The 72,089-nt window shown below is 27.9% G+C and overlaps 1 protein-coding gene and 1 long non-coding RNA gene across 12 annotated transcripts in view; one reads left to right on the top strand and one right to left on the bottom strand.

Moving 5' to 3' along the window:
• The window catches only part of LOC107064826 (transcription factor SOX-9), a 15,799-nt gene extending 10,989 nt beyond the window's left edge, over window positions 1-4,810 (top strand). For both annotated transcript variants that reach the window (XM_089174676.1, XM_015317904.2), the window contains exons 3-5: window positions 2,501-2,834; window positions 2,966-3,285; window positions 3,684-4,810. In XM_089174676.1, coding sequence (XP_089030802.1) covers window positions 2,501-2,834; window positions 2,966-3,285; window positions 3,684-3,918 — 889 coding nt within the window. In that variant the 3' untranslated portion in view covers window positions 3,919-4,810. The remainder of the gene's footprint in view (window positions 1-2,500; window positions 2,835-2,965; window positions 3,286-3,683) is intronic.
• Window positions 4,811-27,334: 22,524 nt separating this feature from the next.
• Window positions 27,335-71,111, bottom strand: LOC107064880 (uncharacterized). Of its 10 annotated transcripts, none has more exons than XR_016177390.1 (6): window positions 70,504-71,111; window positions 67,687-67,946; window positions 66,934-67,055; window positions 46,083-46,175; window positions 38,191-38,311; window positions 27,335-28,424 (listed from the first exon to the last, which is right to left on the bottom strand). It is a non-coding gene; the product is annotated as an uncharacterized LOC107064880 (long non-coding RNA). The 10 variants fall into 10 exon arrangements; XR_016177384.1 differs by lacking the exon at window positions 67,687-67,946 and adding an exon at window positions 67,390-67,523 and having other exon boundaries at window positions 70,504-70,955; XR_016177385.1 differs by lacking the exons at window positions 67,687-67,946; window positions 70,504-71,111 and adding an exon at window positions 67,390-67,620 and having other exon boundaries at window positions 27,335-27,516; window positions 27,618-28,424.
• Window positions 71,112-72,089: the final 978 nt, after the last annotated feature.

The following is a 72,089-nucleotide window of genomic DNA, read 5'->3' as shown; positions in this document are numbered from 1 at the left end:
TATAATAAATTTATAAATTAATATAATATATTATTAATATAAAATTAATATTTATTATATCTATATTAATAATTTGATTATTATTAATAAAACAAAAAAAATTAAATATTATATAATTGAATAAATAAATTATTAGCTAATGTTTGTGATAATAGACAATGATAGGGATATCTCACGTGATTTTTAAAATAATTCAATTCGATTGTAATTGTAAGAAGAACATTTTCTCATTGATAAGAAAGTCAAGAAGTGTATAGTAAATCTAATTGGCTGATCCTGGATTGCATCTGGTGTTTGAAAAAGAAGCTTGCGAAGAGAAGCTTATCCGTTGGTTGGTAGGTTAAGAAAAAGAAAAAAAAGGGGAAAGGGTAGAAAAAAACGTCAACCGAGACAGAGTCCATTGACCAGATGCTATTCTCTCTCTCTCTCTCTCTCTCTCTCTTTCTCTCTTTTTCTCTTTCTTATTCTTTCTTTTATAAAGACATGACAAAACATATATCCGTTAAACTCGAGGATGCAAAACGTGGCTTTTAATGTGCACGTTTCAAGCTGGTCAAGAGCTTTACTACGAGACGTGGGATTTAAATTTCGTAGGACAGATACACGAAGTATATTATTATCGGTACTTCGAAAAAGAAAGAGAGAGAGAGAGAGAGAGAGAGAGAGAGAGAGAGAAACAAAACTTGAAACGATTGTAAGAATGATAAGATTGATAATGATCTAAGCAATGTCTCAATTTAGTTTTGAATTCTTAACCCCTTCGAAGAAATACTCTTCTCATTCTGATTTCCATCTCTTTCTTTTATCAAGATAAAGAAAGAGAGAAATGGAAAGAGAAAAAGAGAGAAAGAGGTACAAGAGTAATTGAAGTTAGATTTGATCTTCTTGGAATTCATTAGAAATCCCGACGAGAGTTAAATTCCAAACCATGTTAATATATTTGTAGATATGCGAAAAAGTTCAAATTAAAATTAGATCTGTGATTGATTATAATATTAAGATGTAATCAAGTTTAATAGTAATTTAATAAATACAAAAATATAAAAATATTTTATTAATATATATATATATAACATATAATATATTTTATATTTTATATTTTAACTACTGTAACAAGTTTGACCAAATAATAATGAAATTTGTCATTGATTAAACAATTAAATCTGTTATTTATTTGATCAATAATCGTATAAATAAATATCATATATTTTATAAAATATAAATAAGTCAATAAAAAATAGTATTAATATAAGTAATAATAATATATTAATAATATTCTTATATATAATATATTAATATAATAATAATATATAATAACAATAATAATAATAAATAATATAGTATTAATACCTATATTATAATAAATATATTAAATATAATATAGGTATTAATACTTTTAAATTATATATAAATATAAAATATAATACTATATTAATACTTATATTAATACTTATATATTATATAGTATTAATAGTATTAATATAATAGTATTATATTGGTGCATAATACACAATAATTGCATTAGTGTTCCATAAATTTATGAAAATCTTCTTTAAAAATATAAAACATATACATATTAAAATATCTATTTAATAATATATAATATCAATCTTAATAAATATCAATCACTAACTATCTAAAGTTACTTTTTATATTTTTCTAAATTGTTCAGAACATATTTCAAGACGCTATTATACCGGAAAACCTTATCGTTCTTTAGGGGTCTTTTTAGAAGAGCCCAGTGGGAACGTAAACACAAAACGTTCCTCTCTCTCTTTCTCTCTCTCTCTCTCTTTTACTCGAGTATACACCATGATTATGCTTTCGCGTGTTCTTTACGAGCTTAAACTCCTCGAGATTTAACGCCATAGCAGGAACACTAACCAGATGCAACCATCGCACCTTCTCTTCACTCTTCCTTTAGAAAGAATGAGAGAATCGTTTCGATGTTGATAGAAACGTTCGAGATTTTATTCGACCACCTTAGCCTCTGACCCCCACCCATCCCCACAACATACACACCCCAACACCATTAACTGACTTTCACACAAGAAAATATGCAGTGCATGCGTCAGACGTGAATCATGTTAATCCGACGACAGCTTACTATTGAAATCATCAAACGTTTTGCTTCTTGTTTGAATATATTTTTAATCTTTTTTATTATTAATTATTGTTCTTTTATAATTTTTCTGATTTTTGTATTTCATTTTTAAAGTTTGAAAAAAAGTACTCGTAATATATTCAATCTTTTATTTTTTATTTATAACAAATTTGGATTATTTCAGATTAAATCTTAAATTACAATGATTATTTAAAAAATAAATTGTCGACTTGGATTTACAAAATTTTATTTAAATTCCTTGATTTAATTAAAATCTTAAAATGACGAGAAATATTTTCTTTAAAAAAAAAAATGGAATCTTTAATTCGAACAAAAATTAAAGTTGAAATCGAAAAATGAAAAAAAAAATAGAATATTTGTTGAAATATTTTTCAGAAATCTTCCCGATAGCGATAAGAAACCATTCATCGAAGAAGCCGATCGTCTTCGAGTGATACACAAACGTGAACATCCGGATTACAAGTATCAACCGAGACGACGAAAACCAAATGGATCATCAGGCCGAGAGAGTTCACCAACGAGAAGTAGAACTCATGTAACTTATATCGTTCGGAGGTCCTTGAAACAAGAGGACATGAGTCCTAGAGGAGTACAAGGACCAAGTTCACCCCAGAGTGCAGTTAATTCGTCCCCATCTACGACACCTAATCAAGGATTGTCACCATTAACACCACCTGCTACACCTAGGAGTCAACATTATGCTAATCAGGTAACACATTTAATTAATAAACATTTGAAAAATCTAACCAACACTGATGACTATCGCAAACATTCACATTTTTCTTGATTAAACGAAAATAAAAAAACAACAACATCTTCATTTGTGTTTAATAAAAATAGGGGGGTAATCAACAACAACAGAACAATACGTTTTATCATCAAGAATTGGTAAACACAACTACTACGTCAGTCGAATCACCTCAACAACAACAACCCGGGGTTGATTTTCGATACATCGAAGTAGGAGATGGTCTACCAGTCGAGGAGAATCAATTGAACGGTCTTGGAAGTTTAGGTGGTATTGGTTTGAATCTTCCTCTCAATCTTCAAGAGTGCGAGGTCGAGAGTAACGAGTTGGACCAGTATCTGCCACCTCAAGTGGCACCGGTTCAATATCCACCTGCTCCACCGACTACTACGAATCAGTGGATACTTAACAGGTAAGAATAAATACCTTCATATATCGTAAAGGACATAGCATAAATAAATTTAGTATTATTTACTCAATTCTATAAAAAATATTAACTCAATAATTAATTCGATGCTTTTTAGAACAAAGTAAAAACAAAGCAAACAAACCTAACAACAAATCTAGTATTTATTAAACTATTAAATATAAATTCGGATTATTTTGAGTTAGAAATAAAACACAATTTTAGATTTAATAAATTAATATTAAATTCACACAATCAAATTAATTTCTACATTTAATATTTTATTATAAAAATACGATCAATGGATAGTTCAGGAAAATTATTTGATTATCCCAAACGTGTATGATGCGTGCATGGATGCACATGCATGTGTGTTTGAGTTCGTCCAACGATATGTTTCACAGATACGAGGAAGAAACCGAAAGGCCAAACCAACGTCACTGTAACGAACACCCAATAAACGAAATCTTTTGGGAAGACAGAACCCAAGAGATGGTCAGGTATCACGAATTGCAGCCACCGTTGCCACCTGTTGGTCACATAACACCAGCACACAATTCCCAACATCATTCGATGCAAATGGCTCATCCTTATGCTACGTATCTTCGATATAACTTTGATAGATCTAATTATTTATAGACTTTTAAATATCTTTATTGTTTAAAAAAACACACACACGTTTCTTTTTAACATTTGCTTTACAAATTTCGTTTATTCTTAAATTAAATCATTTCTGTTTCTCTTTCTCGACGAATCTAATTCATTCAGAGAGGAAGTTTATTATCGAATTATTATTTTCTTCAAAAAAATATTAGTTTTATATCGTCCCAAGTATAATAACATTATAAATATATATATATATATATCTCTTTTATTCTCTTTAAATAAATGAACTCAAGGTCAGAGGTTCGAAGTATTTTTGAAAGACAGAAATAAAGAAATATTTTTTGTTTATGCTTTTTAATTTTCAATCGTTCGAAATACAAATAACAATACAATAATAAATAAAACAATGACAGTATTAGCGAACTCTTTGATCAAAATTCGTTCTTATATTTTTCGTTTTATTGAATATTTGACGTAAGAGATAAAAAAAGTTAGAGCGCTTAGTAAAATAATTGTTCGGGGGGATGAGGGGTGGTGTTTACGTTTGTCTCTGCGTGGAAAAAGGGAACGAACGGGGATTAAAGTAAGAAATTGACATACTCCATGACATCATTCCATGACAGCCGGCCATTCCAAAGCGAAGAATTTCATGCTAAACAAACAGCCGAAGCTGTTGATCATGTGCGTATGAGTATAAAATACACGTACAAGTACATACACATGTGTGCAGTGCGTGTATTTTTGTTTGCTACAGCCGATCTAAATGTAATAATAATAATTATAATAATAATAATAATAATAATAATAATAGTAATAGTAATAGTAATAGTAATAGTTAAAAATAATTAATAATAATATTATTAATGATAATAATAACAATACTAATATATATTAATAATTATTAATATTATTATATATTAATATATTAATATATTAATAATTATTAATATATTTAAATAATATATAAATATATATGTATGTGCGAATGTTAGGCTCGCGAATTGTATAAACCAAGTTATGGTTGGTACAAAGGCCTGTGGTTTATTATACACCGTGTCACGAGCACGTTCTACTTCGTGTACACGGACGTTCTTCAAATAAACCATGAAATCCGAGTCGATTTGCCCGAGACGAGAAGAAATGTTATCTTGGCAGACCACGAATTCTATCCTATGTCAAATTTAAATCCACCGATTGTTGATCAATTTTTAAATCAATTTTTATTTCAAACTTCTTATTATATGAAATATTTTTTTTTCTAATTGTTTTCTCTTTTGATCTATGATTCGATCAAAATTTACAGATTAATCTTTTCCCTTCTTCTACTTCTTTTATTTTTTGTTTTGTTATTAATTAATTAATTTACGAAGAGCACTGTAGAATTTTGAAGAATTTGTTTTAATTTAATATTAAAAAAAAAAAAAAAAAAATGAAAAAGAATAAAATAAAAATGAACAAGTATTGACACTTGTCATGCCGATTTATTCAACCGTGCTTGTTGTACTTATTGTTAGATATTTATTTTCGATAGGTGAGCTAAATGTTTATTTTCAAGTTGAACTTAAATTATTAATAAAATCAATCATTTTTTTATTCCCAAGATTTTTTGGAATAATGTTTGTTTAAGTATATTATAAAAATTGCAAAATTAGATTGAACAATTGGAAGTTTAATTAGATGTCTGAGAACTTTAGATAAAAATTCATTAATTTTAGAAATCAATTAGGAATTTTTGAGACTCATATAAAAAAAACATTTAGCTCACCCTGTATTATTCCTTTCTTTCTCTCTTTTTGTATCTCTCTCGTTTTCTTTTTATTAATTTTTATCTGTAGATTATATAAATAGAAACAACAACAAAAAAGAACCCAATAATAATTAAGTAAAGAGAGAGAGAGACACACACACACACACACACAACATAGGACAGAGAAAAATAAGCGAAACAAAAAAACGAATTAATAATAATTAAAAATAAAAAAAAAACCAACAAAAAAAAAGAAATAAGAAATTGTTATTTATAAGAATTGTATATGTATTAGTTCGTAGGGAATAAAGAAAGATATTTGATGATTTATACGAAATCTCAATCATCCCTTATTCTCGTTCCTTCGTTGGTCCCAAAATTCTCTAAAAAAAAAAAAAAAAAAAAAAGACAAAAAAGCTTAGAACTTTTCAACCCACACATATACATATTTTTTTTTTTTAGAATTTATTTTCCTCAAATTAAATGGCGAACAATTTATTTTCCTCGAATTAAATTGCAAAACAATTAATTTGTTTCCATTCGAATCGTACTGGTAATGTAAAATTGCGTGTGAAATTTTTTCAACTTCGTTTTTATCATTTATACGGTTAATTCTGTTTAAAATGAGGAGTCAGATAAAATGTTAGAAGAAAAAAAAAAAGAAGAAGAAAATAAAACTAAAAACGTGATTCAAATATTAGCGAACTTCTCTTTATTTGATTTTTTATTTTGCATAGTATGTTCTTCTTTCTCTCTTTCTTCTTCTTTCTTTTTCTTACTTTTTTCTTAATGGTTTTGAGAAGAGTGAAGCAAAGCAATGGACCATTGCGTGCTTCGAAGGGCAAACAGGCTTATCGAAATCCGTCCAACGAGGAACGTGGGAATGTCGCGACTTTTATGCCACTTATCCGCATCTCGAGATTAAAATAGAGGAGGGTCTCACTTATGTATGTATATTTCTATGTATATGTATGTATATTCATGGGTATGTGTATATATGTTTCTCTTTCTTTCTTTCTTTCTTTCTTTCTTTCTTTCTCATTGACGAAGTTCTAGTACATACACGTGTACGAATAAAACGTTCATTTTACGTATATGAAACACTATATGTGTGAGAAATTATATATTATTTTAATAAAATGATTTTTATTTTTTTTAAATTATAAGAATAAAATTATTATAATATAATATAATATATATTAAATTTTAAAAATATATCTACGTGTGTATGTATGCGTAAGTGTATTTAAATATATTTGAGAGAATTATTTTTATTTAATTTGAAGTAAAAAATATAGAAAATTACTGTTGCAATTGTATCAGTATTTTTATTTAATTTAAAGAAAAAATATATAAAACTACTATTGCAATTGTATCAGTATTTTTATTTAATTTAAAGAAAAAAAATATAGAAAATTACTGTTGCAATTGTATCAGTATTGTTATTTAATTTAAAGAAAAAAAAATATATATATATATTGCAAAAATGTCACATGTTACGTATCATAGTGATTATTTAATCATTTATATTTAACTATAATTATAAAAAGTATAAAATATGAGATCATATCATGATTGAATCACTATGTTATTTTTTTTTTCAGATCGATATAAAATTAACGTTACCATTTTACCATATCCCCTTTTCGAAGAAATAATTAAAGATATTTTTCTTCCTTCTTTTTTTTTTAAATTTGTTCATTTATCTCAAGTAATAAGCTAAATTACTATCTTTATGGAAACTTACGCATGAATGGTGATCGTTGTTTAAAACGTGACCGCTAATTGGACAGACTATTCGTAATCCTTGATGATATTTTGTATTTTGTTCTTCGTATTATTGCAGGAATTGATTATTTTTCTTTAATACAATTTAAAAAATTAGTCAATAGAAAGAAATCTATTTGTATGTACCAGTCAACGATAGGAATAATATAGAAGAAGGTAAGATTTTTATTTTTTTTTTTTGTAACTTTTTTCTCTATTTGTGTAAAATAATTTTAAATTGATTTGCCATTAAAAAAAGATAAAAAAAAGTATAACGAAATGAAACAGATTTATATATATATATTAGTATCAAATATACATAATTTATTCGATGTATTACAAAAGTTACTGTATTTACAATCCAATCTAAAAAAAAATAAATAAATAATATAGAAAGAAAGTATTATAATTGTAAAAATTAATTATAAATTAATTGCTAAATCTTCAAATATACAGAACTTATTCAATGTATTACAAATGTTACAATGCTTGCAATCTAATCTAAAAAAATAAATAATATAGAAGGAAAGTATACTAATTGTAAAAATGAATTAAAAAATTATTGTACTAAATCTTCAAATATACAGAATTTAATAAATGTATTACCAAAGTTACTATACTTGCAATTTAATCTAAACAAAAATATATAAATCATATAAACAAAAGTATACCAATTGTAAAAATAAATTACAAAATTATTGTACTAAATCTTCAAATATACAGAACTTAATTAATGTATTACCAAAGTTACTATACTTGCAATTTAATCTAAACAAAAAAATAAATCATATAAACAAAAGTATACCAATTGTAAAAATAAATTACAAAATTATTGTACTAAATCTTCAAATATACAGAACTTATTCAATGTATTACCAAAGCTACTATGCTTGCAATTTAAAAAAAAAAAAATAAATAAATAAATGATATACAAAAATAGTATAGTAATTGTAAAAATTAATAATAAAATTATTATGTGCTTAACCTTATGAATAAAATACCATAGATATGTATCTTGTAACGGAATAGATTTATGTGGAATAGAAGAAATAAAATAAAAGACAAAAAATAGAATGAAGTATAATAATAGGAATAGAGGGATTTAAATAATGTTACGTTATACTTACGTCAACGAGAACTATATAAGAAGACATCAACATATGGTTTACGACATTTTTGTTGACGAACGACAGCTTAATTTTTTCTTACCGAATTTAGTACGATTTTTCTATCCTTTTCTTAACACCATTTTAGTAGTTTACTTTCATCTCTCTCTCTCTCCATACACACACACTCTTTCTATTTGATTTTGTTTGGTTATCATTGGAAACTAATATTCAAAGTTTCCTAATAAATAATGTTCTTTTTTTAACACCATATTTTAATCCTATTATTTTCATTTCTTTATTTATCTATCATTTTGTTTCGAATGCATTGGAAATATCAACGTTAGAAATTTTTTAAGAAATTAATTGAAATTAAAAAAATAGAAGTGAATGAGAAATGTATGTCCGGTTCCTGTACATTAGAAAGAAAGTGAAAAGAAAATAAAATTAGAGTTCTTCCTGTGTTATGGCACTTTTGACCCCCACGAATTCCAATGAAGACGAGATCATGATCGAGAGAAATATCTTGACCCGAGAAACAATCGTTAGCCCAAATGCACAATAAGATCCATTGAAATCCGTTTAGTATTCAATGTATTTAAAAAAAAAATGAAACAGAGTAAAAAAAAAAAGAGAGAGAGAGAGAGGGAGAGAGGAAGAGAATTTCCTCTCTTTATCTAATATTTTAATTATGTTTCACGCATCATTCCAATTCTCGTGTCATCAATATCTTACTATTTTTTTTTAATAAAACAAAGAAAAAAAAGAACAAACTGATCCAAGGATAATATATATATATATATATATAAGTGTATGTGTGTGTGTGTGTAATTAGATCAACGATATTTATGAAAATGAATGTATTCATTATAAAAAAAATACATAAATAATTTTGACGAACCCTCTTTTTTAACTTACATAAATTGATGTAAATTACTGACGTTTAATTTAAACGAGTATTCATTTTTATATACATTATTATTATTATTATTATTATTATTATTATTATTATTATTATTATTATTATTATTATTATTATTATTCTTCTTTCATTTACTTAATCTTGTGCAATTACTTTATCTATTTTAATTTACTTTTCCTTGTCGAGTAATAAATTATTTTCTTAAAATAAAAGAAACAAAAAGAAAAAGATATCCGATGAAGTATTAAATTAGAATGACGACAAATTTATGTAGAGATTGTATTCATTATCGAGAAAAGAAAAAGAACAAAACAAACAAATAATTTTTACTATTCTAATAATTAATAATTTCATTATTTATCATTTTTTTTCTTTTATTAAAAATATTTCTTAATGCGACCCATTTTTTCTTATTTCCTTTTTTTCATTTCAAATTCATTTGTATTATAATATACTATAATGATATTTATTAGGTAATTTAATTATTAATGAGATTAAATATAAATTATATACAAAATTAATATAATAAAAATTATATGATATAGATTATATAAATTTGTGTATATATTATTTATATTTAATAAAATAAATTAATATCAATTATAATACAAAGATAATATAAATTTAATACACACAATATTAATATAAATTAATATATAAATTATAATGCAAATTTATATATATATATATAGTTATATAATTTATATTATATGAATTTGTATATATTATTTATATTTAATAAAAAATAAATTAATATAAATTATAATGCAAATTTATATAATTTAAGTTATATATATATATATATATATAATTTATTTTATATAAATTACTATAAAATTTATATTTAATAAAATAAATTAGTATATAAATTATATTATATATAAATTAAACTATATATTATAATACAAATATATATAATATAAATTTAAAACAATATAAATATAAATTAATATAAATATAAATATAATCTTAATTATAATACAAATTTCAAATTCATTTGTATTATAATAATAATAATAATTATTATTATGTAACATAAAACAGGAAGTGTAACATGTTGATACTTACTTAATAATCATAGATATATTCAATTACAATAAATGACCCATATCTATTAACATTCAGTCATGGAACAAAGAACTTCAGTGGATTCTCTCTCTATGGCATTTTAGCAAATAAACTGATTGATAGGCGATACAGAATCGAGAACACAAATTCTAATGTGTTGGTTAACATATTATAGAGTTGTGTTTGTCAGACGTAATCCATTTCCTGTTATTTCTTCCGCCCGGTTATTATTGTCATAAGTTGGATCTTTCTTTTTTTTTACTTTTTTTTTTTTTTATTATAACATCAAACGTTACATTGATTTTTCGTTTATCTCCTCTCTTTTACTTCCTTTCTTACGTCGAATCTTATCTAACTTCCTCGCATCTTTTATAGCATATCTCTCTTCCTATTCTACTTAAGGTTATTTGCTATTCTTACCATTTTTAACACCTTTCGTATCATGTGTGTTTTTTTTCCTTATTATTTTTTTTATTATTATTAATGTAGATGTGTTGATTCAAATCGAGAGATCAAAGTTGATGAATTTTATTTTCCATTGAGAAATTATTATTATATTTAAATATTATATTATTTAATAATAGTATTAATAATAGTTATAATTTATGTATTATAGTGTAACGTTTTAAAATTATTATTAGTAATATGTCATATAGTATGCATAAATAATACAAATAATCATTGTAACAATGCATTAACATAAATTTTCTTTATATTAAATTATTTTCAATGCAACATAATAATTAGTAAAAATTATATATAACAAATATATTAAATATATATATATTTTTTTAAATATATAAAAATAATATATAAATAAAAAATATATAAAATATATAGTTATAATTAACATATATATTTTAAATATATAATAAATATATTAATAATAATTAAATATATTTTTAATTTATATATTATATATCTATAATTTGTAATTATTATATATTTGTTACATATTTATAATTTATAAATATATTAAATATAATATATAATAAATATATATATATTATTAATATAAAATCTAAATTAAATAGTATACAATATATAAACATAATAATAATATGTAATATATAATATACCAAAAACTAATGTATTTATAATCTTGCCATCAGTTTGGCTTTTTTTGTCCCCCAATTTTTTTCTATTTTATTTCATGTTTGGTCACACTCGAATCTAGGAGAGTACGTTGACACGTAGATCGTGTTTGCAATGTAAATATTTGTACTTGAAAGAAAGAGTGAAAAAGAATAAAAGGGATAGAAAGAGAGAAAGAATAGGAGGGTCGATAAAATTTTCGACAGTTCGGTCATTCAAGTGTTCTGTCTTTCTCTCTCTTTCTCTCTCTCTCTCTCTTTTTTGTAGGAAGTTTGAAAGATCTAAGGTAACAAAGAGTTGTAAACTTCAGCTGTCTCTAAACGAAATATTATGTACTTATCGTTCACGTTTTTATGTCATGTATTTTTTTTTTTTATTTAAATCCTAATCGTAGATGGACTCAATTCGATTTAATATATTTTATTTTCCATCCTATTTTACAACTAAATCAACAAATTAATATAATTTAATTAACTATTGTTATGATTATTATTATATTTATAATAATATTATTAATATTTAATATTTTAATATATATATATATTAATTTATTTAATTTATATAATTTAATAATTAAATATCATATAATAAATATAATTATATAATATTTCTATTGCAATGATAATTATATTATTTATATTATAATTCTAATTATAAATAATAATTAGCATAATATTAAATATTAAATTTAAATATGATTATAATTATACATTTTAGAGTAAACAAAATGTATCGTACAATATTGTACAATTATATTTTATATTATTAGTTTTGTTTATTATAATCTCAATCCGTTTTATATAATTATAGCTTTGATTTTAATTAATTTCCATATATTAAAAAATCTCGCATAATCTTAGATATAAAATAAAAAATATAAAAATATAAAAATAATTAATAAATGATAATGATAAAAACATATTACATATAAGGAAACATATATATATATATATTTAATAGAAATTTTCTAACAAGAAGATCTTTAAGAATCATGAATCTCCGTTTATATGATGACACAAACACACATACATATATAAATACACATATATATATACATATATGTATAATGATTCTGAAAAGAGACGAACATAAATCGTAGAACGTACCGCTGACGGCTTATCTTAACGGCTTATTATGATATCTTTACACGAACGATTATCAAGTTAATTAGTTGAATTAAAAGAAAGAAAGAAAGAAAGAATGAAAGAAATAGAAAAAAAAATAACACAAATAAAAATTGCTTCAGTTTTAAACGAACCGTATGATCCTCTCTTTGACCCGTCCTTCAATTCACGATCATTCAAATAACATATATACAACTATATACACATATGTATATATATATATATATATAATTATTTTTATTTATTATACTTTAAACCAATGATAACAATCGATTAAGTTAATTGATTTATTTTGTATAAATTTGTAAATGTCTCCTTATTTCTTTTTGTCTGTCAACAATATTTATATTTCTCGCGTTTTCGTTTGATAAAAAAGAAAAAAAAGGTCAATCCCTAAAAAGGGTTGTAATAGTGGCACGTGTGAAACTCATATGACTCGAATACCCATAGAGAGAAGAAGAAGAAGAAGAAGAAGAAGAGGGTTGACACCACGTTTTGTACATTGATGCCACAAATCCAATAGTCAAAGTCAAATACGAGTAGCCCTTTTATCATCGCGTTACCATGGTAATTATGCGATAGATAAGAAATAATCGCGTGCCCGCAGCTAGGTACATAAATATCGATACATTTTCTTTCTCTCTCTCTCTCTTTCTCTTTTTTATCACTTTCGTATAAATCCTGTCGTTTAAGTCACATGAAAGTGCGTATGAACATAATATGCGAACATTGATGGTAAGGAAAATTTTCCATCGATCGATTTCTATGGTATATATATATGTATATGGTTTTGTATCGATTTATTTTATATATAGGGGGTTTAAAATTATATACAATATATATGAGTGAAATTTTGGTATATAGTTTTATATTGTGAATATTATTAATTATTAAATGAACCATTTGGTATATTTTATTTGATGATATTTTTCATCGTAGGTTTTTGTTATTTTTTAAATTATATTATTAATAAAAATCAAATAATATTATTAAGTAAAGAAGAGTTTTCTCTTCTCTTCTACATTATTTGTCAATTTATTTTTATCCAATATATGTAGATTATATTTATCTATATATTTATCTAATATATTATTAGAAAAAGAAGGTACTTTGAATTTATATCAATACCTAATATAATTACTATAACATATAAATATAGAATAGAAGTTTATTTACAGGTATACCCCTTTAGGGTGTTTACCCCGAAGGCCCCCCTACATATAACATATAAATATATTATATTATATTTATTATATTATATTATATTATCTAATAAATCTAAATTACTATATAAAAATAAATCACGCGAATATATAAATAAGAGAAACAGAAAAAGTAATAAAAAGAGCTGATGAAAATAAATAATAAATAAATTTTTCATTGAATAATATTCTCTTCTACCCCTTTTAGTTTCTTTTTCTTTTTATTTCCTTTTTTTTTTTTTTAACTCTTTCTCGATGCCGCGAGTTCGTTTCTCTTCTGAAATGAAATCGGCACTTCGGTCTTAATTACCAGCGCCAAGCTCAAAGATAATTGGCATTTGCAAAAGAAACGATTTGCGATATGAGTGAGAGTCTTTTCCTCCCTTTCCCTTTCTCTTTTTCTTTCTTTCTCTCTCTCTCTCTCCCTTTTCTGGCAACGTTTAGTGGCTTCTTCTTGGAAAGTCCGTAACCGATTTTGTTTTGTATGATTTTGCAGTTGAATTTGTTTACGACGAGACATAGTAGTAATCCTCGTCCTCGTTGGTCGATCCTTTTTCTTCTTCTTCATTTTCATCTTCTTCTTCTTCTTCTTCTACTTCATCGTTGTCTTCTTCATCAGCATCATCATCTTCTTCTTCGTCTTTCTTTAACGTCTCGTATAAGTAAAGCCGATCACAGATACGACCCGAAGACGCCGGCCGCCTCAGAGACGCCATTTCAATTTTTTTTGTTTTGTTTCTTTTTATTATTTTCCTTCTCGAATTCTCATTTTCGTTTTTTTCTTTTCTTCTTCAATCTTTTTCTATATTCATTAAATTTTGAATTATAATAATTGTGCTGATAATTATGAAAATGGTCTGAATCATGTTTCGTTTGTTTCAAGGATATTTTAAAAGAAGTACATTTGATTGGTAAATGTTATATAATGTTAAAATAACAAATACTATCTGAGGATTTATTTTTGACAATATCGTGTAAATTACATTGAATTTATTTAGTTTAAAATAATGTGATGTGAGATAATTGATAAAAACTCATTTTATTTTAATTATGACATAGGTTAGGTCACTCTCATAATTATTGGCACAAATTAGAAATAACCAATTTTAAATGAATTCTATATTATTATATAGAACTATATATACTATCTGACGATTTATTTTTGAGAATATCGTTTTCAATGACATTGAATTTATTTAGTTTAAAATAATGCGTTGTGTGAAACAACCGATAAACTCATTTTTTTTTTTTAATTTTGATTTAGATTATAGATGACTTTCATAATTAAGGGTACAATTAAGGTAAAATCTGAACGCAATAAGAGAAGAATGATTTAATAATTCGGATGATTTTTGTGTTATCAATTTTTGGAAATCGATGTACGGTACATTTAAAAGATTTTTTTAGATATATTATTAACCCATTCTAAGTAAGGGTCGAAAGATGAAAGGGAAGAGAATTTAAAGGACCTAGGGCCTTCTGCACTATCTCAAGCACATTTTCTTTCTCACTCTTTCTCTCTCTTTTTCTTTCTTTCTTACTTACTTACTTTCTTTCTTTCTTTCTTTCTTTCTTTCTTTCTTTTTGATGAGTGACTCTCGACTGGTAAAAGATTGACAAAGAACGAATATCCACGATAATCAAAGTACTAGAGTACCATATGTACTCTCAGTAAGTAAATAACAGCAATGGTTAAAGAAAATTAATGTTTTTCAATATTAATAAATTATTAAAAAATATCAACGATCAAATAACAATTGTTATTATATAATATAAAAATTTAGCATGGTTTATGAAATTATAAAATAATTTTTTATTAGCAATAAATTTATTACTAATAAATTTCAATAATCAAATTAACAATTTTCATTATAATCAAATTATAATTATTATTAAATATTATATGATTTAAAATATTTCAATTATTTTTATAAAAAAAAAGAAAAGAAAAATATGCAATTTAGTAAATTTTATTTTTATTCCTTTTTTTTAGGAACGTAATGGGTAAATTATTTATATTAACAATTTTCATTATATACCAATTTGTGTGGTTTTGAAATATTTCAATTATTTTTATTATAAAAAAAAGAAAAAATGTTTAAATAAGTATGTTTTCTTTTTACTTCTTTTTTTCTTCTAAGGAACGTAATAAGTTCACTTGACGTAAACGTGCAAGTGATATTGACATGCAACTTCTCGAAATTCTTTTTTTAAGAAACTTTTGTAATACGATAGTTGATCCGGATGACACGTGGCTTTAAGATTTGGGTTCTTGTTCGGTCACATGTAATCTAGTCCTTCTAAATGTTTCTTTTGTGACCATTTAAACCGAATATTAGACGTATTCTATTACACATGTCTACATGTTATAACATTTTCAACTTCATACGTACAAGAAATTTTATTTTATTTTTTTTTTTGTAGATACATTTGGAAATTTTATTTAAAAAAAAAAAAAAAAGTAGAAGAACTCAAATTTAATTTGGTTAAGAAAATTTTGTAATAATTATGAGCATGATTTAATAATGACACAATGTTTGGTTAACCCTTAGAAACACGAAGGTATTTAAAAAGTGTCCCATTTTTTTTTATGTGTAAATATATACGATGGAATTATTTATAAGTCCTACTCTTTAACAAAAAAATATATTTAAATTTATATTATGTTATTTATTAATATTTCATATACATTTTCATTCAAATACAAACGAAACTATTGACTTAATTCAATATATATATATGTTAAATTATAATTATTAAATAATTAATAAAAAATCAATCATTTGAATATAAAATAAATCATAAAATTCATTTTTTCAATTTGTTCACTTATTTTACTTTATAGTTCATTGTCATAATTAAAACACAGGTACAATTGCTATTGAATGAAGTTTATTTTTCTAATTATATATTTTACGGTTCGATGATATCAATTAATAAAAAATCAATCATCTCGGATACAGAAATTTAATTAACATTCGTAATATAACAATGAACAAAAGTAAGTAAGAATGTAAGTAAAATTGAGTTTAGTTTCTATCAAAAGTCTTAATGATAAACTTCTTTGATAATTCTTGAACACAATAAGCTGGACCTTCTTTTTCTTTCTCTTTCTCTCTTTCTCTTTCTTTTTCTCTTTTTTATATATAACAGGTCGGCCAATGTGGACTGTGACTAATTGCAGCTCAGATTACAATGTCCTCGGCTATTATTATAATTTATAACTCTTGGTAGTATTAATGTTGTTTCAAACGAAGTATGGTTAAAACTTATACCCACGGAATTATCTCAAAAAGTAAATAAAAATAATATAATATAATATTAAATTAAAATAATCTAGAAAATATGTTCTTCAATAATCTAACGTTTCAATCAAAAAGAATACAAGAAAAAAGAAACAAAATCAAAAAGAAAAAGAAAGACTTATATGATAATAATTATGTTAGTCAAATTTTTCGATGCATTGAGTTTTAATCAAAATAAAACTATTCGATCATTTCGATAAAAATCATTCAGATGATATAAATGATACTAATTTACCCCTATTGAATTATTTCCATTCCTCAGTGTCGAAAGAAGATTGTATGTAATAATATGTAAGAAGAGAAAATGAAAGTAGGATTATTAAAAAGGAAAAAGAAAACAGAGAGAGAGAGAGAGAGAGAGAGAGAGAGAGAGAGAGAGAGAGAGGTAAAGAGAAAAGAAATAAAAAACAAAATTAAAAAAAAAAAAAGAAAATTATCTCGAAGTTACATTGTCTTTAGATAGGAGAGGTCACGTTTTGGGGTCATGTTGCAAGAGCACGAGCTATTTTCCTTCGACATTAACGTTGTAAAATATTCTATTCTCTTTTCTTCTCATCAACTATTAATAAAAATGAAATAATTTTAATTAAAAAAAAAAAATAAATTAATAAACTTCTTGAAAGTATCAAATTAACCTCAAAAGTTACATTTCTACGTATGCCATGTTACTTTTCATTATAAAAGATTGAATGGTACGTTGTATTGGATTCTTTTTTCTTCTCGTCAATTATTAATAAAAATGAAATAATTTTAATTAAAAAAAAAAAGAATAAATTAATAAACTTCTTAAAAACGTCCAATTAACCTCAAAAGTTACATTTCTACGTATGCCATGTTTGTTTTCATAATAAAAGATTGATTGGTACGTTACATTGGATTTATTATTTATTAAAAAAAGAAAATATTCATCTATAAAAATAAAAAAACCTCATGAACTTGATAAACACCCCTCAGCCCGTTTAACCCCTTGCCCCTGAATTCGAATGATTTTGAATAGTTCACAGAAATATTATCAAATAGTTGTACAAATTCTAAACGTTTCTTACATAAGGTAGTATGTATGATGATTAAAAATGACTAGCAAAAAAGTACATAGAAAAAGAAAGAAAGTGAGAAAAAGAGAAAGAGAGAAAGGGAGAAAGAGAAAGAATGATTCTTCCGTGTTCGATCATGAATTCCATCGTTGGTTGTGTAGGCCATAAATTTCCTCGAGTGACCACCCGCGTGCGGTCGCGCGTTCCAGGCTTTAAGTTCCTCTCGCGAGAGGAGAGAAAAAGAAAAAAAAAAGAGACAGAAAAAGAGAGGAGCGTAAGAAAGAGAAAGAAAGAGTAAGAGTAAGATGAAGAAGAAGAAGAAGAAGAAGAGAGTAAACTCTTAAAGGCGGGACTTTTTACTGGATACACATGTGGCCGGCCAGCGGTGATTCGGACCTGATAAAAGCTCGACCCGTGATGAGGATGAAAGAGAGAGAAAGAAAGAAAGACAGGAAAAGAGAGAGAGAGAGAGAGAGAAAGAGAAAGAAAGAGAAAATGGCTGGACCTCGAAGTTCTCCGACCAACTTGAGCGAATCGCGTGTGCGATGGTGCGCACATCCGTGCACCGGAATGAAGATGAAGATGAAGATGATGAAAAGGAGGAGGAAAAAGGAGGAGAAAGAGAAAGAAGAGGAGGAGGAGAGAAGGAGAAACAAGGTTTTTAATACTTTGTGTCGTTTATGATGATGCACGTGCACCATAATGGTGCGGATTGATGATTACTATCGGTGGAATTTGTGTGGAAATAATTTTCGATCTTTTTATTTATTATTTATATTTAATTTTTTATTATATTTATATATATATATATGTTTATTTTTATATTTTTTATTTATTTGTTATTTTTATTGTATAGGTTTTATTTATGAATATATAATAGGATGATTGTATTGGCTTTATTATTCTTTCTTTTATCGGGGTTTGAGGAATACTATGATTTTAGTGATGTATTGTAAATTAAAATTAAAAAAAAAAAATTTATTTTGCAATACATCATTACACATAATTACAATAATTGTAAATTTAAAAATATGAAAAATAAATAGTTGTATTTATTGTACAGGTGTATATACAACGTATTAATATATTTTATTAATTTTTATACTAACATAATTATTTATTTATTTAAGTGTATTAATTTAATGTGTAAAAATTATAATTGATTATTATTTAATATATGATATAACCGAGTTATAGTATATTGTAACTAAAAAATGAATAGAAAATAATTTTATTCCTATAAAAATTAATATGAATTGAAAATAATTAAAAAATGCTATTCCTAGAAATTGATTTTCTTTTTTTTTGTATCAGAAAGAATATTTATCTTAGACAGGTATATATATACAATGTATAAAATTATAATTGATTAGAAAAGATTAAAAAAGTGTTTTATACTTTCTTATTTCTAAACGAAAGTTTGATATAGTCATCAAGTGGAGTCAACTCACAAGTGGTTGTACGTTCTCCATAGATTTACGAGTATTCGAGAAAAGTAAGCTTGAGGGACCGAAATTTTACGATGTCGCTTAAAATTCTACGAGTTTCCTGAGCTCGTAAAGAGAATAGAAAAAGAGTAAAAAAAGGGGTGGTTAAAAAAAAAAAAAAATAAATAAAAACGTTTCTCTAGTTTTCAGCTGATTCTGACAATATGAGAATAATTTTTTGAAATATGATTCGTCAGGTTTCAAATATTATTACTTCTAACACTTTCTTTCTAGTTTCATTTTTCTAAATCTTCGTTAAATTCATATATCATACTTATTTACCTATTTATGTGTGCAGGGGACAAAAAAAAAAGAAAACCATATATTCATTTTTGGCGCCTAATTCTCGACCGATGAATGTTTATTTTTATTTAAGATAATCATTTGAATTTACGACTAGCACCGAGTTTTAAAGCTGATTTTAAAACCTTTTTTTTTTTTTTTTTTTTTTTTTTTTTTTAATTGACCCTTCGTGGAAAATGTTTTTAACACTTTCTCCACCAATACCGATCCTTCCTTTTCCATTTTTTTTTTTGTTCTTTCTTTCTTTCTATATCTTTGTAATGTGGTTAGTTAACGATCCTCAAAGTATTACCAATAAAAATTATTTTTACGAGACCATTTTTTTTCAACACTTTCATAGTGTGCGTTGTTCAGAAAAATTTTCGAAATTAAAAAATTGTTTTAAAAAATATAAATATATTATATTATTTTAACATATGAATATATTAAAATAATATAATAAATAATTAATATATAATAAAATAATATATAAAAAATAATTAATTAATTATTAAAATTATTAAAAGTAATATAATATAACAATAATGTGTTGTATGTATTTTTTTTTCTAAAAACAAAACATTTCTAAACCAACAAGAATTATGTTCACGGTAATAAAACATATTTTTTTATTTTTTTTCTAAATACCAAATGATTATTATTATAAAAATAATAATAATAATTATTATTATTATTTCTCTTTTGGATAGAGAATTTTTACGGCACGTTCTTGAAATCGAACGCTCGTAAAAGACCCGTGTCCCCTTTTCTTGTTTCGTCTAATAGCTCAAAACATCGACGGGTCAGTGTTCAAGCAGTTTTCGAATGGTTGAGGAAGAAAACGAAACGAAAAAAAAAGAAGAAAAAAAAATGTGCCACCAATTTAGTTCATGTCCTTTCTCTCTCTCTCTCTTTTACACCTCCATCATCGTCGTCGATAAATTTCCTGATTCGCTTGTCAAAATAATTGTCGTACGAAAACGACACACACATATATTTACATATACATAATAGAATAAGACCCCTTCTAATAAATTCAACTTTAAAAAGATTTTCTTTTTCTTTTTACTTTGTTTTGTTTTTTTCTAAACGCGTTTTGATCTACTACGAAAAAAAAAATGTTACATTTCGAGACCGTCGCGTGTTGATCTCGTTGTTAAATGTAATTTGAGAACGACCGTATATAATATTTCTCTCCAATTTGCCAATAAATTCTTTCCTTACCAATGCCTAAATTTATACTTTTTATATTTTTTTTATTTGTAATTTATTCTTTTGATCGATATCACATTTGATTTATATTTTAAAGAATATTAGGAAATAATTTGATATGTTTGATTCTTTGAAACCTTTGTGACTACTGATCTTTGCCAATTTTTTTGTATTTGTTTAAATTTATTTTCCACACCGTGGTGTGATAAATATTATATATATAATTATAACTAATATATTATTATAAATATTTAATATATTATATATTATATAATATTTGATATTTTATATATTTTCAAAAATGTGATACATGTTATCAAGGTTTAATATTTCTAAGGAATTTTCTTATTATTTTTTTTTTTGCATCTTTTTGCACTTGTTATTTATTTATTTTCTTTCTTCTGAATTTTAGGTATTTTAAAAATGCAATAAATAAAATTACATTGTGCATGATAGTTAGATATCGTAGAATTTGTCAAATAATTGAGATCGCATTAGAGCTGGGTTTTTTTCCACTTTTCCGATGACTGTGATTTAAACATTAAGTCATTAATATTTTTCACGAATATCTATTTTATTATTAGAATACGAAGATAATTCTATTTCACAATAAATTGTAAAATAATTCAATTAATTTTTGATAGGGTGTAATTTAATAAATTGAAATCATTAAATAGTAATGAAATATAATAATTGAAATCATATAATAAATATAATAATTGAAATATAATAATATAATTTAATAAATTATATAATAAAAAAAACTGTATAATTGAAAATAATAATTAAATTGAAATGTAATAATACAATTTAATAAATTGTATAATAAATAATAATAATTAAATTAAAATATAATAATAATAAATATAATAAATTTAAATCACACACATTAAATAATAATGAAATAAAATATAATAATAATAAATATAATAAATTTAAATCACACACACACACATTAAATAATAATGAAATATTAAAAATCGTTTAAGTGATAAATGTTAAGAAAAAATGAAAAACCATTGTATTATCTTTTTGTAATTTAAATTCATAATGATTGCATACATAACTTACCCTCTCATTAACTTACTCTTACCTACTTTCGCACCCACCCACACATACATACCGCATACAGAAACCAAAGGCGAGAGAGAAGACGAGAAATAAGAAAGTACGGATCTTTTCCACGTTGACGTTGCAAACGTGCCGCCTGGACCACCTGGCTCGCAGCTGTTTGTGATCCGGTCATGGATCATTTTCTTCTTTCGTTCTACACGTAAGTAACACTCTTCGCTTCTTTTTCTTATTCTTTTTTTTCTTCTACTATAATTATTTACATAATATATTATATTAATAAATATATAAAAGAAAATTCTTATTGAATCATTGAAACATTAATAATTATAATAATAATAATATATATATATATATATTAACAAATTTTATGCAAGATATTAATTGTACGTACCAGAAGGGGGGAAAAAAATACGAAAGAAAATGATAATTAATTAACAAAAATTAAATAGATCGTTGATAGTTTTTAAAAAGAAAATCTAATAAAAAAAAAAAAAAAAAAAAAATAAAAAAATAAAAAACAAAAAAAATAGAAAGAAAAAAAAATAGTGTAACAAATCTTATATAAAATATTAAATTGTCACAAGAAAAAAAACAAACAAAAGAAAATGATAATACAATCAACCAAAAATTGGATAGATCATTGAAAGTTTTAGTAAAACATAAATCTAAATAAAAAAAAAAAGACAATAAAAGAATAAAAAAAAAAAATATGTATAGAATTTTAATTGACTCGAATTAGACTCGAATTTGAAAAGAACCCCACTTCTAACATGAGTTTTACATGGAAAAATGTGCTAAAAGAAAAAAAGAAAAAAAAAAGGAGGAAAGTAAAAAAAAAAGAAAAAAAGAAAAAGGATAAGAAGAAGAAAAAAAAATGGAAAAAAAGGACGAAGGATAGGTTAGGAATAAAAGGAGAGACACTTGAGAGGAGACACTTCATTCGTTTCTCTGAGCTGTCAGAGAGTTTTGAAGAGGTGTAGGAGGTGGAAGGGCAACAAGTGTCTGTGTCCATCCTAGGAAAGGGATGAGGAGAAAGATCCGAAACCTTTTGGTGTCTTCATATACATGAAGACTATCATCTTCGAAATTTTATCTTTCGCCTATCTTTTTCTCTCTCATGTCAAGCTGTGTTTCTTCAAGGAGAAGAAGAAGAAGAAGAAGAAGAAGAAGAAGATGAAGAAGAAGATGAAGATCGAAGGGAAAGGGCAAAAGCAGGCAGCAGCCCTTTCGTTTTTCTTCAGTTCGGTTCGTTTGACACTTGATAGTTCTACACACTCGGTACTTCTAAACACTATCATATATACATGGTGTCTTAAAAGTATACCAATCATTTTGAAAACATTGAATATTTGTAATACTTCGTTTTTTTATAATTTATCATGGTTTTTATAATATTATATTTTGCAATTAATCATTGTACACATTTTCTTTTACAAATTTGTAATATTTATAAATATTTATTTTATTATTAAATAATATTTATTAATTAATGGTATTACAAGAATATAATATTTGTCGATAAATTTCTGATATTAAAGTATATAACATTTATTATATTAGTATATTTATATTAATATTTTATTGAACAAATAATATATTTCATAATATTTTTGTATATACTAATTATAATATATATTTTTATATATAATATATTTATATATACTACATAATACTTTATTACATATAATACACTAATTTATTATTAAGTTAATAGTATTAAAATTTAAAGAATTATTTAATATTTTTATATATACTATTTTTGTATATACTGCATAGTACTTTATTATATAATACACTAATTTATTATTAAATTAATAGTATTAAGATCTAACGAATTATTTAATATAAAAAATTAATATTTTATCTTAAATAATTTAGCTATAAAAAAATATTAGTCTATATTAAATATAATACAATTACGAACAACTTGGTTTTACTTAAATCGTAATAAATTATATCAAATAATAATAATAATAAATAATTATAATAGTATATAATAAATAATAAATAATAGAAATATAAAGTAACGTTAAAGATAAATCCCAAAGTTTGGTCCACGAGACCATCAGATAAGAATATTTTCTCAAAGAAAGAGTAAGAAAGAAAGAAAGAAAGATAGATAGATAGATAAAGAAAGAAAGAGAGAAAGGGAAAGAAATACTAACGGGTGCTCGCCAATTAAGCATCTAGAGCGCGAACGAACGATGTAATTTTTTGTTGGAATTTCCGGTAGTGATTTATCAAACGGAAAGATGCTATCTGATGGACGGGCAAAGGCAAGAAACGTTTCTTCTTCTTCTTCTTCTTCCTTCTCTCTCTCTCTCTCTCTCTCTCTCTCTCTCTCTTTGGTTGAAGAAGCAAAATAAAATGAAGAAGAAGAAATATTTCTTCTCTCAGTTCGTTTTATAATATATACCAACGAGTAATGTGTACACACTCTAATAGAAAATCAAATATGAACGTCATCGAGAGAAAGATGTATCTTCGATTAATCGATCATTACTCTTTATTTCACTTCATTCATTTCAAAAATTCGATTAAAATGATATACGATATATCAATAGTAATCTTTCTTATATATAGTGTTGTTTTTTTATTTTTTTTTTATTTTTTTTTTTATTTTAAACACCTCAGTAAATTACAACCCATGTTTTTTGTTTTATTTTTCAACTCACTTTGTGTTTCAACTTTTATTAAATGAAGAATTATTGATTGATGAGATTAGTGATATAATTGATTTATCAATTGGATTTAACTATAATAATAGAATTTAACAAATTATTAAATAGTGATATTTTTTATTTTAAACAACTTGCTAAATTTAACCCTTTTTTTTTAATCTTTTATTTCACTCACTTTTTATTTTAACTTTTACTAGATGAATTATTGATTGATAGGATTAATAAAAAAAATTGTTTTATCAATTGGATTTAATTATAATACCATAAGAAAATTATTGAAAAAATATTGGCTTTTATTATTTTAAACACGTTATTTTTAATATTAAATTATAACCCTTTTTTAATTATTATTTTTTTTTATTTTTACTCACTTTGTTTTAACTTTCACTATATAAATTATTAAATGATAAAATTAATAAAAAAAAAAAATTATCTATCAATTGGATTTAACTATAATAGAATTTAAGAAATTATTAAATAATAGTTTTTTTTTTTTATCTTAAACATCTTAATAAATTGTAGCCCTTATTTTATTTATTTTTTTCACTAACTCTTTGTTTTAACTTTTACTCTATAAATTATTAATAAATAGACTTAATAACAAAAAATTGATTGACACCAGTTGAATTTAATCAACAATAATTTAATTAACAATATTAAGAGATTGTAAAATGTTGTATCGTTTTGTTAAATGTTGAATTAAATTAAAAAAAGAAAAAAAAACAAATAATGAAATAAATTGTAATAATAATAAATTTGAGAAAAATATTGAAAAATATCTCTCATTGGTTCTCTTTCCTTTTCCATCCCTTTCTTTTTCTTCTCCTTTTTCTTCTTTTTTTTTTTTTTTTCTTTTTACGAGAATTTACATTTTGATGGCGCGTGCTACGACGAAAGACAAGAGGGTGGGATCGAGGAGAAGTGGGGAACCGACAAACAGAGAGCCCTTTGTGCGACCAATATATTTATCTGTCAACAATTGCACCGGGAAACGATCGACGAGAAAGGGTCGAAAGTTGGACGGGAAGCTACTCGGATTCACGCTCGTCTTGATTGATATTAATTGCGAGAGTACTAAATTTAAATATTCTATATTAACTTCAAACATTTTTTCATTCACGCTTATACGATTCTAATATTTTTTATCTTTATATATATATATATATATATATATATATATATATATATAATATATCTTATATCAAATTAACATGAAAATAAATTAATCATTTAGATTCAACAAAAATATTTATTTAATTAACATAATATTATATAAATAAATAAATTTTTTTTTATTTAAAATAATGATTCCCTTTCGGGATACATGGGATGCGTCGACCCGTTTTAATATAATACCTCCTTACAAATATACATTATAAATAAATAAATTTATATTAATAAATAATATTGTATAAATTACTCAAATTAACATAATATTAATTATATTTTGATTTAACTATAATATTGTAATAAAAATTAAAATTCAATTTTGTTAGCTTATATATTAGGATCTTCTTAATAGATAAAAATATATTTTAAAGTAATATTAATAGTAATAATTAATAATTTAGATTGTAATATTATTAAATAATTTAAATTTAATTTTGCTAGCTTATATTAGAATCTTATCAATCTATAAAAAAATAAATTCTAAATTAAAATTAATTATAATAATTAATAAATAAGATTGTAATATTATTAAAAATTAAAATTTAATTTTGTTAGCTTATATTAAGATCTTATCAAAGATCAAAAATAAATTCTAAACTAAAATTAATTGTAATAATTATTAATTTAAATTATTAATATTAGTAATATTGTAATAAAAATATTTTTTTAGCTTATATATTAGGATTTTATTATTAGTCAAAAATAAATTCTAAAGTAATATTAAATAATAAATATTATTAATTTTGATTGATATTTGATATAATATTAGAAATAAAAATTCAATCTTCCTTGTTTCAATTAGAATCTTTTACCAATCGTTCAAAATACATTCTAAATTGTTTTATTAACAAATTTAATATTTACTGCAATCTTGATTTAAAGAAACGTTCTTTTTATTAATTATTTTAGAAGTTTAGTTAATTTATATTAATTAATAATGTAGTATGTGTACAAAAATTACGAAATCAGAATTTCATTTTATTTGGTGAATATAAAAATTCTGTTAATTAGAAAATAAAAATGAATACTCACTTAATTTAGATGTAAACGTTGTTAGATATGTTGTTTGTAGATTTGATCAATCCTAAATTTTCTTCATCCACTTCTGAACAAAATCAGCTTTCACAATGATCTCAGAATTAAATTTATCTGTCAAATCATTGTGAAAACCAGTTTCGTTTTCATAACAGCGGACACAATAATTTGACGAGTTTTTCATCACACAGATTGTTTAATTATTATTATTATTATGATTACAAACCATTTTTTATCCATTGGAATGTATCCTCCATTATATATACCATATGTATACCTAATTGATGAGGTATAATGATTTGTATCATTTAAATCAATTCCTGTTTAATTTTATTAAAAATAACTCAATTCACATGAGAATTAATACATCTTTATTTATTAACAATCTAAAGAATAGTATTGAAATATAATTTGTACTCACCATTTGTTATTTAACTCATCGTTTTTAATTGTATTGTGTCGACAGTTTAACAATTTATATTTTTTTTTCCTTCATTTTCATATATTCTTATTTTTATTCTGGTTTTGTCACATGTATCGGACCTAGAATTTCTGTGAAGATCCTAAAATAACAAGGAGACGTGTGCCAGACGTCGAAATTTCTAATTTCAAGAATTCTCTCACACACTGTCACACATTCTCAATTTCTTTTTTACTAAATTTCAAGAAAAATGTGCGAAAAGAAAAATAAAAACAAAATTACAAAATTACAAAAAGTATAAATTAAAATTGTTCAGTTCTTTTGATTATCTTTTTTGTCCAATTGCTGAACATAACAAAATTAATATTAAACATGAACTTCAAAATTTTTCAATTTGTTCATTTGTTATTTTATTTTTTTTTTTTTTATATTTAAATTCACATTTTAAACACACGTACCAACTCTGTTGAACATCATTGAAAAAGTCGGACGTTTGACGTGTTTCTTCATAAGAATATATTTTTTTTTTATCTTCTCTCGTTGTTTTTCCTTTTTTAATTTTTTTCTTTAAACTCTTCTTCTTCTCTTATTTTTTTATTCCGGGTCTCGTCAAGGTGACGGGGCGCGTATTATCGTCCGACAGACCGGACACCATACGAAGAGGCGTAACAGAACGCAAGGAATGCTTGGAACGATGATCAGTGATATTTAAACGATCCACGATCCTCGATCCACGATCGATAGATCTACTTGGGAGGTTTTCATCGTATCAGCGGGATGTATTACAAAACAATTTCAAAACTGTATCTGTAAGAAAGATATCCACGCGACTAATAAACACGAATGCTAATAATATCAATCATCATTTATATTATTTATTATTATTATTTGTTAGTTAATATTTGTATTATTTATATAAAATTAATATCGAGAGATATTAGTTCCAATGAATGATCTAGGGATTTAATGTTTTGTTTTGTTTTGTAATTTAATTTTGTTTCTTTTAAAATTAATTTAATTATTAAATAATTATTAGGTAAAGTATTTTGATTATATTTTGATTATATTTGATATGATCTACGAATTTAATGTTTTATTTTTTTTTATTTGGAATTAATTTAATTTTGTTTATTTTAAAATTAATTGAATAATTAAATTATTATTAAGTAAAGTAAACTTAATATTTTTACTTTGCATTTAAATTCTTTTTTGGTAATTATTATATATATTTTTAATTAAATTGACATAGGGTAGAAGATTGGGTATTTTTTAAATTTTGTATTTAAATTGTATTTTGTTTCTTTCTAAATTAATTTCATAATTAAATAAACATTGGGGGTAAAGTAAATTTAATATTTTTACTTTGCATTTAAAATTATTCCTTTCTGTAATTATTAAATATACATATATACATATATGTTAGGTTTAATATTTTACCATTGTATTTAATTTAATTTTATATCTTTCAAAATTAATTCAATAATAAAATAATTATTAAGTAAAGTAGACTTAATATTTTTACTTTGCATTTAAAGAGTCATTCCTTTCTATAATTATTAAATTTATATATGTATATATATATATATATATATATATATATATATGTTAAGTTTAATATTTTATCATTGTATTTAATTTAATTTGATTTCTTTGGAAATTAATTTAATAATTAAATAACTATTTAAGTAAAGTAGATTTAATATTGTTTACTTCGTTATTAATTATAATTTTTATTAATAATTGATATTAATTTTAACTAAATATCTTACAAATGATTTTTATATTCGTGATAATCTGATGTTTAACCTAACCTCTAATATTTTTGTTTTAAATAAAAATTTGCAAAAATAACTCTCTAAATTACTTAGATCTATATTACATTTTTTTTTTTTGTTATAATTCACTTTGGGAAGAAAAAGAAATATGTCGGCGAGTAAAGTCTTTCATGTAATTTCACGCGCTACCATCCTCGTAAGTTTTTTTACAAGCTGACACTGGGTAAAACTCGCAAAGGGTAACCCAACGTCTACTTTTCTAATCACGAGCTTCGCTGATCTTCTTTTTCTTTTTATTATTATTTCCCTCTTACTCTTTCTTAACTCTCAAAAGAGAGGAGAGGAGAGGAGAGGAGATCCAGAGAGCCACCGAAAGAGAGCGTCAATCTCGAGAGGGTAAATCCTGCGGGATATGAACGCTTCTGCTAACCGCCGCTCCTTCAGAACACGTCTCGTGTTTCAAACTTTTTTCCCCTTCTCGACATTCTCGATGCCGATCTCCTCTTCTTCTCTAATGTAAAATCTGACGATGAAGACCAACGTAAGAGAGAGAGAGAGAGAGGACGACGACCACGATGATGACGTTTCGATCGAGCATCGTCATCTTCATCGTCACCCCCACCACCATCTCGAAGAGAATCTCCAATTTTTCTTGTATCTTTTCAATCATTTACATTATATCCGATTTATATAAAAAAACTTATTAAAATATTATTTTTTATCATGACAGAACAATATTTAAATTTATTAAATAAATATTCGATCAACTTCAAAATAATTTTAATATAAACAACAAATTATTCAAAGTTAAATCATTGATGTTATTAATTAACCATCGAAGTGAGACACTCGTAATTTATTACACAAAAAAAATTTTTGTTCCTCCCGTATTATTTGTATAAATAATTATTTAAATATAGATTGGGATACATAGTATAGAATTTGGACTTAACAGTAAAATTATTTAAAGGGATTAATCATTAATATGAAAAATACTCTACTTTTCTACTCGTAATATTTTATAACGATATGCAAATTTGTATGAAACAATTTTTTTCGCGGGTTACACCGTTAAAGTTAGTTACTGAAACGTGCTAGGGTCAGTCGACACATATATTATTTTGCACGTGCGTTATCGGACCGGCTTGATAACACCAATGGCAGTTATGCGTAGCCCTGATAAAGATACCGCTTGACCTTACGACCCCACAGCGATTCTCCGAACGTAAAGTAAAAGACTTTAAAAGAAGAAGATGAAGAAGAAGAAAAAGAAGAAAAAGATGACGATGAAGAAGAAGAAGAAAAAGATGACGATGAAAAAAAGTTGCTTCGGTCTTCTTTTAAAGAATGATTAAAACCTCGATGTAAATGACGAAGAATATTTTGTTTTTTGTTTTTTTTTTTCGATTAGATCAAATGACATTAATCGAATCGAGTCCTACGGAAATAGAATTGAATAAAACTTGAACGATGTTCACTGTGTTTTATCCTGCATCAAAATGATGTCGAAAGACTTATTACGAGCAAATGCATCAACGAGAGATATCTCATATCGAATCCTTCCAAGAACTGAACCATCTCTTTCCCCCTCAACACTTTTCTTTTATCTAATTAATGCCGGCAAATCGATGAGATTTTAAACTTTACTCAAAAGATCGTAAATGTTAATCGATATTGAATCATGAGACTAACGTTTGAAATAGTATTTATCTTATTAAAGGAAATGCAAATGCTTCTGACGTATGCATTCTACATTAATTAACTGATAAATGTAATTTATACGAAGAGTTATTTTTCAAATATGTTAAATTATTTTTACGATTCCTACTTTATCGACAACTTCGTTGGTAATTTACCGACCGAATCTTATATATGATTATTTACTGACAGTCGCCTCCTATTTTCTACAATCAATACAGAAGTTAACTGCGTTACCAAGAACGATAAAACAGTTTCCTTTTTTACCCACATCGGTCGGTAAATTTATTTGACTGAAGAATAAATTGTTTCACAACAGTTTCCTGCCTCCTAGGATGAAAACAGAAAAACAAAGTATTAAGGAGTTGTTACGTAAAACTTCGTCAAGTTTATTGAACAAACACGTTTTCATTCTACGAGTCATAAAATTGCATCGGAGAAAAAAAATGATAGTACAATAGAAATAATAAAATTGAAATTAATTGAAGAATGATGAGATTTCAATGAAAAAAAGCTCCTAAATTTTGTTCTTTTTTTTTATAATAAAATATCCTAAGTTTTTATAAAATCAATAGAAAAAATATTAGATTTTTAATCTTTTTTTTTTTTTTTTTGCAAAAGAAATGTGTACGGTAAAGGAAGATTAGTAAAGGTGTAACGGTGACGATCTTTTACAACAGGATGTAGTTAGTAGGAGGATACGAAGAAGAAGAAGAAGAAGGAGGAGGCGTAAAAGTAAGAAGAAAATTACAAAGTAAAAAAAAAAAATGAATAAGAAAAGGAACACCAGCGAAGCAGCCATTGATAGAAGCGACGAAGCGAGGTCAGCTATTTGTACGCGTGACAGACCCCTCCGGAGAATCTCGTGCGTGAACGGTCTTTACATGTACCGTATATTATATATGTACACACATGTGTATAAATGCGTAAATCGAAGGGGCACACTTACTCGAACAAATTTCCTCTACTGATATCTATGCTATGATCTTGTTGTATGAGTTAATACGTGTGACCGCACGAACATTCCATCATCTTTCTTCTCCCATACCTTTTCATCTTACTCCTCCTCCTCCTCCTTCTTCTTCTTCTTCTTCTTCTTTTACAACTATAATATCGTTGTGAAAGAATAAAAAAAGAAGGAACCAAAATTTCTATAGAAAAAAAAAAGTTTGAAAATGAAAGTATCCCAAAGATGATCTTTCCTACTAGTTCAGACCTGATTTCTTTTACTTTGTGATTTATGGTGAAATTCTTTTACCATAAACACACACACACACACACATACTTTTACAACATATGAGATATTAATTCGGAAAATTCTGAAGTTCAAGTGGGGAACAAAAATTAATAGTATATCACATAATATGAATATTAATTGAATGTTTCTTAATTGGATAAGAATAGAATTTGAGAATATAAATCGATAGAATGGTGTTAAGTATAAGGGTTGAAAGTATATGTGTGTTGTAAGTATGTTAGTATGTGAGAATGAGAAAAAGGGTGGTAGGTATTGGTAAAAGATAAGTGAGAAGGTAGGACAAGTAAGACAGGAAAACCGTACGTCTTAGTATAGGAACTAATATACATCTCTAAGTGAAGGGTTAAATTTAGAGCGACCTATTCTATGCATAGGTGCCTATCCCTCTCTAGGATTTCCGTTTCCTTTCAACCCTGTCTTCTCAAGGATAAACGTATATTGCGTCTTATAAAACGAAACACGTCTAACTTGTTCCAATTTTTTTACTTTTTATTTTAATTTCAAATGAACCAACTGACATAATTTTGTCACGCGTAAGAACAATTTTCTCTATTTCGTTATACTTTAAAAAAAAAAAAAATAATAATTTAAGCTAATCGTTATTTGTTTTTATTAAATTAATATTAAATTTTGGATTATATTTAAATATTAATTTAAATTTATCATTATTCGAACGAATGTTAAGAATATTATTTTAATATGTTAATCATATTTATATCAAGATTATAATAATTTGAAATTATACTAGGGGTTGAATAATAATTTCTAGCTTAACATAAAGACAATCTTTTATGTAGGTCAAACTGTATTATTATATGCAAATAATTTGGAATTATTTGTTATAATTATTAATTTTTGATTGAAATAATATTTATTAAATTTACGTTTATTACGTTAATAATAATAATAATATTATTATTATTATTATTATATATTAATATAATATATAATAATATTATAATAATATAATATTTTTATATTTTATTTAATATTTTAAATATTTATTTTATATTATTTATTTTATATTTTATTTATTATATTTTATTTAATAATATTTTTATTTTTATTATTATTATTATTATTATTATTATTATTAAAATAAAATATATGATTTTAAACTTATTTTCAAATACTTATATTGGATAAATTATTTGTTTGGTTTGGTATAATTTGAAAAAAAAAAAGAAAAAAAAAATAGAAAAAGAATTTCTTAAAATTTCCCTTATAAATTTCGATCTAATAATCCAACACGATCTCTCTTACATGGCGTGTATCATTTTAAACATTTGTCGTCTCGCGTCATCTCTCTATTCTCGGAGGGATTAATTGTTCTAATTAAGAAGATCGTAGCTCCGGAATAACTCGTCGAGTTTATATTCGTCCACGGGATGCTGATGATACACGTTTCTCGTCTTTTTCTTCCATCTTCTTTTACTTTTTTTTTTCTTTTTATCATTTCATTCTTTTTATATTTATTCTTATTCTTCTTGTTGTTTATTTCTTTTTTCTCTGTCTCTTACTGTGTCTTTATGTGTTGTGTCTGTGGGTCTCTCTCTCTCTCTTTCTCTCTTTCTCTTTCATTCTCTCATTTTCTACCCTCGTTTGAACACAGCTCTCTATTTTTACATTATTTGCTGTTGTGTCTCGACTGGCAGCAATGATTACGAGAATCCGACGTTAACATATTTGTAGTTTGAGTCATGATGATTATGACGATATGAGAGAGAACCAGGAAAAAAAAGGAACAGGAAGGACGAACGGAAAGATGAATGGAAAATGTTTTTTTTTCTTCTTCTTTTTTTTTTATACGATTTATGAATCTAAGTTTTTATAATGTAATTTTTATCTAATGAATACTTTTAGAAATTTTTAATGAAAATTCCTGACAAATACAGAAGAAGAAGAAGAAGAAGAAGAAGAAGAAGAAGAAGAAGAAGTTGAAGTTAAAGAGTTGAAAATGAAAGCAGGGTGACGATGAAAATGAAAAAAAAACGGATGAAGATAAAGATGAAGTTGGAAAGGAGGAAGAAGAAGAAAAAGAAGTTGAAGTGGTGAAGATGAAAGCAAGGTGTAGATGAAAATGAAAAAAATGGATGAAGATGTAGATGCAGATGGAGATGCAGTAGAAGTTGAAGTTGAAAGTGTTGAAGATGAAAGCAGGGTGAAAACGAAAATGAAAAAGAGGATGAGGATGAAGATGAAGATAAAGATGCAGATGAAGATGCAAAAGAAGAAGTTGAAGTTGAAGTGTTAAAGATGAAAGCAGGGTGAAGACGAAAATGAAAAAGAGGATGAGGATGAAGATGAAGATAAAGATGCAGATGAAGATGCAAAAGAAGAAGTTGAAGTTGAAGTGTTAAAGATGAAAGCAGGGTGAAGACGAAAATGAAAAAGAGGATGAGGATGAAGATGAAGATGAAGATGAAAATGAAGATGAAGATGAAGAGAAAGAAGAAGAAGAAGTAGAAGAAGAAGAAGACGAAGAAGAAAAAAGTGGAAAGTAAACACACGTAGTATTGTATCTCTTTCTATCTATTTTGCATGAGGATGCATCTTAATCGAGAACACGCGGCATTTCTTCTTCATCATCATCTTCCTCTTTTCATCCATCCTCCTCCCTTTTATTCCTGAGAAAAATACTCACGATAAATACCCGTCTCGAAAGAAGAGAACAAGCACCCAGTTAAAAATGAAAAAACGAATAAGCGCGTTCATAATTAAAGAGCGCACTTTTGATTATCATGATTGAGATTATCTATCGAACGAATATATTTTCTTTTTATTTCTATTTTTAATTTGTATTTTTAATGATTGCTAAATGAAAGATAAAATCAATTAAGATCTATTAATCTAATTATAACAAAAGTATAAATAAATAATTGTTTTTATAATATAAAAAAAAGTATTTTTTCATTTCTAAAATTATTATCTATTATGAAATTTTCAAAATAAGCTATCATACAATTAAAAAGAAATAAGAAAAATATAAAAAATAAAATCAATTTACAAAATAGAAAAAAAAAGAAATAAAAGATTGATACAACTAGCCCCCTTCCTTTTTACAGTAAAGTTCATAAAGAAAAATGAAACTTTTTTTTAGTAATCTGACAGAGAAAAAAAATAAAAAATGAAAAGAAAAAAACAGAAATCCTGCCCTTGACCCTTGTGGATCCAGATTCTCGGACAACTTAGACCACATTCTGGGTCGTCTTCTTTGCGTTCCCAAATCCGATCCGGTTTGGATGCCGCAGGATAAGAAAAAAGATAAAAGAAAAAGGTAGAGAAAAAGAGAGAGAGAGAGAGAGAAAGAGAGAGAGAAAGAAAAGAAAATTGAAAAAAAAAAAAAACAACAAAGAAAAAGTAGAAAGAAGATGACCAAAAAAACGAATAGTAGTAGTAGTTGTGATGGTTGTGACGTTGACGATAAAAATGTGATGACGATGAAAATGTGGTGACGATGAAAAAGAAAGAAAAATTTGGGACAGAGTGAACGAGAAGAATGGGGACGAGGAATCGTGAGGAAAGGGGGAGAGGGGGAGAGAGGGGAGTGAAGAAGGGAAGAAAGGAACGAAGTTTCCAGTAGGGGGAAGTCAAATGTACGCGACGTGCTTCTTAAACTGCGAATACCATGAAACACGCGAAACTCGTTTCGTCGTGTCTCTCCAAACGAGCAGGAATCTATGATTATGTTTCTTTTCTCTCTCTCTCTCTCTCTCACTCTCTCTCACTCTCTCTCTCTCCCTTCCTCTTTCTCTCTATCTTTCTCTGTGTAACCAACTCCCTTCTGTCTTTTTCTTCTGCTTCTTCTCTTCGTACCATTACAACCATCACCACCACCATAATTTTTCTCTTTTTTTTACTTCCCTTTTTTCCCTTTTAACTCTCCCGTGAACAACCTACGATGAAATTTTATTCCCTCGATAATTTCATTTGGTCAGATAAGAAATATAAAGAAAAAAAAAAAAAAAGAAAAAAGAGGAAAATTAAATAAAATCAATGAAAGATTTTTAAAGGGAGGGGGATGATAGGTGGAGAAGAATAAGATAGGGCGGTTAGTTAGGGGGGAGAGAAGATTCTCGTTTATGGATATTTTATGGTGAATTTTAGCGATTAAGTATTAGTACAGGTTATAGGAATGTTTGAAAGAGAAGATAGGAATGTGGTGAAAGGTAGAAGGGATGGGAGGACTTTCTCGAGTAAAGTTTACTTCGTAAACTTGAGAAACATTCCAAATAGTATCTCGAATAGTCCATACAATGAAAATACATGTTAACTGTTAGCTAAAGGAAGAAATAGAAATAGTAATAGTAAAAGAAAAAAAGATAGAAGTATATCAAATCAATATTTCATAAAATTCACATAAATTATTGGGTAATAATTTATGACAGATCGAAGATTTAAGAAGTTGAATGTATACATTGACTAACAATAACTATAATAATTCGAAATAGATATCAAAAAATGTTTTTTTCAGGTATACGAAACCGAATACCCCTATTATTTCATAGAATATTCACATAAATCACTTTTCGGAAGATCGATAAATTCAAGAAGTAGTGAATATATCCTGGATTACAAATCGGGTTTGGTGAACCCGAACTCGGTAGGAAGTGAAAGGATAAAGGGTGAAATAAACGGGGTTACGGGTGGTGGTAGAGGAGGAGGAGGAGGAGAAGAAGGAGGGAGGCTGGGTGGGTGGTTAGTTGCTGGATCGACCTAAAGGATGAAGTGAACGACGAGACCGAGAGTATCGGTGGGTGGGAGTGAAGAGAAGAGGGGGGAGAGTTGGTAGACAAAGGAAAAAAGCAAAGAAAAGAAAAAAAAAAAAATAAGGAATGAGAAAGAGGAAAATCAAGAATGAAGGTGAACAACGGAAAATGAAAGGTGAAAAGTGGGAAAAGGGCATTTGAGAAAAGGAAAATTTCGTGTGATCGTTGAAGTACGAGGATAAAGAAAAAAAGGAAGTTAAAGGATGAAAATAAGAAGAAGGAAAAGAAGAAGAAGAAGAAAAAGAAGAAGAAGAAAAAGGATAAGGATGAGGATGAGGATGAAGGGGAGGGGGAGAGGTACCTATAGAAGGACCTGCACGGCCAGTGGGAATGGAATGCAGGTACAAGTCCAGTCTCCGGGTTTGCTCTTGCCTCCTCACCTCCTGACCAACCTCTTACCCCCCCCCTCCCCCTTTACCACCCCTTCCTTTCCCTCCTCATCATCCTCATCCTTCTCTTGGCTCTTTTCTTTTACTTCTTCCTCGTCACTTCCTTCACCGCTCCTCACTACTACTACTACTACTACTACTCTTCTTCTACTACTACTTCTACTTCTTCTACTTCTTAGTCTTCTTTTCCTTCTACTTCAACCTTCTTCGATGCCGATCCTCCACTACATTTCTTTTTTTTTTTCTTTTCTTATCTCTCTTTCCTTCTCCCTCACTCTTCTCATTTGTTCTTTTTATTTTATTTTTAACTTATTTTTTTTAACATGCTGGTACTGTTAACTGTTACCAACGACACGGTGGGACAGAATCAAGCAACATGTTCGATTCGACAAGCTGCTTGCTAGCTACTAACATACACCACCTACTATTAAAAACATTTATCTATCCCTTTTACTTTACCTTCTATCCCCCAAACCTAACTCACCCCTATTTTTCCTTCTGTTTTGATACTTTTACTGTTACGCATTACAACCCCTATTACTAAATTCATTACCTCTGTTGTTATCGTAGCCCGCACGCGTAGATTATTCCACTCTAACGTATGTTGTTTCTTCTTTCATTTAATCGAACACACATAAGAGACACTTACAACGTCCATAACTTCCTTCCCTCTTTCATACTCACTTTATTTATCCTCCATGGGTTTTTTTTTCTCTTCGCAGGAATGTGCGTACGTGTCTTATTGATTATAGACGATAAATCTTATTTCTTCCTCTATCTCTTCCTGAACCGATAGGTTTAGTTTCTGTAAAAATAAACAAAAACAAATGATTTATTAATATGGTAAAAATAATTAATTCTTCTAATAAATATAATTATTAATAATGAATAATAAGTTCGTGGGTTTATTGTGTTGAGAAACAATTTTTGAACGCTGTACACTACAAAATACAAAACTGTACAATTTTTGTAAAATTTACTTTAAAAATATTAATTTAAAAATACACGAAAACTTTTGATTCAACCTATTATTATTATTATATTATCAATATAGTGATAAAGAAAGTGAAAGTTTTCAAAAAAAAAAAAACAAAATGACAAAGTTAACAAAATTGCAAAAGGTTAGAAAGAAAGATAAAGAAAGATAGAAGAAGGTATGAAGTTGAAAAGAAGGGTAGAGGGGAGAGTAAAAGTAGCAGGTCGAGGTTCGATCACCCGGAGGTGGGACCCAGTGGAAAGGGCCTGCGAGTGGAATGCGGCCTACGTGCGGCCCTGCCGTGGGAGACAGCCGAAGCGAAGCAACGAACGGCCTACTAGCATCAACGGTGGTGGAGCCCTTGTGTTGCGAGTACCTTGGGAGAGCAGCACCCAGCCACCGGCTCGTTAGTTTATTCTCTTTCTCTTTCTTTCTCTCTCTCTCTCTATATATATATACAATACTTGTCTACACTGTACACACGAAGGAAAGAAGAAACGAACGAATGCAGTCACGGCCGACTCGAATCGAACTCTGATAACGAGCCTCTTTTTTTCCTTCCGTACGGTAGAACATTTAAATGCACTGAATCGGTATTGGGATACTTTAATAAGATACATGCGAGTTGTTATTATGTTGGTACCGAGTATCAAATATTTTGTATTTTTTTTTTTTATGAATTTTTTTTTTGGAAACGTCTACAATTTGAATTTGTAACCGTGGAATATTCAAATAGATTATATATGTTTGTATACTTTAATAAGATTCACGTGAGTTGTTATTAGGTTGGTACCGAGTATCAAATATTCTTTTTTTGTATTTTTTTTTTTTTGTTGAAACGTCTACGATTGGAATTTGGAACGATGGAATATTTAAATGCACTGCATGCGCCGTCTGAATGACTTTAATAAGATTCACGCGAATTGTTATCATGTTGGTGAGAGTATACAATATTTTGTATTTTTTTATTTATTGATAAGATTATTTTGTAATATTTTTTTTTGCTTCAGATTGTTTATCATTCTATAGTAAAAATTATTTAAAATATCTACAATAAAATTTCGAATAGTCAAAACATTAAATCCACTTCTTCATTTGTATACTTAATCATACATGTATAATAAATAAGTATGAAATAATTATAATAAATTAAATTAAACTTATTATTTATCAATAAAAAATTCTTCAAATCAATCGTAATGTGATATTCATAAACAATTTGAACTCTATCTAGATTGATTTATTTACATCACTCATCTCTGTACAAAAAAGAAACAAGAAATAAAAAGAATCAAAAATAAAAAAAATGTTCGATTCTTTCACGCGTTATTCGATCGTATTTCAAGGCTGAATATCATCTGGTATGGCGTCATTAAAATATGATAATTCATTGATAATTCGTATAAATAATATAACATATATTCTGTTCGGTTACGCGCGCTATGTCAATGTCAATTCTTCTTTTCGAATTCACGTCAAACAACGCAAACTGCTTCATAATCGATCAGGATGATTTTATACTTGTGTGCATGTGTGTTTCCATCGATTTTATTTTTATTTTTTCTACCATTTTTTCTTACTCTTCTCTTTTTCCTTTCTTTTTATTCGAACAGTCTTATCAAATCGTCACGATTTTACACTGTGCATTCGAAGGACACCAGACTAGCATAACTGTTTCGTGTTATCTCATTTGACGATCGTTTCAATAATAAAAACTCAACGAAAAAGACAAATAAAAAATATTACAATAAATTACAATATTTTTTCTGATTTTTTTTTTATCTTCCTCCTACCCCTCATACATTTTTTTTCAACTAATAAATAAAATTTGTATATAACAAAATAAAAATCAATAAATCTTAATTCTAATTAAATGAAAATAATCCTAGTAAATCATAGTATAATCTATTATTCACTATAACATGATCTTGATGAACGATGATCAACCGGATATGATCTTCTAAAATTACTCATATAACATCTCGGATACCTGGTGTCCGTATCTAATCCTTTAAAAAGGTTTCTAACATTCTAACGGATATGAACATATATAAAATATATAAAATATATATATATATATATATATAAATATATGCACGTGACATGATTATAATAAACTTGGATAGAAGAGAACAGCTGCTAAGATATGCTTTGATCTACACATACAAACAAACCAGGTTGAACTATCATATATTAAATCTCTTACACATACCTACAAACAAACCAGGTTGAAATATCATGTGTTAAGTCTCTTATACTTACATACGAACATTGTACACATATATGTATGTAACATCAGGGCTAGATAAAATATAATATCTTTCGTATTTGAATATAAAAATAAAATATAATTTATCATCTTCATATTTATCTAATTTTATCCAAATAATTTCAAATTATTTCGTGCTTTAATTTTTAATTATTTTTTATTTCTAATTAAGACAGAAACCATGACACAAATCTGACCAGTGATATGTGTGATTACTAATATAAATTTATATATATCTTGAAAGATTAAAATTAGGGAATGTCAAGATTCATATGGTATGTCAAGAAATATTAATGTACAAAAATATACCTAAAATATTAGGGTTTCATCAAGGTATTTAAATATGAGTTGACATTCATCATGTGAATCTTGACATTCTTCAATTTCGATCTTTCTCAGTAACATATATATATATAACATAATATATAAATATAATATGTAACACATTATATAATATATATATATATATATATATATATATATATATATATATATATATATATAAAGTGTATGTATGTATAGGAAGATAGGAGCCGGTAAAGCGTAACACGTTCACGTATGTGTATGAACGAGCTGCGTCGTCCATAGTTTCTCAGCGTGGGACCAAAGCGACTCAAAAAGTCGCACGACTCGCGTTCAGCGACTCTCAGATGGTATATTCTATACATCGTCTATGTAATACTTGAAGGAACGAGAGAGAAAGAGATAGAAAAATTTAGAAGAATCCGAAAAAAAGGAAGATATCAATCAAATTATTAAGATAATTAATAAAATAATAAAAACTTATTGAGATAATTGTCTGTTAATTGGATTTACCAATAATTTTCTATATGATATAATCTAAAATAATTCGTAGAGAGAAAAGAAAATAATATAAATAATCAAATTATAATTTTAATATAATAATAAAGATAAAATAAAAATACAAATCAAAAAAAAAAATAAGAACATCCCTTTCCCTTCCAAAAAAAAAAAAAAAAAACAGAATTAAATATTACCTATACCCAAATTCGGAAGACTCGAAAAACCACCACCACCACCACTGCACTGGTTGTGGACCAATTAGAGAAGTTCGTGGTACAGTCACAGAAAAGAAAAGAAGTTAAGGTAAAAAAAAGTAAGGAAGATGAAAAAGAAGAGAAAAAGAAACTGAAAGGAGAGGAGAGGAGGGAAGAGAAGAGAAGAGAAGAAAAGAGGTCCTGCTGCCTTCGAGGAATCCGTTTCTCGGCAAGAGACGTTCCCTTTCTCGGCCCTTTGTCGTTTCGATATCGAAAGGGTCGGCGCGATTCAAGGACAAAGGGCGAAGCTTGCACCGGTCGCGATTCACGAGGCAAAAACGGCAGCTGCTGTACTTCGTTTCCCTCTACCGGTACCCTCCCACCCTCCTCCTCCTCCTCCTCCTCTTCTTAACTTTCCCCCTCTCTCTTTTTACCTTCTCGTTGGAAAAGAAGAAAGAAGTAGAAGCAAAAAAAAAAAAAAGTAAGATGGAGGAAGGAAGTAGTACTACTACTACTACGCAGGATAAGAACGGATATTCTTCTTCGAAGTTTACCTCCTCCCTTTCCCATTCCCTTTCCCTCCACCCCACTTACTTCCCCTTATCCCTCTCTCTTTCTCTCTCTTTCTCTCTTTTCCTCTATCAAGTTCTTACCAAAAGTTCCCTCTTTTTTATTTTTCTTCATTGCAAGTACTTTCCATCCCTTTTCTCTATGCAACCAGCACCCGTCGATCTTGTATTTGAAAGAAGAACACGAGTCCCGAAAAAAAAAGAAATCGAAAAAGAGAGGACAGATGATCAAAAAAGGGGGGGATAAGAAGGGAGAAAGATGAACGGTGAGAAGGAAGAAGAGAGGTAAAAGGTGGGGGGGGGAAAGGGGAATTGGCCCTTGAAGACGGGCACGTGTCTTACTCGAGACATCTGCCACTGAAAAGGACCCGCTGTGTTGTTATATCGTTCCACCGTTATATCGTTTACCTTACCACCGAACCGTGTCCGTTTCTTTCTTTCTTACCTTCCCTTTATTCTTTTCTTCTTCTTCTTCTTCTTCTTCTTCTTATTTTGTCTTTTTTATTTTTTTCGTTTATTCTTCATTTTTTGGGGGGGATATTTTATTCTTATCACTAATTTGTATTTTCTTCATATTTTTGCTTCCTCCTTTCTTCTTCTTCTTCTTCTTTTTTCAATGTGTACACATTTCTTCTTTTCACAAATTTAAATATTCCTCTCACGTGTCCTTTTTATTTTGCTTCCTTATTTGTGTACTTTTTTAAAAAGTACGAATTTTCATTGTTTTTTTTTTCACACCGTCATTTTTCTCACATTTTTTTCCTTTTTTCTTTCTATTATTTATTCATGTAACTTTTCTTACCATGTACACTTGGATATACAATCTTTTTGCTACGAATAAATCATTTACATCACACGTTTTTCTTTTTTTTTTCATTTCTTCTTCTTCTTCTTCTTCTTTCTATGAACTTAAATTTTCTTTGCATTTCTTTCACTCCATTTCTTTTCTATTTCTATTTCTATTTCTATCTCTATCCATCATGCAATTCTTTCCTTTCTTTATGAATTTAGATTGATATTCTACTACTTCTACTTCTACTTCGTCTTTTTTCCACGAGTTAAGGTTTCCTTACACACCTTTTTTCAACAAACCTTCTTTTTCACCTTCCCATAAGACGAAATAACAGCGGCAGCTGCCCTTTTTAACATCTCTCATTTTATCTAACCGAAAATAAGTACATGCACCTGCCTGCCCTTTCCTTAAGGGCTGGGAAAGAGAAGAAACAGAAGAAGAAGAAGAAGAAGAAAAAGAAGGTGGGGCTGACGAGGGGTGAGTTAAAAGAAGGAGGGACAACTGTTAAAACTCGAATTTCGAGAATGAGGGGCATCGTCATCACATATAACACAGCAATAAAATATTTTCTAGACAATTCACACAACCAAAGAAGAAAAAGAACTAGAAAACTTTCAACAACTCAAACTAGTTTTTCTTCTTTTCTCTTGATTTTTTCTTTCATTCTTATTATTATTGTCCCTTTTTTTTTTCTAACGTACGATACAAGTATTAAATTCACGTTCGATATAAAACACGTTTAGAAAAGAAAATATATTATTATTTTTTTTTTTTGAATACTCAAACTCACCGTTTAAAAAGATTAGAAAAGAAAAAAGAAATATGGCGTCCGTTCGCCATGTTTGACTCGCACGAAGAAACATACAATTAGAATTTGTACCTTACCGCTGAAAGATTTCTTTTTTCGCGTTTTAACTTCCGTTTAACGTTTGTTTTTAATTTTTTTATTTTTCACTTTCTTTTTTTTTCATTTTCTTTCATTTTTCTTTTTCCAATTTATTACTCGTTACTTACGTGAATTAGAGATTGCACGAGTCTTCTATGTAAAACAGACCAACCAACTAGCTTCCGTTGACTTATGCAATACGAACGTTTTATTACATCACACGTTACATTTTATTGCCACTTACACGACCACGTTTTCTCTCTCTCTCTCTCTCTCTCTCTCTCTCTTTCTCTCTTGGTAATACTCTTATTATTTATTTTTTTTTTCATTTTATTTTTCTATTTTATTTTTTTTTCCTCTTACATAAATATTCATACGATAAACCGTGAGAAATCAACGGATGGTGTGTTGTATACGCGAACGGATTTTCTATACCTCGTTTACATATTTCTTTTTCTCGATGTATCGATTTATTATACTTTATCGAAGTATGACTTATACGTGAACGGAGATAATGTGCGGACAAATCGACAGATAAATCTGACTACTCTCTAAGCGAATATCCGTTCTTACTATCTGTGTTGAAATTTATGATAATGAGAAGTTGATTGAATTGATTCTATGAATGAATAAATGAATGAATGAACGAATGAATGAATGAATGAATGAATAAATTAATTAGAACATTCATAAAATTATGTTATATTATTTTTTCTTAATTTTTATACTCAATTATTTCATTTTAAATACAAATATTTATTAATTATTAATAAAATATATATATATATATATATATATATATATATATAAAATATTTTACATTTAATAAAAAAATATTAATTTAATTATTAATAAATATTTGTATTTAATATTTAATATATAATATATATTAATTTGAATAAATTATTAATTAAATTTGTAATTATTCTATTAATAATTGTATATGTCTTTTAAATTATGAAAAAAACATGTATGATATAATAATATTATTATATATAATTTGTATATAATAATAATATAATATATATAGTATAATATAGTATAATAATATATATAATTTGATATATAAAATAAATTAATATAATATTAATAGTTGCATCAAAATGAACTTTCAAGTTCCTAATGCCAATTAATAATAATAATTATTAATAGATTATTAATAAATAAAAAAATAATTTGAATGTGACACGAATATACGGTAAAAAAAATATTCTAAAAAAAAAATTGTTCGATCATGTATAAAATATCGAGATGACGTGGTGTACACGAAAGAGAAAGATAACTATAGTTATAATGATTTGGGGTAGTGTTCAAGGAAGAAGTTAGTGTTGCGATCGTAGGTGACAGAAGGTTGTGCCATTTCTATTCCAGTCGCGGACGACGACCCGCAGACGGCTCCCAGACTACGTGTTAATAACTCGAGAAAAGATTTCACATCAGAGAAGAAGAGAGGAAGAGGAAGTAGAAGAAGCAACGAGGAGGAGAGGATTGTGCGTTCGAGAACACGTGTCCAAATCGTTTCGCACGCAGAAACGTAAGAAGTAGGTCAACCAAGTACATCCCCTCTTCATACTTCTAACCCCTTCCCATTCCTACTTATACTAATACACTATTTTACCAATGAAACGATGTCTGTGTGTACTATTTGGCATGTCGATCAAATCCCAATTTTATCGTTTGCGAGATCTTATGAATTGTAAAATTCAAATTAATCTTTGATATATAAATTATGAAATCCTTTTTTTTTTTTATCTAACAAAATTATTTTTTATACTTAATAAACATAATTGGTAAATATATAATTGATATACAGAATGTAAAATAAATAACACCAAAAATACAAAATACTTGTAATATAAAATATATAATATTTATATCATATAATAATTATTATATCGTATCAAATATAATTAATTATATTAATTCTTATCACAAATATACTAATATAGGGGTTGATAAAATTTACAGTTTAAACTACTAAAAAAAAACGCTAAATTTCGTTTTTAAATCTTACTGAATGTGAACGAAAACGAACCAAAAAAAAAAAAATATTTTAAAAGAAAAATCATCAAAATTAAAACTCACCCATAATAACTTCACAAAGTCATCTTACTCTCCTCCCCAATGGATTAATGAACAAACTCCGTCAAACCATACGATTGTACTCCTTTCAATATTCTGTAAATACACAAGAAAAAAAATTACGATAAATAATAAATCAAATAATTAATAATAAAAAGACATTATATGATAAAACAAAGCAAAGCAAAAGAACAATCAAAAGTCGAGAATAAAAAAAAAGGAAATTTGACGAATGTAACAGAGTGGAAGAAGAACACAGAGTTCCGAGTAGTTTGGTGATGTCTGAATAGTTGATAAAACAGAAAGAGAATCCGAATAGAAGTAGAAGTAGAAGTAGAAGTAGAAGTAGGAGACCGAAAGGAGGATGAAGTGATGAAGGTGGAGGTGGTGAAAGAGGAGGATTGGGAAGGCAAAGGGGGAGGGGAAAGTCGGTTAGAGGAAAGGGAGAGATTTAAAGAGGGCTGCTGTCGTCATTGGGATTCTAACCGAGCTCGTCCGCTTTTAAATGGACGACCCCTCGTCGTTTCGTCGGCAACGAAACGGCTTTAACACTATGCGCTTCGTCGCCTACATTTACGCGCTTCTCTTTCTCTCTCTAACACATATATGCACATACATACATATATATATATTTATAGTTGGTGTGCAACACGAAGTTGAATCGCAGGACGGACGTGTGGACGGGGCTCAATACCTTTTAGGTACGAAAGGAAGCGAACTTCCTTCCTACCTCCGATGTCACGCGCGGAACACGAGTCATTCTATGTATGTGTGACAGAAAAAGAGAGAGAGAGAGAGAGAGAGAGAGAGAGAGAGAGAGATAGAAATAGATAGATGGATAGAAAGAAACTTAATGCGAGCGAGTGAGATAGAAACATATTCGCTACCGTTTATATAATCCATCCTGTGACGTCAAGTTGTTTAATCCATTCATTACCCTATCTCTTTCTTTCTCTTTCTCTCTCTCTTTCCATCTCTTTTTCTATATCTTTCTGTCTCTTTTTCTCTCGTGGTACCACTGTAACACAAAAATAGAACAATTAACGGATGCACCAGTAGCAACACTGACAACTGCACAAGTAATGCTTTTATACATTGTCTTCATTTTTTTTCATTTCTTTTCCTTAATTTTCGTCTTCTTTTATTATAATTGTGTTGTTGATTAATTATATATGTGGTTTGATAATGTATCTGTTAGTGATATTAATTTTACAATTTGATTATATATATATATTTTTTTTGAATAATTTTGTGTAGATTTTTTATTAATTTTATTTAATTTTATTTTAAATAGATGCTTCTTCTATTTGAAAAACATATTGTAATATTTCTGTATTATGTTTTATCGACTAGAATTAATAGAATTGGAATCAAATTTATTACAATTATATTTAATCGATGAAATATGATTTCTTTTCGTAATGCCAATCAAATAGAAATATCGTTGGTGAATTTTTTGTTTTCTTTGCTTTTTTTTTTAATTTCTTCCATTCGAAAAAATATTCTTATTAGAATGGTACCATCACTTTTTATCAAAAAAAATAAAAATAAGACAAAAACACGTAACGTACAGAACAATTACAAATGAAACGATATTGAAATATTAAAAATGTATTCGAAATTTTATTCATAAAAATCAATCGTTCGAAAAGGAAGAAATTTAAAAAAGAAAAAGAAAAAAAGAATGGAACAGAAAAAATGGTACAAATCAGACGTATTTTTTGGAAATCATACTTTTCCAATGCGGACAAGAAGAATTCGTGAAAAACCTACGAGACGTGATGGCATTTCTTTCTTTTCTTTTCTTTTTTCCCCCTTTTCTTTTTTTTTTCCTCCCTTCATTCGACTTTACTCAGAGCACAAGTTTTACGTGTATCAGAGGATCGAACTTCTCTAGATCTATGCGGATGTTCGTTCAACGACGACAACGACGACGACGACGACGACAACGACGACGAATACGACGACGTGTGCGGTATGGTGGTACGGAAGAGTGGGCGGACACATATCCACGAGGAAACGATTCACAGATATGTACGTCAGTGATCTTCATTCGGGATTTTTCACGTTTTATCAATGACTCTTCATGTTCCTCCCGTATATCTTATCATTTTTGAAAAAAAAAAAAAAGAAATTAAACAAAATTTTCTAATAAAATAATCACTCGAGTATATTTTAAACGGAAATAAGTATTCAAATTCCATTAATTAAACTCACAGAATGAATAATACGAATAAAAATAATAAATTATTTATATAAGAACTTTCCTCACATACTCTCATCGATCACTTTTTGTTAATTCTACTAACACAAATCACGATTATAATTTATAAATTACGAATTATACATTATTAAAAACATTTTTATTCTCATCATTTGTACACCACCTGTGTTTTGTTGTTTCACACAATAATTCACAATTTATATAATATTCTTCTTTTTTATCCAGTTAGAAAATAAAAAAATAAAAAAAGGAATCGATTGAGAAACACTGAACCATACGTGACGGTAAAACAATTGTCTAGTGATAACGTACTAAGAATATCTTGGACGAATGGTCAATACTTTTTCAAGCAGTCAAAGGCGGTATGACGTAAGGGCGAACACGACGGTCGATAAGAATTCCGACGCCTCCATTCAGTCGAGTACGAGAGAAAGAGGAAACCCGGACTCACCAGGGAAAGAGGGGGAGTAAGAGGGGGTGGGGTAGAAGGGAGGAACATGGAGAGGTGGAGAGTCAGCGGGGAATCGGATACCGATACGAGAAGTCACGATTACGAAATCGTATTGCGAACGTAAGAGAACCATGGAATCTCATTCCAAAGAGAAAAAGGAAAAAAGACAAAGAGAAAAGAGAGAAATAGAAGATTTGAGCGATATGAATCCTTTCTTTTTCGAGCAACCAAATTGAAATTTTTCTATGTGTTGGTTTTTTTCGATTTAGAAAAGAAAATCAAAGGCATTATTTTATCAACTTTTTCAAATTGATTTTGTTAAATAATTTTGTTAAGCATTCTACTAGTTTCATATATTTTTTTTAGATAGAGTTGTGATTGTTTTACAATGAGTAATAAAGTTTATTGTTTTATTTATAATATTATATAATTTATGGTCAAACTAACTTTTATTTAAAAAAAGAAAGAAAAAAGTTTAAACACCAAATATTTTCAATCAAATTCTCGTAATATTATACATTACAAATAAATGATAAATAATAATAATGAAAATGATATAAAAAGAATAAAATAAAAATTTGAAATATACGTATATATATATATATATTACAATAATAATAAATTACAAATAATTATAATAAATATTTGATCGAACTCGACACAATATTCGCCTAACGACGAATGGGAGAGATCAAAGAGGATTTTTCCTCGAGGCTAGTAATTTGTATCGATTGATCGTTCTATTCAGTAAGATGATGATGATGATGATGTCATTGGTTTTGAACGTACGATTTACCGTTCGTTTCAAAACGTGAAAGAAAAAAGAAAGAAAGAAAGAAAGAAAATATCTATTGAGAGAAATAAAATCAAAAAAAAATAAAAATAAAAATAATTTAGGGGATCTATTGGAATAAATAAAATAAATCGATGATGATGAAGAAGAAGAAGAAGAAAAAAAAAGAGAAATCATTTAAAATAGGTTTGCCTTTGATTATCCTTAACAAGCTCACTTTCTATATCTTCTTCTTATCTTATTCGAAATATACACCATAATACAACACATATAACTTAGGTCGGATATTATTTTACCGATGATTTGTGACTTGATATGATAATAGAAGAGAAAGAGAGGGAGAGAGAGAAAGAGATAGAATATATCTACACGAACGTACAATTTACTTACACGTGTACACACGCTTGTTATCGCGAATATTTTACGCAACAAGTCGCTCATATGTACACGCATGGTCTCAGGTGGCGCCATGACGCAATTCCTTTATCGGTTATTCGGTTATGCTCGGTTCCACATGATAATCGCGACATAGATACAAAGATAAAGACAACGATGATGATTATATGCTTATATTAAAAATAATATACTTATGGTTTATCGATATCCTCTTTCTCTTCTTGGTTGATTGAATTTACTATTTTATTTTCGATTTAAAATGAACTCACATTATACAATGTTAACCATCATCGTGTCCATCATACGAATATGTGTGTTTGATGTTTTAATATAATTTCTTTTTTAAAATTAGTTTTCATTTATTAATTTATTAAAAAGAATTTATATATTTTGTAATAGAATTATTTTTATCTTTTTTACTTATTTGAATGCTGAAATATTATATTTATATATAATATTATAAATATAATAAATATAAATATAATTAAATTATTATAATTTTATTTATATTACATAATATATAATTTATATAATAAATTATTATATTTATTATATTTATTTATTTATTTTTTTTATTTTATTATATATTATATATTATATCTCACAATATTATGCTGAATAACAAAAATTAAATCTTTCCACGTAGACATTTTTATCTGTAAAAATAAAAAAATAAAAAAATAAAAAAAACAAATAAGATTCAACTTGACAAGAAATTGTTTAATAATTAATTAAATCGTATTTCATCTATTTAAAAATATTCATTCGGTAAAATAACATTTATTATATAAATAAATAAATTACTAAAGTTTTAATAGTACAAATTTCACAGATTTTGATATTCTTCTTCTTTTTAATTTTACGGATAATTATAATAGATAAAAAAAAAGAAAAAAATAGAAAAATATAATTTCGAAGATATCCACCTAGATGAGATTATTATTTGAGGGAAGATTAAAAGTGATTGAGAGAACGTAGAGAGAACTAATTCACGTTCGGGAGCTTGGAAGTGAGCCTTTAAAACCGTCTCGATCTCATCCGGCGGCCAACCCTCTCGGGTTCCTCGAACGTCTCTTGTCGAGAAAGAACCAGACAATACGAGTTGTGTGTGCACGTGCACAGCTGTCCTCTCTTACTACTGTATGTATTACCAGAGAATAAAAGAAGAGACAACTAAATTTAAAAGAACTTTTTTTTTTGACAGTATTTCCATCGTCTTGTGTAAATGAACAAATTCGCGATAATATAACAAAATCAAAATGTATTTTGGATCTTGTTTTATCTTTCCCATATTCGTTTGTAATCATTTGTATTAAATAAAATATTTCGTTTGCAATCATTTGTATTAAATAAAATATTTCGTTTGCAATCATTTGTATTAAATACAATTCTTAAACAAATTGTAGTATCATTGTATTAAAAATTATGAAATTTTTTACAATGTCAAAACCAATTTTTATTTCAATCTATAAATGAAATCTTGCAAAAAATTATTTACAATTATTTAATAAATTAAAATCTCAATCTAGAAATATATTACGGTACTGTGTGTTTCTCCCTCTCTCTCTCTCTCTCTCTCTCTCTCTCGCTTTCTTTCTCTTTCTCTTTCTCATTTGAATGGTACTGGATAAGGGAAGTGACGTCACGACCACAGGAAACTGTCTACTCGCGTGTGCAAAGGCAAACGACTGACCCAGTTTACAATGCGGCCAAAAAAATGAGCTCGTACCGATCGTTCGGACAAAATTGGATCTTTCGTGTTTCAATGTGTTTCTACATTCCTAAATTCTTACATTTAATCTACGACTCTACATTCCTATGTTCATCAGTTCATTCATCCATTTCTACGATCATTTCTTTTTTTAATCTCACACTTACAAATGTGACTTTTTTAACAAAGGGTTCCGTTAACGAACGTTAACGGAAACGAAACTTTGGAAGAGATTAAAACAATTGGTTTTCAAAGTTTGTATTTTACTTATTATAAGGGTTTAAATATCTTATCAATTTGATGATTTTACAAATCAATTATTTTTATTTTATTATTAAATTTTTTTTGTATAGATTAATTTTTATCAAAATTGTAAAATTGCAAGCTTAACAAATTTTTTTACCTTACTACTGTTTTTAAATAAATTATATATATATAATAATATTATTATAATAATATTAATAATAATAATAATTATATATAATATTATTATAGATATTATATAATTATTATTATAATATAATATAATTATATATAAATATATTTAAATAATTTAATAAATTATTTTTAATTTAAGAATATTTTTCTCTATAAAAATATTGCAATTACGTTTCTATTTTTTCTATATTACATTTTTATAAAAAAAAAAAAATAATAAAATTAACAAAATAGAAAACCTGATAAGTGACGTAAATATTTCTCTCTCTCTCTCTCTCTCTCTCTCTCTCTCTCTCTCTTCTTTCTCTTTCTTATACTGAATATAATTAAATTCATTTATTTATTTCTTTTTTTCCTATATCAAATTTACCGTAATTTCCGGGAGTGACTTCGAGGTTCGGTTATCTCATTAACTCTTGAATATATGTCTTTTATAGATGTTGCGACATCAAGAAGAGGAGGAAAGGGGGGTGGGAGGGTTAGGGGAAGGAAGGGGGTAAAGGCTTAGTTCGTTGACCCAGGCAAAGATCTCGTAAGACTACTATAACGATAGAAAGATTAATTTTTGTCTTTATCTCTCTTTTTATTTTTTTATTTTTTTTTATCATTCTCTCTCTTTTGATATTTTTTATTTTTTTTTTATTTTTCTTTCATCAAAAAAGTCCGAATTTATCGTTCGAACGGTTAAAATTACTTAACCGGTCCTTTTTACGTTCGCGTTGTGTTGTTCGAACACGACGGTTCTTTCTATCATTCATTCTTTCTTTCTTTCTTTCTTTCTTTCTTTCTTTTTAAATGAATGAATAAGAATGAAAGATAAAAAGATAAAAAAAAGAAAGGAAAGAAACGGAAAAGGAAAAAAAAAAGAGAGATATTCCGCGTACGGTAACCATTGTGACGAAGATGGTGGAGAGGAGTTTGCGTGTGGGAAAAAAAGTATTTACTACGCCGTGAAATGGTAGAGAGAAGAAGGATTTTGCGTTTCTCATTCACTAAGAATTTCTCAATGGTGAAAGAATGATATGAAAGAGTTCTTCTTGTGCATATATCCTAAGGGACTCAGTTGCATTTTAAATATACAAGGGGAAAGGGAGAATTTTGCTAAAGTTTCCAAATTATTTTTATAATTAAATTATTCAATATATTCTTTTTCTTTTTACAAATACTATTTCAATGTTAAATTGTTTTGTATTTTTTTGTTTTTTTGTTTGTCTTTTAATCGTAAAACAACGGATTGTACAAAAACGTATTATACGTAGTGTTTTAATAATAATAATAATAATAATAATAATTAATTATTATATATAATATATTTTTATCTATACATTATCATATACATTTGATTAGAAATCACTGATTTTGTTGATATTTAATAATAAATTATCATTATAATTCGAACATGGAGAAAAATAAAGGATAGCAATAATAAAAAAAGAAAAAATGAAATAAAATAAAATAATATATATTTCCAGTAAAGAGTAAGAAAAAGATAGAGTCGAGAGAGTACTATATTTGGCGAGTTTTTTTTTGTCAAGTTTTACGAGCAGCTTAGCGTCGTCGGGCGTCGGCATAGCTTTTTATAGTCAGCAGCTCACTCGACAATGCGCCATCATCGTGGGCCTTTTTTACAGACACCGTTCTTTATCTTTAAGCAATGTGCCATCCCATCCTATCTGTGCGATACATTCTTTTAACCGTTCACGATATTTGTGTGGGTATTTTGCATATGGAGGATTATTTCATAATAACTACCAAAAGAAATTGATTTATATAACAATTTAAAATTCACCTAATACAAATCCGATTACTTTTTTTCTATACGTTTTTTGTTTCGCATAATTCATACCATATGTTAACTTTACTAATAATTAAAAAAAAAAATTGATTTGTTTTATTTTTTTGTTATTAAGATTGAACATTTTTCAAATTATCCTCGAAAAAATATACCGTTTGTAAACATAATTATATGAATATAATTATTATATTTTATTATTTTTTATAATTTAATATAATTTAATTTTATATTATTTTAATTTATTTATTTTATTATATTTTAATATAATAATATTATTAAATATATAATTAAATAAATAATAATAAGAACACACACACATATGAGCATGGAATAAAATTATTAAAATTCCTAAAATTAAAGTTTATGATTATAAAACAAAACAAAAAAAAATAGAAAAATGATTGTGAGAACCACTGAATGGTCGAAGGAGTTCCCACGCTAACCCGCATCATGCTCGACTATATATCGCAGTTTAGATACCATGCTATATGGTTCTCTGTCTTGTCAATGTGAGCACCGTGCTAGTTACTTCGTCGAGTTTAGAGAAGCCTCCTAGCTAAGCTAAGCTAGGCTAGCTAGCTAGCTAGCAAGCTAGCCTTTACTCGATTGGCCGATCGTATAACCAATTAAGAAAAGAGAGAGAGAGAGAGAGAATAAATATTCTAAGCTCGTTTTCTCGTGCCAAGCTGTCGTCTCTAACTCGACTAATACCATGTTATCCCAAATGGCGGATAATATATAAGGATAAACGATAACAAAACTAATAATATTTAAACATAAAAGAAAATACTAAAAGATGAATCTTTTATGACAACCACATTTGTTTTTTTTTTTTAATCTTTAAACTGGGAATTGCTAAAAATGAGTCGTAACATCGTATTTTAAATATTTGCATTTTATTACGTGGGAAATATTTGACAATTTTTTATTTCTCTTTTTAATATATTCTATTAGACATTTAAATAAAAAAAAAAAAATACTTATATTTAATAAATAAAATGTCTCTCGACATAAGATCGAAACTTTTCAACCCACAATCGAAATTATGCTTATAATATAAATTTGCGTTTTGAAATAAAAAGAAAAGAAAAGAAAAAGATAGATAGATAGATAGAAAGAGAGAGAAAAAGATAGTGAATGATCAATCGGAGGAGGAAAGAAATTAGGGAGGGGGAAGTCAAGTAATCGTAGTATACGTATGTACGTGTATAACATGCATGCATGTGAGACAACCAACCAAAGTTGAACGAACCCACGCGCGGACCAAAAGTTTGCTAATTTTTTTTAAGACCCACCACCTACGTACACAAATATACAATAACAAAAATTTAAAATTAAATATATAGATTTTACTATTACTAATTTAACTATTATTATTACCATTCATTTACCAATTATTATTACCATTAATTTAACTATTGTTATTACCATTAATTTAACTATTATTACTACTATTATTATTGTTACTATTATTGCAATTAGTATAACCGTACTATGGCTGACGACAATGATTGGCTATTTGCTTTCGATATTTACGAAGATAAGTTAGCAGGTAGGTATTTATACGAAATTCGATTCGCGTATCAACAAAGTTAGGTGAATATGTTTGTGTATATGTGTGAGAAGAAGAAGAGGGAGGGAGAGGAGGGTATCTGTTAGTGTGTTTCATTCGAAAGGAAAGATATCGTGGAATGTTGCAGAGGAGAAACTCGATAGAATATTCTTACGAGTTCAACCTGTCTCTCTCTTTCACATGTTGGAAAACTATATGCATGATTCTCCTACGACGTGATCTTGATAACGCAAAAGAGAGTGAGTGAGTGAGTGAGATAGATAGATAGATAGATAGATAGAAAGAGAGAGAGAGAGAGAGAGAGAGAGAGAGAGAGAGATAGAGATAGAGATAGATCGCGTAATCGTACGGTAATAAAATATTCGTTTGCGAGGCAATGACGAGCGTTTACATCTGATGAAATCTTCTGGAGTTCATCGTGTCAGTTGTTCTACATACTAGAGATAACAAAAAAGAAAAAAACGTAATAAAAAAAAAAAAAAAAAATATATAAATGGGCAAGAAAATAAAAGGAAAAACAAAACAAATAAGAAGTATATCTAACGTTATTTACTGTTGAATGTAACTGTAACGAGAATTGGATTTAGTATTAAACAGATGCTTGACTAGTTTACTGTTATGTGAAAAATAAATGTAAAGTAAATGCACACGTTTGTCGTTAAATTTGTATTTTTGTAAAAGATAACGCACACGTTAAGGTGAAAATTCATTGTAAAAAATGCTGCTCACTTGAGTTAATTTCTATATAAATAATTAATAATAATAAAGAAATAATAATAGAGAAAATGAATTGTTGATAAATAAAATAAAATTGAGATAAGTATCAACGTTATTTGTTAAAATGTAATATTACAACATTTAGCTCGGAGCTAGTATCGAATTAAATAAATAATTGCCTAGCTAAACTTCTATATAAAGAATAACGAGAAATAAGAAAAAAAAATAAGGAGGTAAGAGTATCAACATTATTTGTTAAAATGTAACAGTTCGAGAGTTAGCTCGGAGCTAGCAACGAACTAGATTGTTAACTAACTAACAAGCTAGCTAGCTAGCTAGCTAGCTAGCTAAGCTTACTTGCTTGCTTGCTTGATAACTTAGGGCGTATCTCATGTGTGTACATATGCGTATATTAGAGTCATGCCTACGTAAAAAAAAAAAATAAAAAACACATAGCAAAGAGACCATGAAATTCCGACACGTGCAAAGTTTCAAGGCCGAGATACGACTCTTCACCAACTCTTCCAAATTCTCCAAACAGAAACAGACAGAAAGAAAGAAAGAGAGACAGACAGACAGAGAAAGAGAGGAAGAAGAAATCATCGAGTTTATACGAGACGCGATATACGTCGTTCAGAGAAAAAAAAAAAAAGAAAAAAAAATAATATGTTAAACTTTTAGGAGAACACGTTAAGTATTTAAGTACCATACAACACATATATGCACAAAACCTACTTACACGAGTACGTGACCATCCTATTAAATTCAAAGCCATCGCGGAAAAGTGACCACTAACGTTCTTCTCCTAAACCCATCTCCCCCTCATCCCCAAGAATCATTTTGATTCGTTCCAACGTTGTTATCTGCGACAATGAATCTAAACTTTCAAGAGATCCTACCTATAGATATGCAAAAATCTACGGTCAAATTAAAAAATATTCAATGGTTCTTTTAAACACTAAAGTTTATAATACTACAACACTGTTGTTTTCAGAATTTTTTACGCGAGATAAAATATATTATTTATTTTATATTTACCGTAAAATAAAATATACTAATGAAAAACTTTGTAATCCATCAAAGGCAACATTATAAAAGAAAATTTTGTTGAAGAAAAAAATATGAAATAAAAATATAATTAAAAGTTGATCAGACTTATCCCTATGATACACAGCTTCCTTTTAGTTACAATTAAATGTAATGTTTAATTAAATTACACACACACATTAAATTACAGTGTAAATATGCGTGTGCGTGTATCGATATTGCGAAAAAAAATATATAAAATTAAAAATGATTAAAAGTAGATCAGAATTTTCTATAAAATGTGATTGTGTGTGTAAGTAAACTTTGGCCTACGTATGTGTGTAGATGTGTGTATCGTGCGCGCCCGCGCCCGCGCGCATCGACCGCATGACGTCAGTGCGCGTCTGGAAACAGCTGACCGCATTCCAGGATAATTGTTTTGCATAATCGTGGCTGGAAGCGGAGAGAGAACTGAGAGTTCTACCAACGACCCTCCTTCTCGCTTTTTCGTTTATCCGCTTTCGAAAACTGCGCGTTAACGAAGGTTGAAAGAGAAAGAGACGAACATAAAACAAAAAAAGAAAGAGCCGAAAAAAGAACAGAGATAAAGTTGAAAAGAGAGATAGGAAGGAGAGGGGAGGAGGTCAAGAAACATGAATGAGAAGTTCGAATTCGATTCTCAAACTTGGTTCTTATCTGTGAGAGCCTAAGAATTTTTGATCGTCTCGAAAAACATTTCGAAACATCGTTGGAAATATTTTACACGAATTTACATTTTATGTTTCACGTGATTCTTTGTTTCATTTTAGAATGAAAAAGAAAAAAAAATGAAGAAAAATTGTGTGCCATATTTCGAAAAGAAAAAAAAAATGGTTTAGGTCGAGGGTGCTTGGGTCGAGTTAGACAGACCTGAGCTCGGTCGTCAATAGTTTCGCGGCCGGCGCGTTGGCTTTTAAAGTTTAAAGAGCCAACTACGGACGACGGTGGCGGCGACGGTGGCGGTGGCGGCCGGCAATGGTGGTGGCGGCGGCAACGTCTAGGTATGCCAGTGGTTCTCAAACTATGGCATCTTTTTATTGGTATCATTTCTTTTTTTTATATTTTTCAATTATTTTTTCTCCACAAATAACTTTCTAATCCATTTTATTACTCTAACAATAATAATAATTATTATTAATACTTTATAAAGATCTAAACGATATTTAAATTTAAAAAAAAATAGAGAAATTGTAGTTTGCAAGTAATTGAAAATTATAATATTTAATAATTGATTAAATTAAATAAACAAAATTATAATAAGTATTAATATATATAATAAAATAATTTAATTAACGAATATATTTATACGAATATTAATTGAATCAAAAAAAGAATTGGTATTGCAGTAAGCTCAAAAATTAATAGAAATTGTAGAAACAAGTGAGATAAACAAATATTCGAAGAAATTCATGTGGAAATAAGGGAAGATGATAAAAGGATACAAAGAAGCTTAAAAAAATAAAAGAAGGAAGGAAAGAAGGAAGGAAGGAAGGAAAGAGAAAAAGTAAATCAAGAACGAAGAACTCCAGAGTTGGCGATGAAATATCTCGTTGGAGAACGAGGCTAAGGAATGCCTCTCAGTAGGAGGAGCCACACACGAGGATATTTGCACCATATAAGGCCCTGTTTAGCGGCATCTCCCCACGTCTTTACCAATTCCCTCCTCCAACCTCCCTCACCTCACCCCACGTGTGTCCCACATTATGTCCGGCCAGAATCTCCGCGAACCCGTATCCACCTTACCATAGGCTTCGCCAATTTTTCATTCCTCGTTCTTAGTCGTGCACAACCGTAACGAGTATTGCGACGAGAAATTCACAAGAAAATACAATTTTACTAAATAAAATTTCCAATAATTTTAATCTCATTGATATGGTACGTTCATTTAAAAAAAAAAAAATGGTTCGAATTACTCTAATATTTGATTCAGTTTGATAAGAAATATCTGAATATTGCAAAATTTTAATATGAATAGTTTTAATTCGTGTTAGTCCTCTTTGGTAACCAAGAATGAGACGGCCCTGAGCGCCGTTTTGCAATCCCGGCGGTACGTGTCACAGAATGGTGCGTCGCGCATAGTTGTCGCGTGACGTTGGCAGAGAAACAACGCCACCCGACACGCTCTTGCGATCGGATGACCCTATCGATGTTACATGTACATAAAAAAAGAGAGAGAAAGAGAGAGAAAGAGAGAGAACAAAAAATATCAGTGATTATGACAGTGACTAATTGTAAATTATAAATCTTTTTAAATTAATTTCACGATTTATTTTATATTTCTAAATGAAATTATTAATACTAAATATATTACATTCATTCTTTAATTTATAAAAAATAAAAGAAAATAATTTTTAGCATAAGTACAATTAGGTACAATTTGGTGTACGTTAAATTTTTGGCTATCGGTGTTTTCTAAAATAAGAAAATTTATTAATGGTGCAGATGACTTAATACGACGTAATATGATCATTCTAAAAATGATACAAAGTTTTCAAATACGAGAAAAAAAAAATTATTTTAAAGTATTAAAAATTATTCAAAGTAAAAAAAAAAAATACAAAGATAGGAACCTTTTTAAGACTACAAATTAGCATTCTCTCTCTCTCTCTCTCTCTTTCTTTGCTACTATATTATTCTTTATCGCGAACATACTCGCGTATGCAACACAGTTCGCGCGTGTGCCATGAAAAGTAGCAGAGCAAAATCGTGTTGTACAGCAAGCGCAGTAGACTGTTCCGTCTCGTCGTGGCTCAGACCTTAATGACGTCATTATCTCTAATTAGAATTCCCATAGTGTGGCATCAGCCGGTAGATAGGAAGGTAGGTAGATAGATAGGTAGGTAGGTAGGTAGGTAGGTAGGTAGGTAGGTAGCACACCTTCTTTGCTAGTAAGACTAACACCCTCCCCCTACTTCCTTTTCCCCCCTTTATCCTCCCCTCTTGTTTTTCTTCATCATACTCCTCACCCTTGCTCCGTTACACCTGGCAGGCTTAACACCTTAAAAAAAGAGATGCCTGCTGTTGCATCCTCTTCTTTCTCTCTCTCTCTCTCTCTCTCTCTCTCTCTCTCTCTCTTTCGTTTCGTTTTTTTTTCTAACACGAACGATTAGTCACGAGAATCGCAATGAACGTGTTAAGAATACACCAAGTTAATATTCCTTTTGTGTTTTATGTTCATTTATAAAATTCTTTACTATCTATGAAATTGTAATTCAACGCGTTTGACTATTGATTAATTATTGATGATTAATTTGAAATTAGATATAATTATTTTCGAACATTTTAATCACGTTTCTAAATATACGATTTTGATATGGAATTCATGCGAATTCGATTGCGTGGTTTTTATTTATTTATATTAGTCACGTATTCGAGTTTAAATAATTTTAAATAGAAATGTATAAATATTTTTAAATGACGATAATGTCATTAAATTCTCGTGATACTTTTCATGTACTTTGAAAAGTACTTGTGAATCATTTTAAAAATATTTCTTTAATTTTATTTTCTTCTAATAATCTAACGATGATATTTTTATACGTATAATGCGTATGAGTCCTTATATTTCAAGAAACAAGATTCCATAAGAGAAACTATTTCTCAATGTACTCGACGTCCATGATTTATTAGATTGCATTAACGATGCTACTTCGAGGAATTCGTTTGAATGTGTATTTATATGTATATATAATTTTTTTTTATGTCGTAGGAGACGTATAAAAGTTATATTAATGAGTATTATAAAATTGCACGAATAAAATATATGTATAATAACTATCAAAATAAAACACAAAATGTATTCTTTTGTTTATTAATCTTGTGTGTACTTGCGCATACACACACGTGCATTTTAATGACACACGTAATAATATACTAAAACCGAATTGAAAAATAAAATATAAGGACGATAAAAAAAGCTAAAGATGTTTCCTCACAGTACGCGGATGATAACAACAACGAACGAATGCGACTATCGAACAAAATTGCAATAAAACGTGCATTAGAATTTCTAGCGAAAAAGGAAATAAAAATTAAACGAAAGAAATAGAGATAAAGTAAAAAATAGCAAGAAAAATATAAAAAGAATATATCGAAGAATAATAATAATAATAATAATAATAAAAAAAGAAAATAAAACAACAAATGTGTTTCTTCGATAAGAGTAGAACGTCATTCGCGTGCGCGCATATTTTCATGCACGTTGAATAACACTCGCATAACAGAGAGACTTTACCGAATGACACAACTCAGAGCCACGAACCATCCAATACTAATACATTAATACACACTCATACGTATCTTTATACTCACAAATAAATACAAATGCACTTTGGTATTGTCGCGTCGTCATTGTTGCAACTTTGATCTCTCTCTCCCTCTTGCGACTGTTCTTTTGGTTTCTCTTTTTTTGTATGTGCAACAATATATTCAAATAAAAAAAGAATAGAATAAGAATATATTCAATAAAAAAAGAAAAAAATAAGAAGAAAAATGATGAAGAGAGAGAAAATAAATGTATATACATATGTGTGTACATAAGTTCCTAAATATATATATATATATAATTATGAGTACAAATATTTGTGTGTATTTATACTTATGTGTGTGTAAATGTATGGATTAAATTCGAGTCATATGATAAAAGTAAAGTAGTGTACGTGTCATTTCCTCCCACCCTTTTTCTCATCCATCATCAACCACCCTTTACCGCACCCTCTTCTTCCTCCTATTTCTATCTCTTTCTTTCTTTCACTCTTTCCTTCTCTGTCCCACTCTTTTCCTCTTTGTCGTATTTCCTCTCTGCTACTCTGCTACGGAGACTCTCGTTTCGATCCTGCAATCGTGACGTCAGAACGGATACCTGTTGCATGCGACGTGTTACGTGAAGAACACGTGCATGTATGTGTGTGTGTGTATATATATGTGTCGTGTTCTACGCTTTACGTGTATACATTGGGAGGAGTTGAAAAAGGATAGAATGATTGTACGTTCTTTACTATGTGACAAAGTAGTAGGAAAAAGATGTAGAGATGACATTTAAACGTCACGTGGACGAATTAAAATACTGCAAATTTCTTCGAACTCACTTTCATTGTCAGATTTAAACAAACGACAATTAACAGAAAAAAGGGCGTATGTTTTTCTACATTTCTTTTTTAAATATTTAAAAATTGAATTAACAAATAAAGATATATTAACAATGATTCATTTTGATCTCTTTTTCTATTTAGTATTCTGATTGGTATATATCATTCATATAAATTAAAAGAAAAAAACTGATTTTAATCTCACTGATTAAAATACAATCACGCTACTTCCTAATTAATGAATGAAAGAAAAAAAAGGGAAAGAACTATCAATGAAATTCCTAGTCTAATTGACAATACTGCCACTACCATTCTTATATTAATATTTCAACGATTAAAAACAACAATTACACAATGTAACGTACAATCATTGCGACCTGCAACGACGAGTTTGAAACGTAATATTAAAAAAGAGTTTTGGTTGAAGAATCGAATGGAATTGCAGGAAATAAAAAAAAAAAAAAAAACAAAAAAAAATATCCCCATATCTCATGAAAATTCTTTCATCTTGTTTGAAATTTCGTGATAGACCGTAAGAGTGGCAAGCTTTTCGAAAATTTCATTATAATTTTAACACATGGGGAACACACATTTTGACAGAGACAGAATGATACATATAGATGAATATACCAAAAACAAGAGAGAAAGATATGTATGAAAATGGGAAAGAGTGAAGGGGATGTGACGGGGGTGTAGTAGGAGGAGGGAAAGGGGTTAGGAAACGCGATGCATTTAATGGAAGATCAAAGATACGTCTCACCCGCTAGAGATCGCGGTAACACACGCGTCAACGATTCATGCCACACGTATTTTCCCCTGGAATCCTGTTACCGATTGAATTCGCGCAAATGGAAAGCAATTTTCCTGTAGGATACGTGCAATTAACGTACTAACCACCATGTCACTCTACTGCCACTAGAAGAGAATCGTTTCATTGGTTTTACTCATCCCAAATTTCATAGAGATATCTCTATCATTCTCTTCATATATGCATAAACATGTGTGTACGTATGTATATATGTATGAATGTACGAATTTATATACATGTTAAACTTGTATTATCTTTATAAGTTATATGTTGCTGAATTGATCATTGATGTTAGTTCTCTAATGTGAAATCTGTGAATATGTTTGTATGAATATATGTGCATATGTGCAATTTGTATTCTATTCCATTTCGTTTCACATATTATAGAATTATTCATATAAGTGTTAACTTTTAAATGAGAAATATATGTGAAATCTGTGCGAATGTGTTTGAACATATATGAAAACTTGTATTTCATCCCCTTTGTGTCTCTATTTGATTCATACATTGTAAAATTATTCGTTCATGTGTTAACTTCCAAATAGTAAAATCTTTGAATATGTTTGTACATACGTGAAACTCATATTTTATCCTTGTCTCTATTACTCTGATTTATACATTGTAAAATTATTCATTGGTGTTAACTTTGAAATACTAAAATCTGTGAACACGTATGTATGTGTGTGTGTCTGTGTATGTGCATATGTGAAATTTGTATTCTCTTTCTCTTTTATGCATTATACTAATAGAATCAAACTAATCGAACGATCTAATTAAACGAAGGATGCAACCAACGTTCCATTCGATTACGAGCGTTTTAAATTTATTAAGGATACGTGTGTCTCTAATGCATGAAAGACAATCAAAACGTTTTTATGCATATACATTTTCTCGAATGAAGATAGGCAAAAAAGAAAAGAAAAAAGTAGAGAAAGAGGAAGAGAACTTCTAGCAACGGCCATTACACCGAGCTGGCTTTTCACGAAGATCGGAATCAACGAAAATAGACGAGGCTTTGGGAGCTGCTGCTACTGCTCGTTTGGAAACGAGCCAGTGACGTGGCGTCGTTAGAAAAATTTTCTAACGCTAGACGGACTTTAGAGAAATGGCTCTTGATGGGTCATATTTTTTCTTCTTTCCTTCTTCTTCTTCTTCTTCTTCTTCATCGTTCGAATGATTACCATTACGAATAGCGAATTTCTCAACGAAACACGTACGCGTTTGGATTGCATAAAATTGCGAAGGAACAATGAAATCGTAATGATAGCTATAAAATAAAAAACAAAATAGAAAGAAAATAACAGAAAAAAATATAAAATAGTCAATAATCGTCGATACGTTTCAAGTAACGAGAAATACAAATATTTCATTATTTGAATTTATTGTCATTGTGTTTTTATTTTTATAGGAATCAATCGACGAATATTCAAAATTAATTTAAAATTAATTCAAAATTAATTTAAAATTAATTAAAAAATAATTAAAGGCTTTTTTAAGTATATGTATTTTAACTCTGTGTGTGTGTATATATATATATGTGTATTAGCGTAGATTGGAAATTGGAATCGAAGTATCTTTAAAATATTAAATCATCTCGTTTTTCTCCTTAATCGATAATTATAGTTCCAAGGCGATAGATTGAACTAATAAAACGTAACACATACAAACACAAACACAAACGCACACACCCATACGTACACACGATAATCTTGTTCTTTTACGGTCTTGCAATTTGGGAAAGAAATTATCGTAGCTAGAATTGATAAAAGGCAAACACTGAGTTTAAGAGAGTTGTGATAACCACGAACGTAAAAAAAATACAAAAAGAAAGAGAGAGAGAGGTGTTTCGAAGCAAAGCAGTGGTTTTCATTGTGAGCGTATAAAATTAAAAAAAGAAAAAAACATAATCACGGTTGATTACTCAAAAAACGTGACGTCAGTAGAAAGAAAAGATACATACATAAATCACAATAGTTTTTTTTATATACAATCGTAGTTTTATTTGAAATAGAAATAGATAAAACAAAACAAAAAAAAAATAAAAATAAAAAAAATAAACGTAGACGAGATTACGTATATAATTCGTCGTAACCGAAACGAAAAGCTAATTTGAAACTTCAGTGAAATTTTATGCGCTTTCTTTGAAAACTAAGCAACGTAATGGCCGACATAGTAATAGATAACGTTAGGCGTGTTGGTTGTTTGACTTTTAGAAACGAACAAATCCGAATATTTTACGTTGCTTTTCAAACTAACTCATATGTTTTATACGTGTATATACGTGTAAGTTTACAATGTGTATGCACGTTTATGTATATGTATGTACGTATGTTGATTTTATATGTGTGTATGTTTAGAATGACGTTCTCTATCGTATTCTCTGTACGTACTACTATTCTCAGTTGATCCAGTTAGTGCAGTTAGTCAACTTGATTCGAATTCCATTAAAACGTAGTTACAGAAAAGTGGTAAATGTTAACGAGCCGATAACGGTAACAAATTACTAACTACCTTTTCCTTCTTTCTCATTCTCTCTCCTTTCTCTCTATATCTGTCTCTTTTATCAAGTATTTCAAAAGCTTTCGAACAATTCAATTTTGGTCTCTTTGAATCAGTGTGTCTCGATTTCTGTCGATCTTGTACAATTAAAATACACCATTAATTGTTTAAATTGATTGATCGATTAACGTTTCAATCCTGACAAGATATTTTTCTACAAATTTTTTTATTACAGTTAAAGAAGAAAATAGAAATAGTTTTAGATTAGGTAAACTTAAATAATTCATTTTCTTTCGTAAGAGTTTTTTTTCTCTTATTTTTCTCATCTAATATTTAAAAAGCATTCGAGAACAAATTCGATTTCGATCATTGTATCGGTGATTCGATTGACATTTCTGTCGATTTTCTACAAAATTAAAATTAACGATTCATTGTTTAAATTGATTGGTGAATTTAAAAAATTCTTAGACTCTTGTTTCTTCTTATTCTTTTTTTTTAGAGAAGTAGAATTTAATTCCTTTAAAACTTTAGAGTTAAGTTTTAATTTTAGCAAGAAAGTAAAATAAAAAAAAAATAATAAAAAACAAAAACAAAAAGTTAGTTTTACAAAAAACCTTAGGTAATTTCTTTTCTTTCGTAAAAGTCGACCTGAAAATCCCGTTTAAAACTTTAATCTTCCAGTTTATTTATAGTCTCGTAATACAGACATACAGAAAACTTGTACGAGTATTAAAGAAGAAGAAGAAGAAGAAGAAGAAGAAAAAGAAAAAAGAAAAAGAAAGAGAGAGAAAAAAGAGCGAGTTGTCCCATTTTTTTTCATGGGAAAGTAAATAACGAATAAAAGTGAAAAATTTTGTAAATCATTGTCAATGGAAAACAAAAATAAATAATAATAAAATCAAAAAGTAAATAAAAAAGAGTTACAAAATCTGTATATTCAATAGTATATGCAATACACGCACACTCTTTCATACGCACGTACAAACTTATAGTAAATACGTTTAAACATACACAAACAGAGACAAACGAATATCATGGTAACCACATATTCCTAGGTGACAAACAAGTTTCACGATACAAGTTGGCTTGTCGTCTCTATCATTCGTGAAGAAAAAGTAAAAAAAGAAATAGCAAAATAGGGATATTAGAAATAGGTAATATAAGTAATATAAATAATATAAATAATATAAATAAAATAATATAAATAAATACAAAAAAAAAAAACAAAGAGTAAGATATAATATGACAAAAAGAAAAAGGGATATAAAATAATTATATTCAATTAACCAAAACTCACATATTTGTTCCTCCCATCTTCCAGTTCCATCTCCAAAAAATGCATGTAACAATAGAATAAGACAGAAAATATTCCAACTTCGATGTTCCACTTCTATCTTCTAGCTTTTCCTTTTCTTTTACCTTTACACGTAATTAAGTACATTCGAAAATACGAACAAAATCAAAATCAAAATCAAAATCAAAATGAAATTGGACTCGTATCAACTGACCCTTATAAACTACCCCTACCCCATACCCCTCTCTCTATCTCTCTCACTCATTTACTATATTAACAAACAAAAAAATAAGAAACAAATGGTGATTTAAAAATATATCATGAAACAGTAAATGAATGATTGAATGAATGAATATAAATGAGAATGAACGTGACTAATTATAAAAGAGAACAAGAAAAAAAAGTAAGCAGGAAAGAGAGAGAGAGAGAGAGAGAGAGAGAGATAAAGAAGGGACACACCTGGATAGTAATAAAAATGAATAATTCGAAGGTAGCACACGGAGTTTGACAAATGTCGTTGACGACGACGACGGCGACGTGTCTTTGACGATGTTGAGAACTGTCAACCACTTCTATCGTATAGGGACGACTGGCTGGCAAACGAACGAGAACTGAGTAGACCGGCCGATCGCTCGCATATCTCTCCCCCCACCCCACCCCACCCCACCCCACCGTGGCTCCATTCACCCCTCTATCGTTCTCTCTCTCTCTCTCTCTCTTTTACTCTTAAACTCTTATGTGTTCTTCTCACACTACCTCGGTAGACTACTCCCTTCTTTTTCCTCTACTCTTCTTTTACCTTCTTCTCTCACCCCCCTGCCATTCCACTATTCCACTCATCCTCTCTCTCTCTCTCTTTCTTATTTTAACCCCTCTCCCCAACACACCCTTCTTTTCTACGTGTTGTTCTCCATTACTATGTCTCTCTCTCTCTCTCTCTTTTTCTCCATGGCACCTTAGCGAACTTTTCCCTCTCCTTCTCCTTTATACTCTTTTTTGATTTGTCAAGGAAAAATCTGTGTGAGAAAGAGGATGTTTGATAGAAAAGAGGGGGAAAGAGGAGGATGGTGGAAGGAGGGTTGACGTGTTCGGAAAACACGGAAATCCCAATCGACTGACTACTCCTCTCTTTCCAAATGTCCTTTCCAGTTCCACGAATTTTTTTTCGTGTATTTTTTATGGATGTATGTAGTTCGTGTGTGTGTGTGTGTGTGTGGTCTTTATTTAATGTTTTTTTTTTTTTTTTATTTTAGTCTAACTCCTACGAACGTTATTTTTCCTATTCGTTATTTTTTTATTTTATTAGTCATTGTTTTTACGATCAAGATAAAATTGTTGTAACGTAATTGAAATGATATATTTCAAGGGTGTGAGTTATTCTTTATGAATGGTAGATTTAAAACAACGAGATAAAGATTAGAGAGAATCGTATGTAGTATTACGATTATGTAATTTATGCGCAATAAGCTATATACGAACTGTAATAAGTTTATGTTTTGATATACGTGTTTCTTCGATGTATGAAGAACAAATTTCTTATATTCAATGCACGTTTTTTTTAAATTCATTCAATGTAAAATAAAAAGAAGAAGAAAAGAAATTGAATTGTAATTGTCATTGGGTTTGAAACTACGAAGTGTTTTAAATGTATTGTAAGATTTAGTTTTTGAAGTATCTTCTCACATATGATTTTTCTCATGTCAGTTTAAAAAGTTCTAATCATTAACGAATGTGATATTCATTCTTATTCATCCATAGACGGGATGAATAACAAGCAACGTGAGTCAGAAACTCGAGACATTCCTGACTACTGAACGCAATCACTTCTTTAACGTATGCGTAATGCGAAAACGAAACTTCCGTGAATTGCAATCATTCGCGCATGCGTGAAATCAAAAGATTTCTCTCTCTCTCTCTCTCTCTCTCTCTCTTTTATCTTTATGAAGATTTGTATTCTTTTTTTTTTTTTGTATTCGCGAAAGAATTGCATTAGAACGTTGAGAGAGAGAGAGAGAGAGAGAGAGAGAGAGAGAGAATGATTGATCGAGAAATGGTTTACCCTCCCTTTGATCGTTTGATCGTTCAATCGTTTAATACGATTTTAAATTTTATACTTGAGATTTTTCTATTTTCTTTTTATTTCTTTATTGCTAATCGCATTTTACATAAGTGTACGTTTTATATTAATAAACTAATGCGACACGTGTTCAATTTTCGTTCCAACGATATCGTTACTTCGACCATATGTCGATTCGTTCTAATCGATTTTCCTCGTAAATCATATGCGTCATTTAACTATCAACCTAATTTATTATTCCCGATGTTTCGTACGTTAATATCGTAGTATTCTAAAAGAAATAAATTTGGACGATAGATAAATATAAATAAATAAATTAATTAATTAATTAATTAAAATCGAACCTTGTAATATATTAGTGTAAGTTTTCTACAAATTTTTATGAGGTTAGACGGAAGATGAAAATAAAAAGAAAATGGACGACAATTTAAGAGATAAGTAAATGATAATGAGACTCATGTAAAAAAAAATAAAAAAAAGGTGAAAATTTGTTTAATATAAAATTAAAATGAGGGATTAAAAAATGATAAAAACAAAACAAAATAGACGATACTTTTGTGGAAAAGTATTCGCATAAAATTTGCGTAGTAAAATAAAATTGACGAATGATACAAATTTATTCACCGTTTTTTTTTTTTGTAGATCGACAATTGCAATAAATAAATTCCCCGTTTCTACAATTATTCCCACATTATAATTATTAACGTGTTTTAACACAAAATGTAAGTTGAGAAAAAATAAAAATAGAAATAATTTATAAGCATTAGCCATACAACAACAACGATCACAATAACAAAAAAAAAAAAAAACAACTAAAAAGAGGGAAAGAAAGAACAGGCAATTAAACGAAATCCTTGATCAGAACGTAGATTAAAGAATCGATTAAAAACGTTGTGGGTCGAAAGATAATAATCAATTTTCCTGAAAAGAAAGAAAAAAAAAAATAAATAAATAAAAAAGGAACGTTTAATTTGTCTGGAAAATAAATTATTCGATCCAACGCAATGCAGAATGCCGAGAGGAAATAAAATATCGAAGGAGTTAATTGCCACGTGACTTTGGACTATAAAATAAAACAAAATAATATCAAATAAAATAAAATGAAATAAAGAAAACAAAAAAAAAACAAAACAAAAAAAAAAGAAATAAATCATTAAAAGAATAAGGGTGACAAGCTAAAGTTCAACATTGATTCTCGAATAAACGACGCGTCGAGTTGATCGTTTGTCTTCCATTTCCCCCCCCCCTAACCCTATATAGAGAATTTTCGAATTTGGTGAAAAAAAATATATATATATATATATTTGGGTGAGAAATAAAAGAAGAAAAATAAAACCAAAAACAAAATAAAAATTATAAGAAAAATTAATAAAAAAAAAAATTAAATGAATGATAAAAATAGCGAAGAGGAAGAGGAAGAGGAAGAGGAAAAGGAAGAGGAAGAGAAGAAGAGAAAGAGAGAGAGAGAGAGAAAGAGAGAGAATGATGGCACTCACTCTGACGTAACACGAAGCAACGAACGAGAGACACGCGCATCCATGTACCGACACGAGAATCCACCGCGAACTACGAAATCCTCTTGGAGTTTTTCCGCAGGAGGAGTAGGGAGGGAAATTGGGAGTAGTGGGAGAGAGAGAGAGAGAGAGAGAGAGAGAAGCAATGCGATCTTAGCGCCGCCCTATCAACAACTTACTGTACTTCTTTTACCGTCTCTCCTTTCTAGCAAAATGGCTGTCCTTTTTAACACCGTCCTTGCGCGCCACACATCACATTTAACACTTTCAATATCTTATATCTCTATCGATCTATTTTTTTCTTAGATTTATATCAATCAGATATCATCTATGCTTCTTTCTTTTATTCATAAAACTAATTTAAGTCTATTATTTACATTTTTTTTTCACTTATTTTATACTCGTAACATTTCCCAACTGACGATGAAGATGATGATGATGACTCCGATTTCGAGTTATTTTTCTTGATTTTTTTTTTTATTTTTTATTTTTTATTTATTTTATATTGTTATTTATAATCCTCGTTATCTTTATCTCATGTTTTATATTTTTTAATGTAATTTATTCTAATCCATTGATTTCTCGACAAACATTGTCTCGTGATAACCATACGAGAAGCTTGATAAATTTTTATTTTAAATTTATATCCATTCTTAAACGATATTTTTTAACTGTCATGAGAGATACTAGACAAAAGAAAAGCAATAGAAAAAGATAGACAGACAGTTCTCTAAGATAGTCACGAATCGTATGGGTCAATGAAATACGGTGATTTGCGTAAAGTCAATGCCGAGAGTTGAATTTCGTCTAACTACCAATATTCCGATGTAAAATCTCATGAATTATGAAAGAGGAATCGCGTTTCACCGAAACATATGTTATTTTTTTGTTCTTTCTTCTGCGTATGTAGGGGTGTATGTTTAAAAACATATGTGCGCGCGCATGCACACACACGTATATACATTCAAAATTCATTTCGATCGGGAAGAAATAATGTCATTGATTTGAAAAACAAATAAAATAATTAAAATAAAGATATATATATAATAAATTATAATAAATTATAAAATTGTAATATAAAATGTAACGGGTAGAAAGAGAAAAATTTGCATGAAACGTTTACGCGTGGATAGTTTGGAAAATTCGTGCAGATCATGCTGATTAATCAAATTTCAATTGAATTTTTGTAGCCAAACTCGATACACGCTTGTAATACTTACAAAAAAACAAAATAAAATAAAACGAAGAAAACAAAAAACCAAGAAAATAGTTTGAAAGATACAAGTGGGATTTGTTGGAAGTAAATTTCTATCGCATATTTGCACGTAAAACTTCTACGTGACACGTAATATAGGAACGATTATGTCTATTTACCTTCATTGGGTGTCTCCGCGTGTAAGCTTTAACATCAGTTTCGACCTACGTATATATATATGTGTGCATGTGTGTGTAAATGTTACACCCGCGTGACAATCACGTGCTAGAGAACGCGTTGCTTCTTAATGACTGTTCTATAACATTAATTGCTACGATCGAAAATGATTACACGTAACAAATCATGACGATAT

The sequence above is a fragment of the Polistes dominula genome, unplaced genomic scaffold (genome assembly GCF_049000335.1).
Source record: "Polistes dominula isolate Pdom_NZ unplaced genomic scaffold, Pdom_raw_medaka contig_16, whole genome shotgun sequence".
NCBI lineage: Eukaryota > Metazoa > Arthropoda > Insecta > Hymenoptera > Vespidae > Polistes > Polistes dominula.
Note: the sequence above shows the minus strand (reverse complement) of the source record. Positions and strands in the feature narration are given on the sequence as shown.